Here is a 66,120-nt window from a genome sequence, read left to right on the forward strand (position 1 = left end):
TTTACCTTTAGCTTTTTCTGCAACTGGAAATTTATTTAAATTTTCCTGACATTTGTGGCAACTTGAGCTCACTAGTTGATGTCACCAATGCTCATATGTGATGGCTCTGGATGAAGAGGAGAGAATTTTGTTTAAAGAATTCATAAGAAATATAATTGTTGACACTAGGGCAAAAAATGTTACAAAACTTGAACAAAAAAATGACAATGAAAGAGCAACCGAGAGATCTGTTAGGTTGTGAAGGAAGAAAAGAAGTTCATTTTATGACATTTAAAATCTCCGAAAAAAAAGTTTACCTGCAGGATTTTTCGCATTTATTATGTAAAACACGTCTGCAAAACCAAGAAGGCAACCACTCTGAAAACCTGTGTCATATAAGTGTAGAAATCTTTGTATGGTCTGAAGAGATAACGTAAATCAAGCCAAGGATCATCCATGCAAGGCACAAAGTGATAACTGACAGAGTGAGCAGAAGTGGGCAGTTTTCCTATCAGAGATGTCAATAAACTATGAGGTATGTAAGGCTCTTTGGCATCGGCAGGCAAGATGCTGGTAGACCTGTTTGACATTCGTGAAAACACAAGCTTCTAGTTTATTGTTCAGCCCAACCAGACCTGGAAACCTGAAGGATAGCTGCAATCTTGCATCTACGGGGCAGCTTGGATGTGTGTGTCTATGCCTTTCTCTCTTTCCACATCATATGACAGGTTCTATGGAGGCGGCAAACTTTGCTGAACCCAAAAATGACTCTGATTGGTAGGACCTTTTTTTTCTTGTAATGGATAGTTCTGCAGTCAATGGGCCTGGGGAAAAAAATCCTAGAACAGCTCCAGTTTTGCAGATGTCTTGATAATCTATATCTTCATACCTGGAGGTTACACAAAACAGACTGCAAAAGAGATCTTGCAGAACTTCAACAGCCAATCACTATCATGCTAAGTGGAAATGATGCTCCTGTTGGTGTGATTACAAGGATATTAACTTGGTTAATGTCACATTTCCGTCAACTACACACTTCGTCTTCCTTCATGAGCACAAGAAGCTATTGGTTTCTGCTGTCCAAAAATATAAGGCTGCATTCTGACTAGTCTCATTTGACACTTCATGTACGAAGTTTTTCGTAGTTCTACAAGATCTAGGCTCTTGCTCTAATCCTTAGAAACTCCTATAGCTGCCTGATAAACATCTTCCAGAAGCCTCTCTTTAGGATTTGACTATCCAGAAGATCTTCGTTTTGGCACAAGTTTCCTCAAAACAAGCAAATAAACTTCATGGTTTATCCTGGAATATCCCCCATATGAAAGGCAGCTTGTCTGTAGGCCATTCTTTCTACTCTGAATTCACAGCCAAGATGTAGACAGCTGGTTGTCACGACTTGAATACTGCATCCTTCACCAACCCTTTTTGTTCTCAATCACAAATAAAGAAGATAAGCTCTTACTTAATCCAGTTCAGGCAATCAAGATCTACTTGAAGACTAAAAACTACAATGCTAATCATTCTAGATAAAAAAAAATCTCAAAGAACACAGCCTCTTACAAGCAGAGACAAGTATAAACACTGCCATTTGCCTCTAAATTTAATCTCTCAAACTAGTACCTGGAGATACCAATCTACTTTTACTTCTTTTATCTTTGTGATGCGATATTGGGACCAATCATCAAGGCAGGCCCATTCTTGCGTATACAGTTCTGGGAACTTTAAATCTTCCTGAGAAGTAAAACTAGAAGTGGAAGTGCTTCTGTCACTCTTAGGGTACATTACTTCCAAGGAAAATACCAGAATTGTTTAATGACCACCCATATAATGCCCCAAGTTTTCTAGTCCATAACATAATTGTTAATGGAGAGACTTTTTCCCACAGTATCCTAGCATCAACAACTGGAACAGTTAGCCACAAGAAAGAGCAGTCTGAAAAAGGTCTCACTGCGTAAGATTCACTGTATACAAATGCAATTTTCGTTAAGAAAATCCAAACCCAATACCAATTTACCCCAAATGTTTATACAGCAACAACAGATCCTCATCTTCTCAATATAAAGTTAGTAATAAAATTTCATCTTATCTGCAACATTTCTAAAACATAGGCTTTTGAGGACCACTTCTGCCCTGCAATGCCAAGTTTTATGAAAATGGCAGTCGTGAATGGCAAATTACAGCCAGCATATGCAGAACAGTAATTCTTTAAATTCTGGAATGTCAAAATGTAAGTGGATATGAGTGAAATGTACACAAATGAAGCACAAATATGATACTCAGGCAAGGATGATAAATACAATGAATACATACAGCAATGCACTTTCCCCTTTTATGTAAATCCAGCATTAAGATAAACAAAACCTTTTAATGCTGGATGAACAATGACATCAAAATTTTTTGTCATTGTATTACTTCATATAAAAACCTGACCAAAACCAATTTAGCAACCTATAATCTATAATTTTAAGGAAGCAACAATACAGAATTTTCCATTCATTCACTTCCAGATCTAACAGAAGCAGAATGCATATTCTTTCAAGAATATAATTTTTATACATTAGTTGTTGTAATCGTTGGACATAAGAGGTAAAGTTATAATTTAATTTTACAATTATATAGACTGCATCAACAAAACAGTGTAAACTACTAATATTTTGATTATGGCTCAAAAATAAAAGACATACTTTCTACAATTCACTTTGTAAAAATCTTTAAAATAATATAACTCTAGATTTTATTGACAATGAAATTCAACAGATCATACATCATCTCATGCATATGGTACACTGAGAAGACCAAATATTATTTTGAAGAATTGTAACTGTGTCATACATGTACTCTAAAATCCTGACTAGAAAATTTCACTTCTTAACAAATATGAAAAAGCTGACTTCATAAAAGCCATTTAAAATCTTTTTCTGTGTAAAGGGTACAAAAATAAAGTAAGTCTTCCAAAAGGTATGAAAAATGTCTGGGATATATCGGTGACACTTAGTGACTTTAAACTATACTTTATATTCATAGGATCTCTTTGTCTGTGAACCTCCTCGTGTTTTTATCTGAATGTCACTGCTGCAGTAACTATGGAAATTATCTGCTTTAAGAGAGATTTTCAAAAAAATTAATTTGTATGCTACAGCAACTAAGCCATTTTTTCATGCTTTACAATTTCATGACAATCTGCATGCGTTAGCAAACAAACGAGAATGGAACACTCATGTATGCACTGAAATCCTATTTTGAAGCTGTAAATATATTTTTGAAAATACACTGAGAAGATTCTCCACACATGTATCACAACCTAAAACCCTTGGACACAAAGAGGAACAAGAGTTGGTCATTTTCATAACAATTCAGTATGACATTCATGTCTGGCTTTATGGAAAAATGCTCAAAATATTAAGCATCTGCTGTAAAACATAACAATCTTATTGCTACTGAAATCACATGACTCCTTACAAAACGATGCAGTGTAAGGTGCTTGGCTACACTGTATTAATGGACTAAACCTCAAGCAGTGTGTTAGTTGTTCTTTTCAAACAGTCTTTACAGGTTATATCTGAAAAAGCGTAAGCCACAGGAACTACAATATACGTTCATCACATATGGACACGATGGACTTTGTGCATATAGTCTGTGATTGCCAGCAGGCTGAAAGTGCAGATTTCCACTTCCAGATACTGACACGATAGCATCTAATTAGTTTTAACATGAAAAATCAAAGCCTTCAACCTAATTTAAACAATCAGCAACTTCCTAAAGATGCATAATAGCAGTATCTTATACAGTATTTTATGGTTGTAATGACTTTGCCGTTCCTTTGGGATAAATCTGTCTTTGCCTGTCCTCCTCCTCCAGCCTTTAACTTTTCTCCCACTAGCTTCATCACCAGAGAATTACAAAAAGAAAAACAGAAGCTGAGGTCAAGGTCCTAATAAACTTTCATTATTTAAAAAAAGGGTTGAAATGTTTCATCTTCATATTACAATGCCTCAACTGATACATCCACACTAAAGTAATATTTTCTTTTGCATTGCTATTCATGTAAGCAAACTAAAATCTACATTCTGCAATGCATCTTTGAAATTTGAAAACAGATTCCTTTTTCCTAACTTGCTGATACTAAAGACGTTCAAAATCAAAGGTCGTTTACTTACATGTTTACTACTGAGCATTACTTCAAGCAAGCTGCACCTGTCATCAGGATTCTCAAACCTTCCTTTTATAAAGGAAAATATAAAATTCAACGATGACTTACCTACACATTTTCATAGAAAGATCGCTATACTTTATATATTAAATCAATTGTCATTACTTTTCTGACAAGCCCCTTAGATTTTACTTGTCATCAATTTCTGTTTCAGAGTTGTAAAGGGAATTAACTTCATAAATTTGACATTACTCTCCTTTGTGAACATTGTTTCGTAAGTGTTGATTATTATGAAAACTTGCAGGCTACTATAAAAAAACATTTAAGCATTAACTGATAAGCTACAACAGTAAATGAAAATCTACTGACAAAACGTTTCAGATGATATACCTGTGTTCATGTTTACATGAATAAGTACTGCAACTTCGATGTAAAATACAGAACACTTATATCTTCCAAGCCGGTGATTTCTAGTGTTGACTATGGTATCTTTCTTTCAAAACTATAAGATCATGTTGGTGTGTTTTAATTTCAAGTTAGCCTGTTTTAATTTCAAGTTAGCCTACAAGATAATTTGGAAATTTCCAACAGTAATGTTTTTGTTGCCATAATTCAATTTCAGTTTTCTTAATTTAATAAAAAATGGTAGTTTCCTGAGTTACACACATTTACTAATTTAATTAAGGTGTTGTTCCATAGAAAAATTAGTCACCAATGGCAGTTAAAAATCTTTACTAAAATCCGCTGAGCCTGTCATGGTAAGATGTAGAGAATTAGTTACCTTAACTTTTGTCTAAAAATCATGCTAATTTATGATATCACTGTCGTAGTTTCTACTGTAGTACACAATGATGAGAAATTACTGGTAACTAAAATGGCTTTAGAACAACAGTCTTAAATATCACAATTGTTTCTTTGAATCTTTATGTTTAAACAATATCACAATTAATGCATTCTCATTCCTGCCTAGGTATGTATTTTCTTCCATCCCCCACATAATAAATTACCAAAAAAAAGGAATCATATGCTCTCCTCTTTGTACCTTTGAATTAGTGTTCGAAGAGTGCGGTTTGGAGTAAGCGTTAGGTGAGTTAACTTCTCATTAGTCATTGGACTAGTTCGTTTCCCATCAGCAAGCCAAGCCTCTAAAGCTACCCGCTCGTACGTAAAACCATCTGTAAATGAAAGTGGTCTTCAGTTCAACTAAAAATGCATGTGTATCATTGAATCCTTAATGAATACAGATAAATCTTATAAGCATTTTTATGTATCTTGCATCTAATTCCATATATAAACATAATATTTTTTTGCAAAAATAAATTTAGTTTTGAAAAGTCTAAGAAACAGGACTTTGTTATAAAATTAATAACCTTATTAGAGCAGATTACAGGTATTTGCTTAAAAGAAGTACAAATCTCTTGACTGGGAAAATGTTAAAAGTAGATCCAAGTAAAGAACAATTAACCAAGAGGGGTGCATTCAAATGGTGTACCACACCTAAATCAACCCTATTTTCACCCTAATTAGGAATGCAAGATTAATCAGATTTGAGCTCTGGCTGAAATTAGACACTCAAAGCTTATTATCTGACTGAAAAATATGTAGTTTTATCAAATTCTATTTTTAAGCTAGAGGGCTAATGTACCCTTAACAAAATTTAATGAGCAATAAGGAACTGAACAGGTGATATAAAATCATTTTCAGTTTGATTTTGTGGACTAATAACAAGAATGTACTTTCCAATACTACAGCAATGCAGGATCACATACGAATTTTCCAGATAACTACACAACTGGGTCTCTGTCAAGTAGTCAAGGAAAAGGAACCTACAGGTATTATTCTGGAAAGCAACTTCCCAGTTCCCAGAAGCTTACTCTCCAAGTGCAAATGCCGATGGGAAGGGCAACCTAACCAAATCAAGAAGAAAACAGGAATACTAAAGAGAAGGAAGAGTGGGGCTCAGCTGCGAAGGAAGGGACTGACATGTATTTTAAAAGAAAAACTTATAATACTTAGGCAAAACAAAAAGAAGAGGAGAATTTCAAAGCTTGGTAGAATACAAAACCCAATTATTACTGATTTCCAAAGTAAATGTAGGTAGAGGTGGCCTGACAGGTATTATTAGGATATCGGACGGAAGGAAGAATTTCCCCTTGAGCTCACCAAAATAGTACAAACATGCTGCCTTGGGAATGAGAGCAATACTCTTAATGAAGGAAAATAATTCCTACATACAACTGAAATCTCTTACAACACTTAAGGACCAGCTTATGAAGCACAATATCTTGGGCAGTGCTATAAACAACAATGATGAACTCTGCTGGAGTGAATGCTGACCAGGCCAAGCGAGGGGTGCAAAGCTAAAGAAGATAAGGTTAAAGGGAGGGATTCTTCTTCAGTGTACCATAAGGCAGCTGTCTTGATCCATGGGAATAAGGACAACCCAAAAAACATTTAAGAAAAAGGGAAGAGACTAAAATAATTTCACTCTGAAAACAGACATAAAACACTTACAGACGCTATAATAAATTTAGAGTTACAGAACACAAAGAAACCTCAGAAAAAATAATTCTCCGTTTCAGGATTACCTGAATCTACAACTTACCAGCACAAAGGACGGGATCCGTAAACAATTCTTTGGTAATTGGACAAAGGTACTCTTTTGGTGGAGCATTTACAGATGTCTTGGAAGCTGGTGATCCCGGTCCAGATTTCTGAATTAACCGAAGTATTTTGTTGCGATGACCAAGAGCATCTAAAAAAAAAAAAAAGTCCAATGCATGTAAGATCATTCTCTAAAAACACTTATACACTTGGCTAACCTTTATGGGACAGGCTAAATATATATTAAACACACCCCCAGGCTGGGAAAACTTTAAGGTTGACCAATTAAGAAAAAAACTCATCAATTGAAAGAAGATATGCCAATGTAAATGCTTATTCATTCCTGAGCCAACAGCTGTTTCAGCTTAATACTAACCCACGGCCTTCTCCAGAGCTAAACTAGATTTAAAATAGAACTACGCACCGTACATGAGTACAGCAAAATTTTTATTGGAAAAAAGAATCTGAAATTAAAATGTAACACAAATTTCCCAGTTTAGATAGTTAGTTATAAATGATTTGTTTAACCAGACCTCTGACCCCTTTTAGGACAAAGTTGAGATAAAGATATAACAAATTTTATTCGCAGAAGGTTTCTCTATTGATCCCCTGGCTACAGAGAAAGTCCCAGTAGTCTGCAGCCACTATGAATCCACAGTTTACAGTATATCCAGAAGCTTTTATGACACCAAATTTAAACCTGTTTGTACTCCACCATTTCTCTGTAAAAGTAGCTAAATTTTTATACATTATTTTACCTGCTAATATGACTTACCAACTCCAAGTTTATTCTCTAAAATGTCATCTGTCATTGTTAAAAGTTCCCGTCCATCAATAGCTTGAGAACGGAAATTATGTGAATATTCTGCCAATCCCTGCTCTGTTAACCAGCCACATACATCATCACAATTCCAATCAATAACCTGAAAAAGAATAACTCTTGGCTAATTTTCAACTGAAAAATTTTAAATGTCACAGGCAAAGTATCACAATTCTGGCACTAAATCTAAATAGAATGAGATTTTTGTGACCATTAAAGAAAAATCACCATATACATGCCATCTTTCATTCTACAGTCGACCCTCGTTAAGCCTGACCCCGTTAATCCGGATATCGGATAAGACAGACACTGAGGAGGGTCAGCCGATTTAAAATACATAATGTCTGACCACAATTTAAGATAGTTACTGTTCTTCCGCTCGTTGCGTACATTTTCTTTTTTATTTACCAAAGGTAAATAAAAAACTTTTCATTTACATTTTTATTTTATATATACTGTTCTGTATTTATACTGTACTAAACTGAAATGTTTTTACCTTGTAACCAATTTCGCTTGCGCACCATATATACCGTCATTAAGAAACACTACTGTCTGGAAGGGTAAGAAGTATCACAGCCAATCGTTGCGCATTAACAGTTTTACCTATCTGCTACCTGATTGGTAGCTACAGTACGATACTTTTTATGTGTTTTTAGGAACGAAAAGACATGTCAAAGGTAAACTTTACAGAGACAAAAGCCGAGTTACTGAACAATACTTGTGTTTACATGGCAAATGACATGAGAGAGAGAGTTGCTAGTTCTCTCTATGCAGCATAATTCTGTGTTTATGTGGCAAATGATAGAGAGAGAGAGACAGTTTATGTGGCAAATGAGAGAGAGAGAGAGAGAGAGAGAGAGAGAGAGAGAGAGAGAGAGAGAGAGAGAGAGAGAGAGAGAGAGAGAGAGAGAGAGAGAGAGAGAGAGAGTTGCCAGTTGCTTCTATGCAGCGTAATTCTATCCTCAAGAGATTAAAGAGAAGAATTTTGTTTTAAAGATATGTCAACGCAACATTAGTAAATATATTCTGAAGTAAAAAAAAAAATATAAATATATATATATATATATACTGTATATATTTTGTTGCTGAAGAATTTTGCACTCAAAGTAATAAGGAGGAATTCATTCTATTCTTCATGAAACCAGTAAAATACATACTCTATTAAAAATTACGTAGAACGTGGCCATGATCGTGATTATTTGACTGCTGATGGCAAAAATTACTCAATAATTTGCATTATATAATTATTTCTTCATGAAAATGTGAATTCAACAATAATTTTAACTTTAATATAGTGGTATGAAATATCCCACATCAGTCTGTCGTGGTGATGCGTCATCACTTGCGAATCCTATTCCCAGACCGTCCTCAGATTTACGACTGCAAACTGATGACAACGTCAGTAACAATAAAAAACAACCCCCTCCAAGATCGATACTCTGTCAACTTTTTGTTGGGGGTCCTTTTTTTTTGGAATTGGTACCACCAATTACAAAATTATCTGTAGCACAAAAACTAATAAATTGGCCCCAATTTTCATTTGCAGCCTCTCACAGGCATTACTTGCCAATTACCAACTTTTGCATTTATGTCACCAACAAGAATTCCCATACTTCTTTCTGGTATTTCATTTATAACGTTCTGCAGTTCTACATAACATTCATCTTTTATAAGGTATTTTCAGAGTTTATTCACTAGCGCATAGTATACTGTGATACTGAGCTCGTACTGTATTATTTTGAGCTAAATCTAGCGAACAGTAATTTACTGCTCTCTGCTCTCCAGTCAATTAGTTTTCTGCAACTGACGTTGAGATCATGCCCACTCCTCCTCTACCAATCCCATCTACTCTCCTGAATAAATATACACATTGCCCTCATCCATTCTTTCTTTTCCCATTTCCTTTGCATCATCATTCTACATAAAGTGTTATACTTTCCAACTAACACAAATGGGTACTGAGAACAACTGGCACTACCCTTGCTAAGAAATAAAGCAATCTTGAAGCCTCTGCAGGATCTGAGGGGATTGTTTCAGCCCTGGGCGAGTCCTCTACTGGAATATTGGGGATGTCCTCCAGGGTCACCAAGATAGACTTGGCAGCAATAAGCGGCTGAAACATGTTATCCCAAGAAGGTACTCTGGGCAGAGAGCCTCACCAAACACCTCAATCATTTCTTGAGGGGAGATGACAGCTGAGATCCTGAAGAGCCCCTGATAAACCTAACATCCCTGTGAGACCCCAAACCAGGAGTCAGCAGTTTTCCTCTCAAAGAGGAAGACACAACGTACATAATAGTAAACCTTTCAGAGGGAAACGTGATGGGGCCTTCTCCCTAAGACCTCACACTTTTTTTTTATTCAATTACTGACTGAAAGTTTCTGATGTACCTGTTAAATTTCTCGTAATACCGAAAGAGTTTTCATGATGTAATTTTCTCATGATTGCAAATAATTTTTTATCATGTAAATCAGCTGGATGTTTTTTATTGCCTACACTGAATACATGCTGTCTCTCAATGCATAGAATTTCTAAAGGAGAAATCTTTAACCTCATGAACTGAAGAACTTTTCAAGGTTAATTTGTTCACGCAATAAAGACACAAGTAATTCAAAGACGAATTTATGGTAAGCCAACATTCTTTAGTTTTCTTAAAACCTGATTATCTCCAACTTTTCACTTCTGACTTTCCTTTTAAAATCTGTAGCTGTCACAGTTGCTAGGTGGAATTTTATGAAGTTGAATATTTTAATGTTCCTTCCTATATAATACATGTAATAACAACAATGAAAAACATTACACCCCTAAAACTTACAAGTCTCAATGCAAAGTTTTCCATAAAAACTACAAATAACACCAAAATATCAAAGGAAAATAACACCAAAAAATAAAAGGAGGCAGCACTTTACCTTTATATTTTCACGATATCTCTGAGATGGAAACTTGGCTGATAGTCTCTTTCCTGCGTGAGATGACACCGATACTTTATTAATGTTATTAGTGACACCTTCTACTTTCCATATATGAATAACACGGTCACCGCTTCCCGCTGCAAGCAAAGCTCCATCATCACTGAAGGCACATGAGGTAACATAACGCTTGTGACCCTCTAGTACACCTAGAGGAATTAGTTTTATCTGGAAAGTAATGATTCAACAGATAAACCGTGAAACTGAAATATCTTTGAATGCAATTCATAACATATATCGTACAATATATTACACCAGTGTACCTACTACACTAAGTTATTCGTCTAATTAATTTTCTGATCCATGCTGAATCAGAATAATGCCCTAGTAAAAGAAAAATGTGAAATTCTACTAAAGTACTGTGATACATTTCAAATTACGGTACATGGATTCCAAGTCGAACTACAACTTTCACGGCCATTCAATATCATTCATAGCTACCTCAAATTTCACTCTTAAGGGTACCTTGGTAAATAACAAATCCAAATCTGAACTTAGCAATTTTTCATTGTGAAAGGGAGTAATGTATCTGCATTACTGAATTTTATATAATCACCGTTTCAAGATTCTATACGTAATAGAACCTGAATTTGAAATGATAGGTCTTCAGTAAATGGAGGATTTTATAGACAGAAGTGTCTGGTTGCAGGAAGGGCATTCTACTTACCTCAGTTCTAGCAAATCTGTACATGGAACATTTTGAAATTGTAATAAGAAACCCATTAAACCTACAGATATGGCCTAAACGATGTATGCGTATGACATTAACATTTTTACATCACAGAGATTTTGATACATATATAACTATTGCAACCTAAGAGCTGAAATTCACATGGTAGACAGGTATTATAGATTAGAATAAAGTAATAGAGCGTTTTTTCAATTTTTTTTTCAAATATTTTTCGACTTTTGAAAAATCTTGGATCGATTTCATGGAAAAATAAATCCCAAAAATATTTTTGGGACAAAATAAAAAAAAACTCTCTATAGTTTTGTAGACAATTTATTTAGCTTTCATTTGCTTTTTGTTTCACTGAGATAGACGTCTGAGTTTCCATTTGAAGGTCGATAACTTTAGTTTTGAGGTATCGGCCTCCAAAGTTTTATGATGATATTTTTTGCTTGTCTGTCCATTTATTTGCTTGTTGTCTCACACTTTGAGGTTTTTATGACAAACTTGATATGTTATATCATATTGGTGTTATCTGTGATTATTAATTTATGTGTATTGAATTATATTTTATGTATTTAGGCTCCTGGTCCCCCCCTCTTTCCTCTCTCTTGGATTCATTTCTTCCTTTCTCTTATGGAACATAGATGTTTAAATTTTCTTGGTCTCGGCATGGTTTCTTCTGAACAAAGAAGTATTGCAAAGCCGAGAGAAATACAAAAAATTGATTTGCAAAGTAATATAAGTGCGCTGAATGAAAAGTGTGTCAAAACACGGGCGAGGTTGGGCAGCGTGACGTCTTGCTTCGTCGAGAGCTGAGCTGCCACTGATTGCCCAAGTGGGCACACTCCTTCACCCAACAGAGCCTCTACGCACTTGCGTAGGATATAGTTGCCATATACCGCATTTAGATATTCTTCTTTGATAGCTAAACTGAAATTACTACCGATATACTGAAGTTATCGTGACATTATACGAAAAACTTAATTTTCTCAGTGATAGTAGGGTTACGGTTTTGGCTTATAACTCCATAACTATTGCAAATTTTTAATAAAATTTTCTGAAAATATAGTCAAGAGATGTAAGAGTCCGTATGTGAAATATCAGGAAAAATTTGGATTCTTCGATTTTTTCGTCAAACACTCCCCTTAAAGTTGAAACTTGAAAGAAATTTATATCATCTATCTTTGGATCAGGCAGCTCATCTTCTATTCCACCACTACTAACAGATGATGGTAGACTGGTTACTGGCCCTAAGGAAAAGGCTGAACTGCTTCATTGATCTTTTGAATCTAATGCAATCAGCAGAGGATATCCCTCTCCCTGATAATTATTATCCTGAACCTATTCTTACAAAATTTGTATTTTGCTCTATGGATGTTAAGAAAATTCGTGATAATCTCGATAGCTGGGATGGAGAAGATCCTGGTTGCTTCTTTCCCCTGTTTTTTAAAAGGTTTCTATTGTGTTGTCTCCTGAGATTAAAAGATTCCATAGATTTTTATGTTGACATATTTTTGTGGATGAGCACAAGCTTAGTAACACAGTGCTTGTTCCATAGAATGGCATTACCTGCAGACTGCAGTAACTACAGGCCAATATCTATTCTCCCTGTGCTCTCCAAAGTTGCTGAAAAACTTATTTTCAAGCCACTGTTCAAGTATATGGAATCCAGAGAATGGTTAGCTGACAGTCAACATGCATATACGAAGCAGTTTGGTGTCTGTGATGCTCTTTTAGATTTGGCATGCCATTTACAAGAAAAACTTGATAAGAGTTTTCAGCGTGGAGTAATTCAAATAGATTTTAGTGCTGCTTTCAATTTAGTACTGTAAATCACAAGGCACTTATTTATAAATTTCAAAATACTGGAGTGGGTGGATGTTTTAGGATTACTGAAAGATTTCCTTACAGGTAGGCAGCAGTGAGTTGCTGTTGATGGGATCTTTAGTGCACTAAGGCCTATTGCATCTGGAGTTCCACAGGGTAGTGTTCTTGGTCCACTGTTATTTTTTTGTGTATACAAATGATATGGTTGTTGGTCCAGAAAAAAAAGATTGTTAAGTATGCTGATGATGCAACACTTGTGGGTGTAGTCAAGTCTCCACTTATGAGAAAAAAGCCTCCCTTAGTCTCAATCATGACATGGACCAGATTAGCGAATGATGTAGTCAGTGGGCTATGAGGCTGGTTACCAGAACTCGTGCTGATTTTCCATCACACGTTCCCCTTCTGGTGGATGGGACTCTGCTGAATGAATCTGAACTTTTAACTATACTTGGTGTTAATTTTGACTCACATTTTACTTTTGAAAAACACCTAACGAAAATGTCAGCAAATGCTGCACATGAGTTAGGTATTGTTCATAAGGCCTCATATATTTATAACAATGATAAAATCATTGCAACCTATTTTAGGTCATTTGTCCTTCCTTTGCTAGAATACTGCTCTCTGGTGCCGTCGCCTTCATCAAGAAGGAATATGAAGAGGGTAGAATGCTTGGGAAGGCTCTTGCTGGAACTAGCTACCCTCGTCCATGTACTCTCTATCCAACCAACGGACCAGGATTTTGAAGAATTTCTTGGTCTGTACAAAATGTACTAAGAAAGTCAGGCAGCTGCATACAATGATAGAGGCATGGGATAATTTTGAGGAAAGAGACAGAAATTTTCCAATGGCCTTAATGAACTGATGCAGCCCTATCGTAACACCTTTGTGGACATGTTCAATTACCTCAAGAAGGTGGTGCCTCCTGAAACCCCTGACGAAGCGCCTCCTGAAGAAGGGGAAGGAGAAGCGCCCTCAAAGGAGATGTAACTCCTCTACTTTGCTGTGCAGTCTATCTTCGTCATTCATCAGACTGCACAGCTAATTCATCATCATCACCAGTCAGTACCCGTATGATTGAATATTACAGTATTATTATTATGTATTACTGTATTATTACAGGTACCCAGTGTATGTTATGTATTATTATTATTTAATCTTATTACTATTATGTACAGTAGTGTCATTATTACTGCACATTATTATTTAATGTTATTATAATAAATATGAAAATACAGAATACTGCTCCACAAAAAGCGAAAAAATCCCTGAATGGGCCAGTTTCCCGCGAATAATTTATACATATGTTCCACAGAAAAATCCACGAATGGGCCTGTTTACCGCGAATAATTTATAGACGTTCCACCGTAAAATTCCACGAATCACTGAGTCTGCGAATCCCAGGGGTCGACTGTAGTAGGAAATATAGATATAATTGGAAAGGCCCTGATCCAAGATGCCTACGGCTGCTGGAAGCATTCTTGATACAGCAGGAGAAGGCCTTATTGAACACCACTCAAGAAGTTCTCCTCCTGCCCACCAACATTAGGTGGCCTATTGCACAAAGACCTGCACCAGACACCACGAGAAGTGACATTCCTGACCGGGAAACAGGATTCTGCGAGCCGCTCCATGACTAATCAGAATATTTGTCGGGTAATACAAAATAGTGACATCACGCACCAGCCTGCGGCTCAGCAAGGCTGCAGCAGCAAGACCGTCAACCTCAAGTTTTTGGCCAGAGAGGAAATCTCGCCAGACAATCAACAGTGCCCATTACTCCTCAGTCAATCACCACTCAGCACACAGTTGACCCCCTGCTGACGATCTCGTATACAAAGAGCAGGACTTACCGAGAATGACAGCCTACTCCCGTCTTTCGGCATGATCATACTCGGCAGAGCCTGAGTGAAACGTGGCCTAGAACCAAAGCTAGCAAAGATTTTCTACAGAAGGAGGACAACTCTATGGAGGATGAAAACCATATTTCAGTTACCATCATCGGTACTCCGTAAATGATACTATGCCGTACTGTATGATGTATTTGTCAGAAATAAAACTACACCCTGATTTGAAACTGCTATCCTCTCCGAGAAAGACATACATTGGTGAGTTACTGGCAGAATGCAGTAACCCTGAAAAATCAGTTACTAAAAAGATAGAGAAAACTCTATATTAACTGAATGCAGTTAATACAGCTATTACTTTCAATAATAATAATAATAATAATAATAATTACAGCATGTAAAAATAAATTGCTTGTCAGTCCAACTTTTTATGTATCTAATATCCATTTCTTCAATTATAATGAGATATCATTATCCATTTCTTCAATTATAATGATATATCATTATAATTGAAGAAATGGATATTAGATATGCAAAAAGTTGGTTTCCTGTGATATAACACAATTTCTAGTATATCCAGGATATCCATAATTATATATTAGCATACCCAAGTAAGAAATTCTATTCTTTTTCCATTCTACTTCATAGTTACTGTTTGGCAGAAGGTTGTTTATTTTGTTGAAGAGCATAACAAAACCCCCCTAGATTAGATTCCAAAAAAGTCAAAATATCATCTACATACCTCATCAAGACCCTATCTTTAGGCTTAACAGGGTTTACCATTACAGTTTCAAAATCCTCCATGTACAGATTTGCTAGAACTGGGTTAAGTGAATTGCCCATGTTACAACTAAATACAGTACCTGTCTGTAAATACCCATATTAAATAAAAATAATTTTAATGAATGCACATAAACACTAAATTTAAGTTTTTGCTGACCAAGCATGAAATAGTCAGCATATGAAGCAAATTTGTTAGACAAGAATGCTAGCACACTATATCAATTATGAGTACACTGGTAAATAATGAATCCACATCTACTTCCTACATTTTACATCGCAAAGAGAAATACAGTATTTGCATCACAAAATTTTGTGCAAAAGTCTTCACACTGTTTTGAGGGGAAAATGCCCAGAAGAAGGTGTTTTTTCTCCCTTTCATCTGAGGTCAGTAATCAAAACAGAAAGCATAATTTTTAAAAAATTATACTCACAGGATCCCAAAGCCTGACAGTCTTGTCCCCTGAGGCAGAAGCAAGGATATGTCCACTTGTACTGAATCGAACACACATAATTGACGCTGCATGACCATATAAAGTGTGATGAGGAGCAATTATCGGCGAGTTGCTCCCACCCACTATTTGGCCTCCAACTTCCACAACCCACAGGCGTAATTCATTGTCCTGTCCACCTGTTGCCATAAGATACTGTTTGCCCAAAACACTATCTGAAATTGACATTAAGATTGAGAATTAAAACCTTGAATTACAAGAAAAGCAAAAAAAAGTGCCGGTTCCTCACTAAAATAAAAAAAAGTGCCTGTTCCTCACTAAAAAAAAAAGTGCCTGTTCCTCACTAAATTAAGCAAACTTATTTGCACAGTAAAAAAATTTGATATGATATACTTGACTTCTCATTTGCAATCTTTCCATTATCTTTTCTTATAACAAATGAAAAATCATGTAAAGAACTACACTGAACATACATCACATCAATCATTCAATACAAAATCACAATACAGTCTAAACCCGGCAACTCCCATTAACCAGGACTTTTGTTAATCAGCCGCCATTAGTTCTCGAGCGGCAACACATGTCGTTTCCATTCTGGATATTTTCAGAACTCGAAACTGAAACTTGCTTCATAAATACACAAGCAGAGTTTATTTCCAACAAACACATTCTGTGAAACTCAGAAATATAAAGCATACAAGAGAACTGTATTTTGAGTACTTACTTGTGTATCATCCAATATCGTGTATCGTGCAATCATTAAAATTTTGTCCAAAAACATGATTTTATCATATACATCATGTATACTGGAAGATGTATTTATAGTAGATTACACCAGGCCAGGCTTTCTATGCCTGTCTCAGTTTTGGTAGATACCACTGATACTGGATCATCCTCTGTTCGGAGAATTCTGAAAGAACAGTAAGCGGAATTTCCCTATCACAGACGCCTGCTTGAACTGATTGAGCAAGGCAGCCATATCACCACTGCCTGGCAGGATAGAAGTCCCAGATAAATCACCATACTTCCATACAGATGGAGTTGGGTGGGCCCCATCAGGGTCCCCTCAATATCTGATTGTTACATGGGATAGCCTAGATTCTCATCTGAGGTATCTCCTGCACACCAAAAGATGGTGTTCCTGGATCTTCCAGATTCAAAAGGGAAATTTGTGGATATTTCCAATTCATGCTGGGTATAAATGATATCTCTCCTAAGAAAATCTCTCTTCGTCTCCATCAGAGGAGTCAAAGTGGAAGGTCCTAGAACCAGCTGTTTTGGAATATTAGCCCAAGCTTGGATTCTGCTCAGAAGGAATGGAAATGCACTGCCGGAGCTCTGCCAGAAAGATGTGCTAGTCTCCTCCTTCCATACTCCTGCTGAAATCTAAGACCCATAAGACAGCTTAAATTGAGCTCTTTCATTATTTACACTTGCTGCAAAGAGCATATTACATATTTTATACATGTCTAGCAACCAGCCAGATTCTCTTTGATTCCTACAAGGACTGTGATCAAGGTAGGTGGTTTGACACACACACACACACACACACACACACACACACACACACACACACACACACACACACACACACACACAAAAAGCTGACTGAGCAATTTGCTGCGGAGCAGGTGATGTGTGGGTTCTGCATAATAGTAGCCCTGTAGTGTAGTGATAAAAGGAACAAGTGTATATTTATATTTGAAACTACCTAGTGTTAGCTACCTATAATCACTGTATGGGCAGCTAACACTTATAATTAAACAGGCTGACTTGGTCACAAGTATGTTTCCACAAAATGCTGTTAGGTATCATGATCAATGGGTAATATTCATTGCACAGTAGCGTAATGTATTAAAATATTAATTCATAACTACTAAAATAATACTGCCTCAAAGTGTTTTCTCACAATTGCTTCCAAACTCAATTAGGAAAGAAAATAAATGGGTACCCACACAGTGTATTGCTATACATTTTTAAAACTTTGTTTACCAGGTGCATTTCCAAGCACCAGGTAAAGGTTATAGACTACGTTAGTTGATACATCATTAAAATCATTGCTTACCAAATTTATATAAAATTATTATCTAAATGATTTTAATTTGTTTGGCAAAGCTCACCATTATAAATATGTACCTTTATATTTCCATACAAAAAAAGACATCACAAGAAATTTTCTTCTTAATACCTGTGATGTCACTACCGGCAGAGTAATACCCCTTAGAAGTAGTCACATGAATACATTTCCATTAATAATTGAAAAGGCCCCTGATATTAACTGGGGAACTTTCTGTATCATAAAATCCATTTAGTTTGATTATAAAATAAAATAGGAAAAAACTGGTCTTTAGTAAACACCAAGGCTTGTAAGCCAAGCACAACTGGGAACTGCCATCACGCCTACATTTTGTAACCAAGAAGTTAAACTAACAAGATTTCCCCTTTTTGATAAAACTAGTATTATATGATGTTAAAAAAGTCATTGACTAATGAGTTCCAATAACAAAACTCCGTAATATTATTGCATTATTGTTAATTATCACTTGTGTAGACAGGAAAACACAGAATGGCTATTATAGTATAGCCTAGCAATCTAACCCTACCCTCTTACCTTGTGGGAGACCCACCAGCTCCTGATTTTAACAAATACTGTATTAGGCTACCTGTTGAAATTTTCAGGAACTAAAATTTTTTACTTGGTCTTAAAATATCTAAATAACTTTCATCTTCAGAGAAATTCTCCATGACGATCAAGACAAGAGACAAAGCCCTCTTGTCTTGAGTCCTACATATTCTATCACTGTACCAGCAAGCACTGTTGTGGCCGAGACCCACTATAAGAGAATTCTTTGACATTGGTTGGTCTCTCTTATGGATCCCGGGGGGGAACCATGAGAGTAACTCCTTTCAAGATGAACAGCAGCTATGCTATAAAAAAAATATGATTATCAAAACAACAATTACCTTCTTTACCAATAGCTGGACTAAAATGAAGTGTACTGACTCCTAAGTCATGGGCCTTTGATTTGATGGCTATGGGGACTGAGTGACCAAATCGGGCATCCCAAATTCTCAGTTCTCCTCCACTACTGCCCGTCGCTAAATAACTGCTGTCTGGAGTGAAACCAACTGTTGTTACTGTTGATTCATCACCACTCATTCTCCTGCAAAGATAAAAACTTTTCTCAAGAAAAAATAAAATTGTTTTCTGTGATTTAAACAAGGCCTTTGTTTGATCAAAAAGACTAGATTAAGCAATAATTCCTTGGTTGCCTAAAATATTTAAACATTGCTGAATATCATTCTTTTTTATGGTAAGTTACAGTAATAAGCAACTTCTTTTGCCAGATTTTCGTTATACAGTATAACAAAAAGTCTGCAAATTTTTTATGGAAAGAGAATGTTGAATTGACTTGGATAATATGGCCAGGAGTGGTTGTTCATCTGTACAAAAGTTGGGCAAGCTGAGATAGATGTTGCTTAACAGTGTAGAGTAGTGTCTATTCTTTACATTTAGCCTTTGTGATAGCTCTCTTTCTCAAGTATCCTCTGCGGCTGTCATTGCTGGGGCAGTGGATGCTGGTGATGTCAAAAGACTTTAGCTGATTTTCAATTAAGAGATGCGATTTGTAAGAGGCTGGAGATGTACACCTCAGGCATGCTGAGGAAGATTCTCGGCAAACTAATCAATCACCACCAACCTCTCCCTCCCTTTCCCCAAGCTCTCCTATAACATCCTTATGATATAACTTCCAGTTTATTTGATCCTACATATGAATAAGGGGCGAGTTAATTAACCATTGTGAGTTAAACCTCTAAAAAACTGGGACATACACCCAGACACCTATACTGTACATTAAACTGAGTTACCTTCACTGCAAAAACTTTGAACGCTATACAGCACCAACAATACTCCTAGAAATAAATATGGCTTACAACTCTTATCCTTGCCCCAATAAGGTTCAAGTTAGGGATTTGACAGCTTGAATCCTCCCAATTTAAACTGAGATTCCGACACATAAAGCTATGGGTTTGTTATTAAACAAAGAGTTTCATCTTATAAAAACTAGTTTTTTAATATAAACCTATAAATTAATGGGCCTCAACCATACCCCATATTACAAATGCCAAAAGTTTTTCATACAAAAAATGAGGTGGGTTGTTTTGAGGCATGTGTACTGCTCAACCAACTCCTGAGGTTCGCCAAGGAAAATTTCAGGGCAAGTGTAATGGACACATTATTTGGTTGTGATAAAATTTATTAGCTTTACTTAAAAAACTAAATCCTATCTGCTCTAATTTATCGTGCATCCATGTACATATCCTATATCCCAATTCTAGCAAACCTATTTATTTGATTTCCTACTGGGACCTCCTCTTGATGAATAATTTGTATGTATGTCTGTTGGAAAGGAGGAGAGGTAATCTCATTCAGCATGTGGATCCTTGGTGCACAAAGGTTTTTAGCATGCAGAATGTAGAGCTGCAGTGTCATTCACTAGATTCTGGTACAATATTATTCGTTGAAGTGCCACTTTCGGTGCCAGGAAGACGGTATTCAATCTTAAATCTCCACCATCTATTCCTTATACAGTGCTACCCCGCTTTTTCGCTCTTCACTTTTTTGCGCTTCATTTAGTCGCTGATTTTTGTGGAACACATTACTGTATTCACTTTTCAGCAGGGGAACTTTCACTAGTTCGTGGATTTTGTAGATAAAAATCTGTATTTAGTCATGAACACTGTATGAAAAAATACAGTAATTAGTGAATAAACAGTGTTGCTCTACGAAAAAACCAAATTAGTGATAATTTTAATTGTTTTTACCAATATATAAAGAAAACGGGACGACTTCAATACTATGAGAGAAAACGACTATGCTTACGTATATACAGGGAACTTGATTAGTTGTCAAACATTCTGTAAGACAGATTTATTTACTATGTATTAAAGATTTATTTAATTTGTATTACAGATTTATTTAATTTGTATTACAGATTTATTTAATTTGTATTAAACATTTTATAGATATTTTGCTGTTTACATTAATGTAATATTTTAAAATCAGAAAATCACTGTTATAAGCATTTTAGGGGCGTATATACATAAGAGTAACAGTTATAAAAAGGTACTAATCTAAGATGACTTTGGGTGTTTTGGGATGATGGTTTGGGGTATATTTTTGTTTGAATTGATATTAAATTGTTTTAGTATGATAATTTAAGGTATATTTTTGTTTGAACTACTAAATTAGGCAGTGAACTTTTAAAACACAGTTATAAGCATTTTAGTTTAAGGGGTACAGGGTATTTGGCAGTTACTAGCATTTTTAGAGGGGATTTTGCATTTCCACAGTGGGTTCTGGAACCAATCCCAGTGAAAAAGTGGGGGAGCACTGTACTGTATATCAACAAAATTTTTTTCCAAACCTATATCACATAATTCCTAATACTTTACATATTAAAACATTGAAGAACTCGACTCATGACACTAAATAATTTATGCAAGAGAAACTTTAATGGAATACAAAATTAACACTACAAGCATGTGGAACCTTTAGTAATACTGTACAGTATAGGAAACCAATAACATTAACAATAATAAATTTTACAAGCATAACTGCTTCAAAAGAGAAACATTATAATGTGAATCAACATAAACTTAAAATAACATGTAATAGTCATTTTATTTCTACTATTTTGGCAGTTAGGAATAAGGATATAATTTCTACTATAGTACAGTATATACACAAATCCAATAAATGTACAACGGTACCAAAAGAACTTTAAATAAAAGAACTTGCTGACAGAGCAAGTGAATAAAAAGCCAACTAACTTGTGGCTATATATGAAGAATATGTTTAGAACCAGAGGGGCCACACATTTTAGTTTTAAATTTGTATCATGCTGTGATAAGAAAACATGAAAAGGCATAGTCCAACAGGAACATAGTACAGTAATCTACTTCCAACAATACCACTTAATTTGCATTTGATTAACCCTTAACGGATGGATCCCAAAACAGGTTCTGGGTGGTGGACGCATCCCCTCTGAGGAGTATTAATATTACGCGCCTTATGATTTGGCTTTATCGAGCGGGAAAGAGTTTCCATCAATTCAAAGACCCATAAATGAATAGTGGCAATTAAAGAAACCAGCTCAGCTCAATCGTAGGTGTCTCGGGCAGATTAGTATTGTTCCTGACTTGAAGGGGGAATGTCCTCTCTCTCCCATGACATCTTTTTATTTCTTTGCTCATAAATATACCCACGGATTGCCGTTGGTTTTAGTCCTTATCTTTTATGATATGATGTCAGTTATAATTGCAATTTTGCAAAGAAATATTAGAAAAAAACATGTATACCTCCAAAAGAGTTACTGTATCTCGCGATCTCTGTAAATTTATGTGAATATTTTACAACCTATTCAGAATTTGTTACTGATTTTAGTTCTTATCTGTTATGATACTGTGTGGGCGGTAATTATAATTTTACAAAAAAAAAAAATAAATTGTTAGAAAAAACATGTATAACTTGGTAAAATTTATGAGTGTTTTGTAAGAGGCCACACACAGAGTTGAAAATAGTCACTTTCGACTTCCTGTAGAAGGTAGGGAAAATTTTGTATAATTTTTTTTCTTCCACCGTGTGCATTTGCATATCTTCCGCTTTCCTTTGATGTGTTTTTTTCTTAAACTGGCCAACTTTAAAGTCTGCCTGGTCTGGGGAGTTGCATGATATATAATTAGCCCATCCCTTAAGGGTTAATTACCTCTATTACAACGTCTAAATTAAAAAATCAGGGTGTATAAAATTTATACACTAGAATATAAAAAAATCTACACAGTAAAAATACTAGCACAGTAACAACAAACCTAAAAGTGTAACCAATAAGAATTGGAGATAATTATAGTTAAGAAGACAGCAAAAAAGATGCGGAAATTATCCAAACAATCTGACTCATTGTACAGCAGTAGAATCATCCAAAACCACAGAAAGAAAATTTCTTGACCAAATGCAAATTCACTTGTTAAATACAGGAAACTCAAAGAACATACTTTTACACCTTCAGTCAAGATAGTTGATCAGGTGACAAACGATTTCTTATCCTTTTTGCGTGACAAATTAATGGGAAAAATCAACTTAGAAGTGTTTGTGATTTGCACACTATGCAATTATTTGCTAACATCATTTTAAAAATTCAAGCAATTGTTAAAATAACTCCATGTTTTTATGGAACTTACTGAAAATTATTCAGGGGATTAATTTCTTTTTAAGAATGTCAATAATTTCCACTGAATATATGAAGCAGAAAGGGAAATAACCTCTTTTTTATTGTTACTTTCATAAACTGCTGAGCTGTAGGTATTGAATTTTCTATTTCAAGTCTCGGGGATTTTCTTCATCTTCTTTGCTCACTCAAGATCAGTATACATTTTAGAGAGTTAGCACAAGGAAATAGTTATTAAACTATTAATTGTTATATACCACATTATGTCAGATTATTACTTTCACGAAGCATTTGTAACACAACTCACAAATCATAATGATACAGTTATGCAAACACTGAAATAGTGATCAATCACTGAAAAATATTTCAAGTGATGTAACGACCGAGAACCTGGATACTTCACCATCTGGAATTGTTATTCTGCATATATTTATAAGGCTGAGGAGCATAACCATCATGGAAATGTTCTAAAATATACAGACCAAACATGAGCCTAACAACCTGAGTGCAAAACTCACTGGGAATAATTGCTAGGGTAAAGAAGTAAAAAGTTTGACTGTCTTTGACTCTCATTTTATAGTGTATTGTTCCATCACCTATCAAGGAGATATTCAATATAATGGATAAGCTTGTACTTGCTCTTATGTTTGCCTATATTGTAATCTTTATTTTTACATTATTTCAATTATTGACTCTGTTTTCCAATTCATTTTAAATTACCTCTCTCTCTCAACATTACTTCATGCCTTTAGATATCACAGTTTCAAAACATAAAGTGGATACACAACCCAGGAAACACAAACACTAATTTTCAAAGTACAGTTCTCACGAGCAGCATTTACTGTATCTTCAAGGATGGAAGACACAGCTTGAAATCTTTGGAAGAGATTTCTGTAAATCCTAAGGCAATACAGTATTATCTATAGAATCTTCTCATCACTGCAGTAATGTCTCAACGGAAATGAATATAGTATGCAGCTCATTGCTGGGCTATTTAATCTGATGATGAACTTGGTTCTCTTGAGATATTAGCCTGATTTTGTATGTAATCAAAACCTACTTACAACAAATACTGATGCAACTGTAACTCAGTAAGCATACATACAAGCTCTAAAAATATATAATCCAATCATAAATGAGAGCTAAGTTTAAGAATCTGACAAGAGGTGATGATGAACAAGAGTTAATTACAGTATTACTAAAACGACATTTTTATGATAAAATCAAACTTTATATATGCTTACCAAGTAATCACATTGCTTACAGTTTCACTTGCCGGCAGCTCAAAAAATTTGAAATTCCTAATAGCACTAGTGTCGGTGTACATGACTAGACCCAGCCCACTTTCGAGGTCAGCAAGGGATGACTTCAGCAGAGAGCTCAATTGTTTTTGCCTCTGATGACATTCATCTCAACCTGTAGCGATGTGGCGGCATGGCCATAAGTGCTTCTACTTAAGTGGGACACTTTGCGGCGTATGGAGTACTTACCAGAAGCTGCAGGGCGCTTGGAGTCTTGAGGAGGCTCAAGTGCTAGGGGAAGATCGAAAGCTTCTGGGCGCTTCAACGAAAAAGAGCGTCTGGCCACCTCAGGGTAACTGACTGCGTCAGGGCGCCTGGCTGCTACAGGGCACTTGTCTGCTTCATGGCACTCATCAAAGCACTCCACCGATACGGGACGTTCAGAGGGAACAGGGCACTTACGAGAAATCTGGAGCTGTTCGCCCAAAAGGTGCAGTGAGCTAGAACCTCGCTCCTGGTGCTGAGGAGAGGAAAAATGCTCCAGACTATCCCACTTGCTACATGAAGGTTGAGGACTAAAGGAAGGCTCCCTCATTCTCTTGTAAGGGAGATGCGAGGACTGATCTCTACCCGAGAAACGTTTCTTAAACGGGCAAGATTCATCGGGGAGGCGACAAAGACAGCTCTTACGAGGCAAGGACTCCTCTGAACTTGATGAAAGCCGATGCACTTCTGAGACACCTTTCCAGCAGCTGTCTCTAGTTGCAACCTGGGATGCAACAGGATGGACTGAGGGGACCCGCCTGCCCATGGGCAGACCCCACTGACCTCCCTTGGGCTGTCGGTATGCCTCCTCCCAGGTATCGGGAAGTATGGCAGGGACCGACCCCTAAGAGAATCAGCGGGACGAGCAGCCGCCTCCTCCACTGACACTTCACCTTTAGCACTGTTTTCAAACTTGTCCATCAGGACACGCACTACAACCCTAACCGGGCCACTGCACTCACTACCAGATTTAAACATTGCTCAAACTTATTCTCAATGATGGCGAAGCGATCGGGTTCGGAAGTGACGGAGCCAGGAGAAGGAGTAGGTGATTTCTGAAAATTAATTGATGCAGGTGGGGAAGGGTTAACAGTTGGAGAATTAACAGACAGGTCAGCCTTATCCGATCTAGGAGTCAAAGCCTGACTAGCTAATTTCCTGCTGGCTTAAGCGGCTGCAATCCTCTTCCTATCTCTCTCTACCTTAGCTAAATGAGAATTTAAAGTTCTACATTTCTGTTTTCCCCCAAATCCCTGCACTCGTCACACGTCAAATTAATAGAGCAAACTTGTCCTCTACAACCGGATCACAAGGTGTGAGAATCATAAGTCAATTTTGTCATCCGGGTATTGCAGTCTTTACTGCAATACCGGAAACTAGAACTACTAGTGTCAGACATCGTAACTACCTGAAAAGTCAAAATCATGAAAGTCAAATCCAAAAGTGTCACTATGTCAAAAAATGCTAAAAAGGCTACAAAAATACTTCACCAAGGAAGAAAATTAATAATCCAAAAAACTGTAAACTGCTGTAACAACACCAGGTGTTGAAGCTACAAGCGGCAGAAACAAATTGTCATGTTGGCGATGTTGTTCCTCTTTCATACGCCAAAAGTGAGTGGGGCATAGTCACCTACACAAAACACTAGAATTGCTATCGATGAATTCAGAATTCTAACTGCCATTCGAGTAGAAACTCTTAGCTAAGCAATTACTGGGTAAGTTACTTATATAAAAAAGAATTAATATGAATCATGATTCCACTTTTACTTCATCGCTCAATTACACTGCTTTCTTTTAACTGGGATGTGACATTAAATTTTAACAATTGACATACTGTCATATGTATATTGAGCCCTTCTATAGGAAGGTGAAGAAGTAAGTTTTAGAAATGATCGACTTATTGTTGTTGTTCATACATGTTGCACACAGGAATAAAATGCCTGGTTGACAGCTGCCTTATGCATACTGAAATAAAGGTCAAACTTAACATTTCAAGGGTTAAATAGTAGAATTTTAACTTGGCTATAAATTTTGCACAGAACAATTTAACTTCTGAACTGTATAAGATGGGCACTTCTTATTTGGCAAGCATAATTAACTAACAAAGCCGATGAGTAGAACGAGGTCAAGTTTAAGGTTAAAATTACAGAGCAATAGTAAAAAGAAAATTTTGTTTTGGCCATAACCTTTGAATTATACAAGGAAGACTTCATGTTTTGAATGCACAATTAATTACTGATGTCCTGTGGAGAATTAGATCAAGGGCATACTTAAAGATAAGAGGTGAAATAGAAATATAACTTTGGCTTTAAATTATGAGCTATACAAGACAAAGATTTTATATTTGGCATGCATAAACTACTGATACAGGCAATGTGCAGAGAGAGGTCCAGGTCACACTCGAGTTTAGGGGTCGAACTGAAAATTAACCTCGTCCATAACTTATGAACTTCAGGAGGCACAGACTTCATATGTGGCTTGCATAATCAACTAATGAAAGCTGATTTACACATGAGGTCAAGGTCATACTTAGAGATCAAATGTCAAATAAGAATTTAACTTTGGCCATAATTTTTTAAGTATACAAGATATATTTTTTCATAACTGGCATGCATAATCCATCAATGATGTTGACATGCCAAGTGGTTCTTAAGTCTGGCCAATATAAGGGAATAAAACGGCAGAAAAATATAATAGAAATGCACAGCAGAACAGTGCAATTTTAATCATGTTAGTGAAAGCAATCATCATATCAATCACACAGGTGCTAAAAGCCTGGTTTATTCTAACATACTGGAGAGAAATATAATTGCATCATCTACTTTGAAAAATGACATCTTTTGTAAGAAGATGAATATCAGCCTAGGACTGTACAAAAGTTAATATATTTATTTCAGTATACGCATGTATAATCTATACATTTTAACTTAGGTATTCTGTCAGAACTTGATGGTAAAGTGTAAGCCCACCTGCATGGAAAAACAAGATTTGTTAAAGGACTACTGACACTGGTCACCAGATTACAGCATGTATTTTCATATTCCTGATTTTCTGATGGATCATTGAAACCTGTGACTCATGAACATGATCTTCCTATCTTGTATCTTTAGCTCAGTGCATTGCAAATAAATCACACATTCTTTGGATTTAGAATAACAGCCTCGACCACAGTTCACACTTTTTATGTTGCATGATTACTAGATCTGCAGTATTCAGATCTGGGTTATCGCCAGATTATTTTTGTTAGCGTATGTGATCTTAGCTCTCAGATATAACTTTTAAAAGAAGTCTGTCCATTACTTAACCTTGGACACTTGAATGGGAGAGATTAAATTTTCTTACTGGAGAAGATATATATTTCCCAACTGACTTCTAATCCAGATTAGAGTTTTTATCTAATTCTCAATCTTGTATAAAACAATCAATCCTTGGATCCTAAGTGACGGTTGTGTCTGTATTTTGCACTTGTGTGCCATGATTCCGCTGTTCTGCAATACTACTTGATCCACAGTACAGTTTACTTTTAGGGTTATTGTTACATTTTTCTGAACCCATATTTACAGTGAGGTTTAAGTATATAAGGTCTTAGATTTCTGTTCAGGCCTAAATTCTTTACTTCTCAAGAAAGATTCTGTTAAATTTAATTTTTGCCACTTTTAGTCAGATTTACTTCACATATTGGGATACAGATTTCACAATCTTGTTGTTATGATTTACTGGAAGATGTAGTAGATTTTCTATTTACTCACCATCAATGCAGGACAATTTAACTGTACTTTACATATTATTCAAGGTATGTACTGTACTGTGTTTGGTTACTGCAACAGTGATGTTATCTTTTGTTTTAATCACCATACAGTTTCATAATGCTTTCTAGTGGTGATTTATACCAACTATTTGTAACCTTTAATATGTCTAGATGACATTTCTTTACCTGGGTCCCAAGCCAGAAGATACAGCTCTAGTTTTAATGGCTATATTTTCATAGTCTTTTCTAAACACTAAAAAAATGATCAATTTTCATTTTTAAAAAAAGGTAAACAAAATGAATCAACATTGGATTTTGTCTGCAACTTTCCCTTGCTCTGCAATCTTACACAATACGGCTTCTTGGAGAAAGGCTAAAGAAGCATCCATATTAACCTACAAGTAATTAATAATTATGGCAAATGTTTTACTTGTAATGGCATGAAGAATATTAACTTTCATTGATGCAGTTTTCCTTGCCTACCACGAGGCTGCTCTTAGAAAATAGCTGAACTTCTTTGTTATGAGTTGCCCTCAGATTTATACCCAAATGTATGCAGCGCTCATAATGTTATCATTATATAAAGATAAAACCTAAAACTAGAAGCTGAGCAGGATATGAGACTTTTACTCACTTGAATTCCACAGGTGGAGATATGCCACCCAACCTCCCCTCCCTGAACATTCTAAGAGCAAATAAAATTATATACAAAGTCACATACAATCTATTAACAAACATTCTGTTCAGAATGTCCACGGAGAGTGCAATGGGATGGGGAATGGTGAGAAGCCATATCTGAATTAGTTCAGATCACCCACTTAGGATCAGTTATGGGACTCAAACCTTACATGTCAATCTCTGATGCAAAATACCTATGACAGGGGCTCATAATCTGGAGAGTTATTACCACTGGCCACTGTTAACTGTAACTAGATATTGGTAAAAATATCACCTCTTTTGGGGTTCTATACAGTTACCTAATTCTGCATTGTTCTTTCAGTCCGTAAATGATGATAACACAGTTTTAAAAAATGGTGGCTTGCCCTCCTCACATGATGGATATCACACCAATAGATACTGTTTCCTTAATCAAAACACCATTTGTATATAAAAATCTTAACAGTATATACAATGTATGTATATACATGTACAATGTTAACATATAACAAGTGTCAGGCAATCTATTGACAAACATCAACTGTAATCACATCAACTATTCTTATCCAGCTAAATAACTAACTAACTAAACTTTACACAAAAGTTATATTACAAATCATCTGGTTTCTGAATTCAATGACCCAACTCATCATGCTATTTAAAATTACTTGTTACAGTATATATTTTGTCAAGCACTGCTTCCTAAAGAAAATATCAAAGTGAGTTTTAAATGGATTCATCTTTAATTTCTGAAATCTTACATACAGGAGTTACTTCATATTTTTAAATTACTAAGACTGATTAACACATCTATTATTACCACAGAAAATAGGCTTGTCATGCGTAGAAAATTATTAAAGAAATACAAGTGCCCACAGAGTGCATTTATTGCTAAAACTCACCTTAATAAGCACTGTTCGGGGGCATGCTTGTTTCTGAAAAGGTATTTTGGAAAATGAAGTGTCAACAGTTTTGACCGACTATCTTCAAAACTTATCAGCCTACTAAGGGTTTCAATTTTAGATTCAACATAGTATAACAAGTAAAATGATTGACATAAAACAGAACTGAGCAACACATCAAAATGTATAATACAGTACTGCCTGACTTCAAGAACTGAGCTTTAGTCAAGTTTTTCTCAATGATTACAAACAGTATTCTAAAAGGGAGACCACTAAAACACAATAGTACCGTACATAAAAAAAGTAGCTAGCAATTCCTACCGTACAAAAATTTTTAATAACTACAAAGCCCTAGGCACATTATGAGAGCCACTTACAAAAGCAATACTTCCAACTGACAACCATTTCTTTAAGTTAAAATATGCAATAGGCCTTGATGACCATTAAGTATTTTTACTATTACAGTACTTTTATTATCACTGAATACCTTACCCAGACCACTGACTCAACATTCTAGGTGACTGCATGTCTGAAACAACTACTTTTCATTATCTGGGGATCATAATCTTTTTAAAATGAAGCTGATGTTTTTATACAAGCCCATTATTACAGCCATTATAGCCCTTTTTGTGGGAACTCAGAAGTTCCTTGAGACTAAACTCTTCTACAAGAAGATAATCCTAAAAGTCAGAGAAGTCGATAAGCTCTGACCTCCTGGATAAGCAAAAACATTTATATTGCTTTGCCACTGTTCATACTCCGATAAGCCATCAAAATATCTGTCTGAGCCAGAATGGTACAGAATTCTTCATAATTTGTTCCTTGATACATCCCATGGGGAGGAAAATCTAGAACCTTCACTCTAAGCTGTGGTTTTCCTTGGAAAAATAGTCAGCTACTTTGGGAATATCTCCTCAACAAATCTTACTTGAGTAAAGCATAGTTCCCCAACTTGACTCATAAGGACAGAATAATATAGTCTTCAATATTAGTACAGCATTAGATGTCTGAATAAAGTTCAAACTAGGACTAGTCAACTAATTAGAACTGGAAGATTATACCACAAGTTTAAAGCTGCCTCAGTAATCTCCTTCATGCAGTGCTGACATAACTGCTTCTCTCCCAACAAAGAACTTGAGTCAGGTTCACTCAGTTCAAAACCTGAGAGGTGCAGACCTACAGCCTTGTGGCTAAAGATGATAGCAGACCCACAGCCTTATGGCTAATGCCAATAACTTCCTTTGCCACCTCAGAAACTTAGGAATATCATCTGATTGTAACAGAGATACCAACTGAATTAACACCCCACAACTACACCACCCATTGAACAAGTTCCACTTGCCTGGTAAAGATTAGTGTACCTTTGCACGGCTAAGAAACAGCCTCAACACATTCATCAGAAAAGCTTCTGTCTCTAAGGTTTTCTGAATAACCTCCAAGTATGCAGGTCTAGCATTTTTCAATTCCCGAGTAATCCAAGGAAAGGTAGTTGGCAGAAGGCCCTTCTCCGTTTAGGGTTGTTTCTGAGATATGACAAAGGAAACAAAGGTTAGCAAAAAATTGCCATGCCCAAAGGTGAGTCATCACGTATAGACAAATTCTTGCCACTCAAGACCTTAACTAACAAAAGCCTGAACATACCAAAGGGCAGGAAAGCACAGACTTAATGTCAAAATTCTAAGTTGCTGGGTCTGGAATTGGGGACCAACAGATGGAAGCTTGTGAGTGATGTTGGTTGTGACTAATTCCATTGAGATACTTGCTACTGACACAGGGCTTTGTATTTGAGTGTGCATAGTAAGCAACCAGAAAGTGAGTTTGATCCTCCTCCTACATTACTGCCAAAATGAATCTCAGAACAAAAATGCCCTCACGTTTCTAGACCCAGAAGAAAATCATTCCTGCCATGAAGCAAGGGCTGCCTAAGCTATTGCTACCATTTTCCTAACTTACACAGGCCTGATATCATGTTAGTCATAAACTCAGCATACTGCCTGGATGAAGCTGAACACTTTAAGCCAAGCTGCTATTGAAAGCTTTCTTGAGAGATTTGTATGGTCAGTAGCTCCATAGTTCATGCTCTCAAAGCTGTTCAGCTCACAGAGGGGTGAGGGCAGATCATGTTACTAACTCCCAGGTCAAGTCATCAGTACCCCAAAAAGGTGAGGCACCAGAGTGAACCATTTGGCCAACTCACTGGAGTATCTTAGGCCCTGGTCTTGAAGCAAAAACAGCTGTAAAAACTCTTACGATTACTGAAGAATGAGCTAGCCCTCCTGTATCTACGAAACCACAATCAATTCTGTAGTGCCACTGCCAAAGAGAAGCATAAGCCAGAATGAACGGGATGAACTTACTTCTTGTTAGAATTTCAAACACTAAGTCACCAAGATTCTTCTTTCCCTTCTCCCCTCTCTCAATTAAAGAAATGACAAGGTTCTGTCTGCAACAGAACCAGTCATAGGTCTGTTTGGGACTCTGATCCTTGAAATGGCGTAATTCATGAAGGTGAAAAGATGTTTTGGCTACAAAAGCTGTTCTTTTCATGGCTTCAGTGAAGCAGCTTGACCATGAACACTAAAGTAGCTCTGTTTATAGCTCCAGCAATTGGAATTCCACTAGCAAAGGGAATTAGAGTGGCTTGGGTCACATCAATGGCAAGTAGGGGTGCTCTAACAGGTTGTCAGGGCATCTTTTTACTAAAAGCTGGTACAACTCTGCCTCTTGCAGCAGTGCTAATCATCACAATTTAGCCACGAAAGCCCAAGTAGCTTGATACAGCTTGGCTGATAAGGCAGTATGCCATACTAGAGCAGTTCTTATTGATTGGAGCTGTCTGAACAAAAAAAAATGGATCTGTATAGGCACTGCTTTGGCTAATACAGTAGCTCAGTCAGCTTTGAAAGAAAGATGAAGGAACTCTGGCTATTGTTATGGCCATTACAGCAGCTATAATCCTGACTTCATGACCAGAGTAGGCCACTGTAAAGTGCTGTTAGAGATTCACTAACATGGCTGGGCCATCATGTTCTCTGTAAACTCACTTTCCTCTGGCCATTTATGGAAGAAAATTTTCATTTATCTGGGTATGGCTTTGATACAAAGTACATCATGTAAATCAATTTTGACAATGAAGAATTCCATAACCACCTCATTTACCCCCATCTTTCAATTTTTCATCCAAAATAATTTCAAAATATCAAATGCCAACTTCTCTACTACTTTTTGTGCATGATGGAAATTAATATGGTACAAGTACATTGTTAGACCTTCAAACACACCCAGAAATCTTTTAAAAAAGTCACTGGTTTGCTAAAGTTAAACCTTCTAATTTTCAGTCCTACCATTATCCCTAAAAAACATGAAAAATCTGACAAAATTCAACCCTTGTCGATTATTTAAAAAAAAAATCTGATTTCATCAATTAGACCAGCCTAGGCATTTTGTGTTGAGTGTTTTAGTAAAACGGTTAAGACATAATTGAAGAGCAAAACTTTTCAACTATATAAACTTTTCAGAAAGGATACAAAATGAGTGTGCCAGCAGTTCCCTCTTTCAAATGAAAGAAAAAGGAATGAGAAGTTCACCCTACATCCTCAAACTTCTGATAGGAGCTCATCTGAAATACTGGAGGTTGGGGGAGAAACTGAGAACAGAAATTCACTCGCATGAAGTGACCTTAATGTGGTTCAGGCTACACAGGGTTAGATCAGCGATGGAAAAGGGATCCTTGCCCAGTGATGGTAAAGAGATTATGCTTACCTTTGTTATATCCATGGTCTTGCTACTCAGAAACCAATAGGAGGTTGGCATCCCATTCCGAGAAATTCCTTTAAATGTCAATATCAATAAAGTTCATCCTGATTTCTACAGCAGTTCCAAATGATTTCAAAGCTGTCGAGATCATTTCATAATCACAGCTGACTGGGTAAGTAAGCATTCTCAAATTTTTCACACAACCTGGCTGCGTTGAGGATTTAATTTTCGATGAAGATTTTTTAGGGAAGTCCGAGTCCTTGCTTGAAGTCGTCATCAATGAAGCATGGCTGGAAGGAAGTAAGGAGGGGGATCAGGAGATTTATTATTACCTAAGCTGCTATTTGTAGATTTATTTTTGGAGAAGTTATCAATATTTGGAGAACTTTCAATCTCCAAGGAGGGTGAAGAGGTCGTCATCTGTGCCAGAACAGCACCATCATAGGGCCCAGGGGTACTCAAATCTTTATGACAACTAGACATAAAGATTAGAGAGGGAAAAAAAAATAAACCTGAAAACCTTAAAAAGATATCATCAGCCTTTCATGGGGTTTATTTTTCCACCAATGGCACAAGTGAGAACCAACTCCCAAATGTCCGCCCCCTACCCTACCCCACAGGGGATGGCACATGATTATAGTGGCCCTAGTGCAAGCCAAACCTGCTTGCTAGGACTGAGAGTACAGTATTACAAGAACACAATCATCCCCACACTAATCATGTCATGGGCAAACCGGATAGAATGCCGAGAGTCCGATCCCCAGAACCAGACCCTCCTGGAATCCATGGTCCAGCCCTAAAGAATAGTTCCGCCTTTGAGATGTCAATCCGATATCTCTCAGTCCGAACATTATTGGGTGGTTGATGGCCCTACTAAGTTCCCACTATTTAGCCTCAGATATAAACCCAATCCCAGCTAGGCTATATCTTTTCCTATTTATCAGGTCCAATAAATTTTACAAAAAGTGGAAAATTCCACAAAAATTAATCCAAATAAAATAATGGTAAATGGAACTCTTGGACTCAAACCCAGGAACAAATTCCTGGGGCTCAAGAGCCCCTTACCACGTCAAGGTGGTCCCACATTGAGGGGGCAATACTTCTAGAGAGCAAAACAAAATTCCTTAAGTGAATTATGTTCAAAAGAATCTTTCACACCAATTTGATATTCACACCATCTATCAAATGAGTATCCAAATTAACATCATCCACTTTAAAAAATCATACATACTGGCCCTTGGATACCCAGGTAACATCGTTATTAGTATCAATGAACTGTATATGCAACCAAAAGCTGAAACTTGCAAACTATACAACAAACGTGAACAACAACAAAATCTACTATATGTGCGACACCAATTTTCTTTTTCATGATTAGAAGGAATACATAAAATCTGAGCTGCAGTTAACACATAAAAAAGCATCAGTTGTAATTAGCGATCAATCTATTACTATTAACATACGGATTAGTTAAAAGTTTATATTTGGTTGTGAAGACATTAAAAGAAAAAAAATCTAAATTGTGACCAACCTATTTACAAATTCCATACGCAAAGATTGGGAAAAAAAAAGAGAACACATTATTCTATTACTGAACATGCAAAAATCTACAATAGATACTATGATGAATTATATTCTGCATGGGACAACAATTATATTTCACTTGTGCAACTTATGTAACTTAGTAAAATATAACCAAGAGAAAAATTACCAGAATAAATAAAAACTGTTTATCAACTAGGTTTCAAGTGCCGCATTTTGTTTCCTTAAATCAGGTGGTGACAATGTAACTACAGTTTTCAAACCTTGAAGTGTGTCAAAGCCTCTGTAAAATGGTCTTCCAGTCATGAGTTTTGAGTTTCAATGCTTGCAGGTATAAACCTACACATACTCTGCCTAATTATTATTCTAGGTTTCTCTACTTATTGTTATTATTAAAGATGATCTTTGCAGTATCCCCTCAGCCCTACCCCACCAATTCCTGCTGTTTACTTTTCATCTGTTCCCTCTGGCCTCTAGCCGCCAAGCCACTGAACTTCTTCAACTCTATCTTGCTGCAATTTCTACCTCATTTAAGAACAAATCCTTTGGGTGAACCAGATAATTCTATAAATCTGACTATGTGGACGTGTTGTACTAATTAATGATAATTATAATGTTAGGTGTTACCAGTTACAAGCAGAGATACCTGGCACTACCTAAGAATATTCTTGGGTGAAGTGTTGAGAAAAAAATTTTTTTTTTTTACACACAAAAAACCAAGAAATGTTTTCATTTTATTGTCATATTTTGTTGCTGCGAGAATTCATATCATACCGAGCTTCAAAGCTTCAGTTGAGAATTTTATGTGGAACAATTTGTTTTTGCACCAAAAAATTATCAATTTGTACAATAAATGCCTTTAGGTATGCCATGCTCCTTTCCAGATACACTCAACAGAAAAAGAATCCTGCTTTGTAACCTGAACATCTGAGCTCCCAAATCCCTCTGCCAGCAGGAAATAGACATTCAAGTGTGATGACAATTCTGAACAAACATTTTTGCTTTGCTTCCAAAGAATTTTCTCAGATCACACTCTTTTTCATCTTCTTAACCCTTTTTTTCTTGTCGCTTCTGCTTACATTTACCCTTTTCCAACTGCAGTACTACTGGCAATATTCTATAAATCTGAATTCCTTAAATTGTACCAAGAATGACTGCTGATTATCCAAGTGCTTTACTGATTCTGGTGGTTACTGTAAGTGTCACTTTTGCTTGTACAGCCATTCAGTTCACCTATTTTCTTAATTTTTATGAATCAAGCTCAGTATATGTACCAATATCAGATTGTCATACTGAATCCACTTTAGTACCATTAGGTAGCTATTTGAACAGTTTTCCCTTAGGTATAGTTTCACTGAGCTTCATCTTCACTTGTCAGTTAGCCAGGTCACTCACATTTTGTTTTTCTTAAGTGTGTTAATTGAAGTCTATTAACCTGTCTTTGTCTTAGAAATAGGGAAAGACAAATATTTTGAAGTAACATGTGACATTACTTGAGTATATTTTCTAGTGAATAACTTTGTAAAAATATTGTAACATTATCTTGTACAGTAGTAAGGAAGATGGAACAGAATTACAGATCGCAGAAAGTTAAGGTTGAGAGGGCACTCTGGCACTGTTTTGGAAATTTGTGATGACAACATAAGAAAGAAGTCAGAGAAAAAGTGATGACTGAAGACAGTGGGATCTCGGTGTTGTCAGTTCACAAGTTTCTGATGCCTGTACTGTGATTTTTGTAGGAAGATAGATCGTTTTGTGTTACAGTAATGATACAACATCTTCTAGAAGTAAAAGGTTGAAGTGCTGTGTGTTTGTGTGATCTCTTGTGAGAGATGTGAAATGTGTTGAGCAACTCGTGTTTGGTGTGAGTTTGTGTGAGTAACCACGAAGGTGCAGCTTGCCTAGACATAGTAAGACATGAATTATAGAGAGAGAGATAGATTGCTGCATTGCAATGCAGTATGTATTTATTTGTGCAAATAAACCATCACATGTGCAAATTATTATCATTTCTGTCCCACTATGTTCCTCGTAGTGCATAACAGTTGCGCTTTCCAGTATTAGTATTTTTTCTTTATTATTTAATAACAGTTGCAGTCTGTATTCTTTGACTACTGTACTGACATTAATCCCTGTACTTCATAACTTGCTTGTAGTTATTTTTTCATGCTTCATTTTGTGGCAATAAAACTTTTATATCTTACCTTATTCAGTTTACTCAGGTCCCCTTTAGTTTGTTTCTATTTGATTATGAGTGGTTAGATTAGACAAGGCTCTTACTAATTATTATTGCACCATTCATAGACAATGTTGGAATTATATCTCTAGCTAGAGAGACAAAACCTCATTTATTTTGTAGTATCTGTAGGGGTCAAGTTCACAGTCTAGATCTGACTTGTGAGAGATACAAAGACTGGCTCACAGTCTCAATAGCAACAATGTAATAGTAAAAAGCACTAGTCCCCCCATACAAGCTCAGGTAAGGGACTTACTCTTCAACCTTGCATGCATCTTTGATATCTGCTTTGTCTACCTCTTTGAGATTACTGATTTGAACCTGTACCTTTAAGACCTCCAGGAAGGTGAGATTGCAGGACTGCTGTTTGCCTCTTTGCATGACATGGAAAATCTGCCCAATAAATTCTTTATCTCTCCCAAGCAGATGGATCACTCACTTTCCCCTCACCTTTGTTTTAGATCTTTCCTGGAGGAGGAGGTGCCTGTCATTCCTCATGACAAGAAGTGAAGTGCAAGCTCAGTCATATTGTCTTGCCAAATTTGTCGTTAGAAAGTGTATTGCCTGACTACTCCATACAAAAGTCCAGTTCTGGCTGCTGTTCCCTTATAACAATGTTTGCCTTGAAAGCAGTGCTACTAGCATTCTTGGGACCTCAGTTTCTTCATATTAGGCTTTGTCTGAGATCATGCTGACTGCTCCATCGCCCAGCATTGGTGCCACTAAGTCCCCGTTCACAAAGGTCCAAGATCATAAGAAACTCCCTGTTTCTGACCATTCTCATCAAGACGTTCATAAAATGCCTCAGTAGCACTTCACGAACCTCAAGAATCAACTGTTATCTCCCTTGGAATATTTCATCTAAGAGTAATTCGCAATGCTCATCATAGGGCACCTATTGGCAGAGTACCGAGGCACTCTGCATCAAACAGCAGGGGAGAACGATCAACTGATTTTTCCCTCTAACGTGCAAAAGAAACACAAGTAAGAACCTTGGTTCTGCATTTTATATTTAAGATATTACTCTACAGTACCCAATCCCCTGTTAGCTGTTCTCACATTAACCCATAGTAACCATGATACTACACAGGATATTCACAACCCCAGAAAACTGCTGTTCTTGACCGACATATTATGAGTTCCGTCTATGGCTCGCATTTCCCAAAGCATGTGCTACACCTGTAAGAACAGAATATAGAATTTAGGCCAAAGACCAAGCACCGGGACCTATGAGGTCATTTAGCACTGAAACGGACACTGACAGTTTAAAGGTTTGAAAGGTGTAACAGAGGAAAACCTCGCAGTTGCACTGAAAAATTGTTAGAAGAGGGTGGAAAGTAAGATGGAAGAAAGCAAATATGAACCAAGGTACAGTAAAAGGAATGAAAGGGGTTGCAGCTAAGGGCCGAAGGGACACTGCAAAGAACCTTAAGTAATGCCTACAGTGCACCGCATGAGGTGTACTGATGGCACTACCCCACCATGGGGGCTGCACTTGCAAGCCCTTCAATACATACTGACTGCCTGTTTCTGATTATGTATCTTCTGCGTACAAGACACGTACAGCACTTGACTCAACCATAGTGCTATGCTCTCCATTTTACCATCACATGTTACTGTTTCTGAGTCTAGCAAGATCCAGGCTTCTCACATGCCCAATACAAAGGGAATCATTCCTTATTTAGCAAAAGCTGCAGTACAGCAGTTCATGAAGATTAAACGAGAGATCCTTTACCATTATATTTATCCTCATCTAGCACTTGGATGAAGCCTGGCTCTGTACTTGGTTAAGCCTGTCAATTTTTAGTTCAGTCATATTGGGAATCAGTTTATCTAACAAACAGGTACCATCTCCATGGTTCAAGAGCAGGCTCACACTGTCTCGTTAAGGGTGGAGGCAAAGGAAGAGCAGATACTCTTCCATAGCAAGTGCTACAGAAAAGCTCTCTAAATACTGACTAAATTCATTTTAAGCAACTCTGCTTTGCATGAGCAGCATCAGAAATAAGAAAGAGCTAAAGAACCTGATGCAGGCCAAGGTGACAACCTGGCCACAGCAGATGATCAGAGAGGCTCTGGAGCCAGTAGGATAATCAATTTTTTATATAAAATCCATATTAATAATGCAAGATGAAGAACTATCATTTCTCAAAACAAGATGATCAGTCACAGTAACCTGACCTGTTATTCCTGCATAATTTCAGTAGTGTGTTAACTCAACAGATGAACTATAAGCATTGCAATACTTGTTGGTAGAAGCATTACTCTTGGCTTAACAGATGAACTATATGCACTGTAATACTTGTTTGCAAAAGCAATACCATATTTCCTGAACAAAATTATATAACTCAATAACGTCTGCAGAGTTGAAGTGTATACCAATCAAATTATGACCATCATTAAAACTGCTTATCACTAATTGGTTGCCTAACCATACCAATGATTAAAACCGGTGCTACATCATCTCTATGCTGAACAGAAAAAATGACAAAAGCAAAAACATAAATGCAACACACTATAATATATAAAGTATATATCAAAAAGCCTATCACAAAAAGTGCACACAAAAGTGAAAAAAAGTACAAAGTACAATAACTAAACTACATACTCCAATACAGGCAGTCCCCGGTTATCGGCAGGCTCGGTTATTGGCGATCCGGTTTTTCTGCACTTGTCTAGCAACGAAAATGAGCAATTTTTGGCGCCGATTTCTGCTTATCAGCGCCGATAATCCCATATTGGGACCGACACATATCTAACAGAGGTGGCGATGTTTGGTTATCGGCGCCAATAATAGCCAATTTTCGGTTATCAACAATTTTCGCTTACCATCACGCCGTCGGAACGGAACCCCTGTCGACAACTGGGGACTGCCTGTATTGGTTTATTAATCTTGGGAAAAATTGCATCTGAATAAATACCTAATAACAGAGAAGATTAAGAAAAACTGTAAAATTTCATGCAAGATTGCACCTACAAGGCAAGGTAATTATAAACATAAAAAGCAAACAGTATAATTATTAACATAAAAAGCAAACAGAAATGTTAGCAGTGAGCCAAAAAAACCGATAACTTTTAAGAAAAAACTAACTAGCTTCTACATTTGCTAATTAGTTAGCATTTCTTAACACCCAAAGAGCAAAAACTTAGTAAAAATACACTATGAATTAATCAATGTAAAAATAGCATTACACTTGCAACATAATAGCACAATTTTCTTTCTTCTCCCAAAAAATAGGAAAGAACACTGCAGTACTTATTATTAGCTGGCAAACTACCAGCCATGAGGAGTGAAAGAATTGTCTTTCAAAAGCGAGGAAAAATATGGTAAGCATCACAGTACTGCACAGAAGCAAAGCAAAATACATACTGCAAATTAATTATGTAAAATATCAAAAGAAAAAACAATCACAAAAGTGAATAGTCTAAAGGATTTCACAATAGCTGTAAAAATTCACAAATACACAAATAACGATACTTTTATATGCTGGGACACTGGTATTCACCAACAAAGCTGACTGGTATTTTCTTTCTTTTTATCAAAGACGACATGAAGTGTTGGAAATTATTGCGTGTGCGCAAAAAGGGTACTTAAAGAGTAATGGTCATGTGATAAACAAAAACCAAAACTGTTCAGGATGCAATGTGAAGGGCACAGAGGTTATGCATTGTAAAAATAATGATTTTTATGATAAAATCAATTTTTTAGGTACTTACCTCTATCATTTAGCTTTCTCTGTGACTACCTGGCGAGGCTTCGACAAGTGTTAAAATTGAAACAATCGTTAACGAACACTCCCAGACAGCAGATGTTTTGGATCCTCATTCTACTATTAATCTCTTAAGAGGGGAGGAGGGAGGGTTTCAGTGATAGAGGGTAAATAACTAAACCACAGTCTAGACGATCCAATTCGATTACAATGAAAAACAAATCACACTTCAGAGCACTCATCTACATGAGTAGAATGAGCAACCGAAACATTCGTTGTCTTTCCCCCACCCTTTGTAGGATGGGGGAGTAACTATTCGGAGTCTTCGTTAACGACTCTTTCAATTCTAACACTTATTGAACCCACACTAAGTGGTCGCAGAAAGCTAAATGACAGAAGGTAAGTTTCACCTCAAAATTGCAATTTGATGAGTGGCTGATAAGAGGATAAGAGAGGGAGAGGTTTTATGCAAAACCAGGTTTGAAACAAGTTTGTGCTCTGCCTTTTTGGCTATTTAATATTCTATAGGATGGAGTAATGTCAGGAGTCAGAAAAAGAACACATATAGGTGTAAAGGCATGGAAGATGGAGCTTGAAGTGGCTGATGCTTGTCGATGATATAGCATTGATGGGTGATGGTCAAAAGAAATTGCAAAGGCCAGGTGAAAGTCTGGAGGTGTTTGTATGAGGAAAATGCTGAATGTGAGCAAGTGTAAGTTTATGATGACATATGGGCACCAAGGATATGGAATAATGGAAGTGGTTGGTTCATATCAGTATGTTGGTTCATGCCAGATGATATTAGAAAAAGAAAACCCTGTACTGCAATTAATTAATAGGATATCTGAAGCAAGGAAAGCAGCACGATTTATGTAAAAGACTTGAGAGTGAAGAGATGGACTTTGAGAGTAAAAGTTAAAATGATTAAGGGGACTGTTGAGCTGACTCTGATGGAAGTGAAGTGTGGATGTAGAATGTGAATAAAAGACAAAATGTGGAGTCTGCTAAAATTGCTTTCACAGTATAGGCAGTCCCCGGTTCTTTTTGGGGCTTATCAGTGCCAAAAAGCATAGATTTTTGGTTATCAGCGCCTGTCAGTAATGTATCAGCGCCAATACCCAATTATCTGTCTAATATGCCTCTACCTAGAACATTAGCTATACTTTGACCCGTGAATTGACTACAGTAATAAAGCAAGCAAAATCATTAGCAAAATTATACAGCTGTTAAAAATTTAGTTCTTTTAGTCTGCTACTTGACTATATGCAGCAAACCAAACCCATTTCTCAATTTTGATAATCTATGAACACTTTTTATGGCAACATACACAACAATCCAAAGCAAATGAATAAAACTATCACTAGTTGTTCCACTAAACATTAAATTGTAACCTCTGATAAAAGCATACCTTAGCAGGGACAAAGTCGAGACATCCCATAAAGATGCCATATCATCGTCACCTCCTGTGGCTAACAGTGCAGAATTTGTAGAAAAGGCACACACTCTTAAAGCTGCATCACTATCTTGCTGCAAGGAGCACAGCCTATCCCCAGTCTATAAACAAAAAAAAGATGGCATACAATAGGCATGCAGAGACAGTTTAACTTTTGAGGAAAAAGTCATCAAAATATCTACTTATCTATTTTCTAATTTCAAGAAAAAATATTAAATCTTATTACATATAATGAGCCAATATTCATGTCCTTGAATGCCCTAGACACTTTAACTTTTGCTATCATACAAAAGGAGAGTAATAGTAGCTCTATGCATCCCACTATAGGTCCCTAGGTCCAAAAGCATTAAGAGATTAGGAAGGTTTTTTGGTACCTCACTCACAGTGGTTTTTGGTTACATGAAGTCTGCATCCTTAATACAAAGTCAGCTGCAACAGACACTCTTCTGGAACTTATATCCTTGTTAAGAGTAACATTACTGGAGATTTCATGAAGTATGTTGACCTGTCTCAAATATTCAAAAGCAAAAGGAGTAACATTTCTGGAAAATGCATGAAGTCCACTGACCTTTCTTAAAGATAAAAAAAACAATATGAAAAGCTATCTTCTGAATGAAATTCAAAACAGATGCCAGATCAAAAGGTTTGTAACATTAATAAAATTTTTCAAAACCAAATAAAGGTCTCAAGTTTGGTGTCAGTTTTGGTAAACCTTCCAAACTAGTTGCAAACAGAGAGAGAGAGAGAGAGAGAGAGAGAGAGAGAGAGAGAGAGAGAGAGAGAGGAGAGAGAGAGAGAGAGGGAGAGAGAGAGAGAGAGAGAGAGAGAGAGAGAGAGCTTACATTTCTTTCAGGTTGCCAATCAAATAAACCATTGCTATCATTGAGCACTTGAATGGACTAATCAGGTCAATCAAAAGGAGGATAAGAAAAAGTAGTTTGGAGGCAAAAAAATAAAAAGAGACAACAACAGCTGAGGGGAATCCCGAAAGAAATCACAACTTTCCTTCAGTACCTCATCCACCCAAGGTTCTGCTCCTGAGTCTCTCCAAACATGCCAGAAGGCCTGCAATTGGCCTCCTACTGGAACCTGAGGATGAGCAGATCCCTAAAAGGTATACAAGATTGTGGGAAAGAGGTACAACTATTAAAAGGAGAACCTGAAGGAAGAGGAAAGGCAGGCCTTTTCACCCCTAACTGAGAGATTAGCTAAGAAATCTCTATTATTCTGTACCAGTATATCGTCCCTTACTACCTTAAACAGGGTCAGGCTTAGGAGGCAACCCAAACGAGAGCCCAAACAGTTGCCATCTCCTATGCAGGAGAAATCTTTGAGGACACATGGGAGCATAACTGTTCTCACTTCTTCACAAACAAGTTAGTATAAGCATAAAAACATTTGCCTGCAGCTTCAAAAATGATCTTGAGCATGCAAGTCAAAAACTCGAAGACTTTTTCCCCCTCTAGTCCCGCTGGTGCCACAAACACTTTAAGCTGGCACCGCAAACTCTTTAAGCTGGCGCCACAAACTCTAAGCTGGCGCCAAAAACTCTCTAAGCTGGCACCGACATGAGGTGATCATACTGAGCAAAAGTTACGTAAAAGATAAAGCTTCAACAACCCAAACAGATACCTGGACAAAAACTGTCTTAGCATGTCCAAACTACTGGTTAGACGTACAATAGGAGACGATGATTCATCTTCGTTGTGAAGAGATCAATGGGAGGTTGGCCAAACTCCCTCCAAATTGTCTCACACACTGTCAGGACTAACATCCATTCATGGGTGAGTACCTGTCCCAGATGACCTAGCATGTCCGCTAGAACCTACAATTTACTGGGTACAAACTGGGGCATTAGGACAATGTTCTTCTCCTCCTTCCAGAGGAGTAAATCCATGGTGATGGCTGGCTACTAAGGTTCTGACTTCGTGCCCCTTTGCTACTTAGATACACCAGAGGCAATGCATTGTCAGATAAAATAAACTACTTTGTTGGTCACTGCACATTCCAGCTCTGCAGTCCCTTCTGGATAGCCCACGAATCCTTGCAGTCAACCTGCAGATTTCTTTTGACTGACGATCATACTCCGGAAGCTAAATGATTCCCCATAACTATTCCCCAACCCTCATCCAAGGCGTCTGATTACAGAGAGAGGACTGGGCTCGGGGACTCACGACACTTCCCTGTAAGCAGAAGTTCTGCAGTCATCCACCAATAAAGGTGAGGAAACAGAATTCAGTTCCAAGGCACTAACTTGTGGACTGGCTGTGACTTTCTGTGCCACTGCATTGTCAAGTGCAATTGCAATGGTCTCAACCTCAGTCAAGCACCTAGGACTAATTTGCCAGGGGAAACATGTGACCTAACAGAGACAGCCAGCATTTAGCTGGCATGCTTCTGAGGAGGCAAAGTTGCTTGCGATTGATAAGAGATTGACTAGTCGAGCACATGTCAGAAAGATACTTAGAAAGAACAATCGCTGCCTGACCCCCAACCTACAAAGGATGGGGAAGAAACTATTGGGAGCATTCATTAACTATTTCAATTTTAACATTTGTCAAACCTGCGCCAAGTAGCCGCAGATAAAGCTAATGATGGAGGGTAAGTTTCACCTCAAAAATGATTGTACAGTGCCATGAAAGCAACAAACAGCAAAAATAATGAAATACCAATGATAGTCTATACACATTGGCAGCAAGGAGAATTCTGCAAAGAGCTAAAACATTCAAAACATACTTGGTGGAGAACAAATATATCAAGACAGTCATCCAGGTCAGCCATGTGATCTTCTTTCGTAAGAATGCCAACTCACCTACTGGGGCAGAGATATAAGCTATCTTTAACAGCGGGTGTGATTCTTCCCAAATACTGTAATTACTTTTATTTCTAAAACTTGACTGAAAGCCTCTTAAGTTACAAACACACCAACAAAATTATGTACCCTTAACTTTTATTGGCCATAAAATCAACAAAGGGGAAACCATATTCAAACATCTTTTACTAATATTACCTTTACATCCCAAATGATAGTAGATCCATCAGTTGATGCTGATGCAAGCTTTGTTCCAAAAGGAGAAAAATTTATGGAATTGACAGCATACGTGTGCCCAATCAAAGGAGAATATTTAACTTCAAGAAATTTATCTCCAACTTGCCATTTGTAAATGCGAACACTTTTGTCTCTGTAAAAAAAAAAAAGTATCATACACTTGTTACACAGAAAGGAGGAGACAAAGTATACAAAATATGTTTACAAAGAATGCAAAAATATCCCATGAAAAACAAATGGCAAATCTTTTTGTCTGAATAGTGAGCAATCAAGAAAATCCTTCTATAAAAGGTTGATCTTACACTTGCAATTATACTGTCTGACACCTGACAAACTGAAATACTGGTAGTCTAACATAAAAGCTGACTTGAAACAAACTCTAATCATACACAATATTCCCTACAATAACAGTAATTTACATTCCATGAAATAAACTTTACTGGCACAATCATTTCAAAAAGTACCCTAAAAAACTGAAATACAGAAAAAAACTGATATTAACATCAATCCATGCCCTTCTGGCCAGAATTTGATCACATTTAAATTTCTGACCAAAATTTAAATTAAAAAATAAGTACAGTTACTAGTATAAATCTAACCGAAAGTGAGTTCATCCAAAATCCTAGCATACCAACTGTGTTGTGTTAGAGGATGCCTCAACTGACGACTGAATCCTTGTCACACCTAATTCTTTTTTCCTATTACATTTACAACTATACCCTCAAGAGAGAAAATAGAAATGCGCTCAGCAAGAGCATCTAATAAGGTGTACTGTATTGAGCTCATACACCACTTATTTTTTGCTTTCTTTAATAATCCTCTTTCCATCACATGTAAGGTAAAGTGGTCCTTATCTTCCAGAAAGTTCTCTTCTTAGAAAGAGCCTTCTAAGCGACTACCATTAAATTATATAATGCATTATAACCATTAATGACACTTGCCTTCAGGCAGAACCTTTCAACACAGCTTGTCAAGACTTCAAATCCAATCTATGCTACAAAAATTCTATGAAAAACAGCCCTGATGTCTGAATATAACCCTTAAAACATGCACAGCAGAACCTTTTTCTTCCTCATCAAGGAAAGCTGGATCATCAAGGACCCTTAGCAAACAGTCGGTCTTGCCTTGAACAAACAGACCCTTGTTTTTTAAAAGATATAATGATTTCTCCTGAAGTTCTAGGGTCTCTCAGGAAGCAGAATATGTGGCATATTAAGCCATAGTCACAGTTTCCTACCAAATGCTTGGTTAAGGTTATCCTTCAAGTCACAAATGCAAACAAGTACAGGCAGTCCCCGGTTATCGGCGGGGTTCCGTTTCTGAGGGTGTGATGATAACCGAAAATCTCTGCTAACCGAAAATCAGGGATTTCGGGGCTTTTTCGGCGATTTTCGGGGATTATCAGCGCCGAAAAGCACAGATTTTCGGTTATCGGCGCCTCTGTTAGGCATGTATTGGCGCCAATACCCAATTATCGGCACCGATAAGCAGAAATCGGCGATTTTCGGCGCCGAAAACTGCCGATTTTCGTCGCTAGACAAGCGCCATAAAACCGGATCGCTGTTAACCGAGCCTGCCGTTAACCAGGGACTGCCTGTACCATATCTGACATAAGGCCAATTGTTTTCTCATTAAAAGAAATTTTGCCACCAAGTCTTAAGTTCATATGTTGTAAGGCAGCTAACCTCTTTGCTTCTTTTATCTTTCAGCAGTCTTTACCTATGATGTGAATTACTATACAGTAGCAAAATCCACCCTGCTTTGCAACTAAACGCCGCACACTGATTACATCACGACCATTCCTTGAAGCTTATTGGTTGGCAATGGTTTCGAAAAGGTGGTTAATCTGTGGTTCTTTTCATCTTCATTTATTTTACAATGGTCATTTTATCAAACCAAAATACGTTCTGCTGATGATCAAAAGGAAATGTGATATTATCCCCTGAAATATAATCGTAATACACATCTCCCTCAAAATGGTAAAAAAAAAAAAAAAAAAAAAAGGAAAATATGAATGAAATCAGGGGTGTTACACAATGCTGCAATGTTGTGTTTCGTAAATGAGGTTCACCTGAATACAGAGGTGAGTCAGTGGCACGGGGAATGTCTGCGCTTGAATCAGTGCACTTGAATCACTGGACAATGATAGTTACCCTCTGATATTGTCAAGCATGTTCACCACTCTAAATTTAAACACCAAGGCTTTCTCAGAGCTATGCAGCTGGTATTCCATATTGACTTCAGGATATCTGACTACATTTTAATAGTCAGAAAATCTATTTCATAGCAATCATTTACACATTTGGAGGCTATACGAGTCATATTGGATATAATTTGCACTCTGTTAATCTACTGTATATGAAAGAGGGAACGATTTGGCAGTCCCCGGTTAACGGCGGGGGTTCCGTTCCCGGCTGAGCGCCACTAACTGAAAATCGTCGATAATTATGGTAATAAATGGTGCTTACGACATAATAAGCGTCACTAAACCGCTTATTGGTGCCATTACCCACTTATCGGCACTGTTAACCGTTTATTGGCACCGATAAACTGCTTACCAACACTGATAAACCACTTACCAATGCCAATAAACTGCTTACCGACGCCGAAAATCGCTTACCGTTGCCGAAAATCTGGTTAACAATGTCGTTAGCCAAGCGCTGTAAAACTGGAATGCCATTAACTGACACCATCGATAAGCAAAAACTGCCTTGTACATGATTATTTTCTTTTCACTGATTATCTTGATATACAAAATGTAGATCTTAAATTGGCTAGTTTTTATTCATAGCTATACAAAATGCATGTAGAGTACACTAAACCTCTACCCTCTAAAACCATTTAAATTTTCAAAGGGCAAATGAAAATGAAAACACTTACGATGACCCAGTAGCCAGAAGTGATCTTCCAGCAAAATCAACGCAAGTGACATCGTTGGTGTGGTCCTTCAGAGTGCAGACAGGAGCAGGCTTCTTTGTTGCTTCTTCCAAGTTGTTTCCCTTTCCAATACTTTTACTCCTGTTCAGGGCACTACATCTGGAATTTTCAAGAACCTTTGAGAATCTTTTTTTTTTAAATATATTTGACCCAAAATAATGTAAACGCATTTTACTAGGATCTCAAATGACACTAACAATTTGTTGAACATGGCGAAGTTTAGTAAAAACCATAAGAAACAGATATATGTATATCTTCACAAGTACAACATTTCTCCAGGTCACAAGGAACTACTTCTTACCTTTCTCTAATAAGTTCCAAATCTCGAAAGTGGTCTTCTTCATCAAGACCTTCCATAGCAACATCTGTGGATAGAAAACAAAGTTAAATACATCAGCCAATGTTTATAAGCACTCAGATTCCAGTACAGTACAATTGTAGAGAGAGGAGAGAAGAGAGAGAGAGAGAGAGAGAGAGAGAGAGAGAGAGAGAGAGAGAGAGAGAGAGAGAGAGAGAGAGAGAGAGAGAGAGAGAGAGAGAGAGAGAGAGATATTTGCTGCCGATTTTCAGGCAATTTAAGTTACCCACCAAAATAACAAGTCTGCCTTATCCCCGGTTTTTTAAGGTAGAGGATTTTACTTTCCTTCTTCACCCCAACTCATGAGCATGAATTGCTTGAAAAGGAGCTTCAAAAGGGAGGTTCCTCCTAGACATCTAAAGCCTCAGCGTTGGGAATTATCATCAGTACTGTAGTATTTGTGTACTCCACCATTTGAACATTAGTAAAGCATCCCTAAGGAGCCTACCTCTTAAGATGGTGTTCCTACTGGCACTGAGCTTGGTGAAATGAGCTAGGAGGCTGCATGTTATCACTAGTGTTACTCCACTCTCAGGGAACTGGGAAATTACAGGCTTGTCTCACCCCCTGAGTTCATTGGTAAGACACATATCTTCCTCCAAGGCTCAAAATGCTTCCCAATTTGATTCTTGTTCTGCTAATGACCTTGCCTATGCCTAGTCAAGGCACTGAAATTGTACCATAAGAGGCCAAGTGTTACCAAACAAAATATTTACAAAGGTGTCTCGTGAAGTTCAGGCTGTAGCTGTGTCAGTATCTTTTAAGAGGAACATGAACGGCTATCTTAAATTATGCTTTGTGGAAACCAACCAAAACATCTGTGAGCTTTTACTTGAGGGACCTGACAAATAAATCCATTTCTTTATTCAACTGGACCTACTGTGGCAGCAGACCACATCATAACTACCGCTAACGAGGATAACACCTATCATTTCTCCAACTTCATCCTCATGTCATAATCCTTTCTTTCTTAAGCCATAGTATTCTGGGGTAATAGTATGTCTTATGTCTTATGAAAGTGGTTAATGCAACTTAACACAATTTGTTTTGACAGACTGGTATTACAAAGGAATCAAGATACCTGTATACAGTAGTTCTAAAATTTACAAAACTATAACATTTCTGACAAAAATTTCATCCAACTTAATAACCCTTTGTTAGCCTCAAGGACCCCTGGTTCTTGATCACAGTCTCTCAGAAACCCGCTTGCCTCAGTGCCAGCTAAAAATTAGCAACATAAAAAGAAGCTTGGCCTCCATAGCAGCTACTTACAAATACTTAAAAATCTGAGACAAGATGAGTACAGAGCTCCCTCTAATTACGGATACTTATGTAAAACAAAGACTAAACTTTTCTCACCAAAAGATAACTTCAATTTTAACAACCATGTGGTACTGAACAGCACAGCACAAGTAAATATAGGAATGTATATCACATGGATACATCTCTCACAGGCAATTACGAATGGAAAAATAAATATTCCTACCCTTAATTGCCTATGCACAAACACTGTACCCAGCTAGTGACTGAACTGTGGTGGTAGCATAGTTATTAAATAACAAAACCAACAAAGAATAAAGTACAGTATGAACAAGATAAGCAGGCAGGACCAAAAGTCTTCTTGGCAAAGTAGGACCCTCACACCTCTAATTCAACAAGCATATCAAAAGACTCAAAAATTCAGTAACGCTGCTCTACTAAACTAGAGATGAATAATTCCCACAATGATCAGTGCATACAACTAACCTGATGGTTACTCAAGGTTAAAAAAAAAAATAAATAAAAGTAGTTCGACAAGCACTCTTAAACTTGGCTGCCTACAGAGAAAGAGTTCACAAAAAAAGATGTTCGAGAAGTGAGACAAGATACTTCCCCTGTGAGTAAAAGTCACACCTATTGTTTCTCATTGTTTCACTAGTTTAAGTACTGTATATATTTTGTGAGCCCATAAAAGATAAGGCACCTCTCAAAAATTTCAATAACAAATATAAAATTTATAAGCTCGCTATAAAACTACTCTCTGTTACTACTATACTGTGTAGCACCTAACATCTACTAATGTTCATATGACTACTGTTAACGCAACTACTGGGCATCAGCTCCTTTTCAAATCCCTTCAATGACATTACCAAAAGGCACTAACAATTCCACAGTTATTACTCTTGTGAAACACATAAATAAGCATATTAACAGCGTATCTTACCCACTTGGAACACTTATGAGAAAGCACACAGTATCAGCCTAAACCCTGTTAGTACTTTACACCAGGAAAGGTAGACCACAAATGCACCAAAACCTTGTTACTTATTCTACTTCACCAGTAATCAATGCCTACCATTCAGCTAGTGACGTCACTACGACACCCCTTACACAAATTATTCAATAGCCTACCTCCAACATATCCTTGAAAATCACTAGGTGGGATAATAACTCATTTTAGTGGTGCCAATTTCATTTTTCTGGGGTATTACTCCTGATTTATCGAATATTTTCATTGGATTTTCTTATCACACTTCCTATCACCTGAAGAAGTTCTAATATTTCTGCACCTGCCATATGTGGCACAAAAACAAAACAGTAAAACACAACAAACACTCAATAATAAACTCTAATCCAAATATGAACACACACAAGTCTAATGGTCAACATTTATTCTAGATAATCAAAGTAGTAAATATGACATGACAAAGTAAGTTACATGAAAACTGAAACTACTGATTATTTTGCAGGAGTCTGCTTTCTTATGAGGAAAGTTTCAAGAAAGTAAGTAGAGTCAGTTCCTGTTTGATATCAGTAGAGACTGCTCTAACAATATAAACCCTGTTACACGTAATCTGACTCAAGTTCCTGCACCCATACCTGAAAACATGTAAAAAATCAATTGTGACCTACTAGCTTTTTAAACAATGCATGACTGCAACTTGTCTGGTGAAGGACAAGGCTAGAAGCTATCTTGGCTCTTCTATAACACCTAAATAATTCATGCTTATTGATAATCAAACTCAACTATTTTCATTACATAATCCACCAAGTCAATATTCTTAATTCTTTTGGATTGACATAAAGGGTTAGTTTTTATTTATTCATATAAGAACATACTATATTATCCATATCTATACAGTACACAAGAACATGAATTACGTATACAGGGCTAGTCTCAAAAATACAGGGTCCAAATCTGTAACATATTGTTCTAAACGCACTAATTGACAAGCAAGGCATATTCTTTATTCTTCTTTTACAACAGGAAATAAGGCATTTTCCATCAACATGTTATCATTATTGTTAAATATGTAATTTATGCCAATACCGTCAAAAGATCTGTCTCCTGCCACATAATTAGGCTTCTCTGATAAAACATTTCTTAAAGTTCCAGAGAGTTTTGTCTTTCTGAATTTCCTCCAAGGGGGCAATGACCATCCTTAACCCTCCTTACAAAGGCATATCCTTGGTGCAATTGCAGTCAAGGGACAGAGCAAAAAATTGGTGAGGATCAACTTCATGAGGAAGGAGGGTACATGAACTTGCCAAACATACATGCAACTCAGAACAACTACACACTGTATAACCAGAGTAATAAAAATCAACATGTAACAACCAAAAGTTAACGAAATGACTGCAGAGCAGAGATATGTTCTCTTGACAGCCTTCAAGGAAAAATTTAGGGTGTACTGCAGCAAAGTGATTGGTGGCACTCCCCATTCACCCTGGCCCCCAGCTTCCACCTCCAACTGCTTTTTTAACAAGCTTCAATGACCAAACAACACTCATATATAAAAGACACAACTTTATATTCTTTGTAGCAACAAAAATACATTAAAGCAATCCAGATACCATCCTTCATAAATTCAATGACCAAACAACACTCATATATAAAAGACACAACTTTATATTCTTTATTGCAACAAAAATACATTAAAGCAATCCAAAACTATTTATCAATCTAATAATAAGCTTCAAAGATGATGAGAGGAAATGACAAGCTCTTCATTCCAACAATACTTTTTTCAAGGAAGTTGGCAACAAGAGCACTACATACTATTTCACTTACGCTCCCATCGCAAAAGCCTTTAATCTTTAATTTCTCCGTTCAGCTCTTCATCATATTTCAAGTGTTGAAGGAATATCATACTGGATTGGGTAAAAATCATAAGAACCATTGTGTCAGTCAACCATGGCAACATTAGAATCAATTTTCTCATTTGTATCTCTCACATATTTCATTCTCAAAGACTACCTTTACTTATTAACTTCTGATTTAAACTGCTAAATGACTTTTCCTTCACTTTTTCTGATTATAAGGAAACTGAAGCCTACAACCTCCATTTACAGGATTTAATTAATTTGTACATGACTTTTCCAATATATTCAGTTCTGTTTCGTCACCAGAGACAAAACATTGTATTTAACTGCAGCAATCCAAAACACCTACAGTATGTCATAATTCAGATAAGCTTATGAGGCAAACAAGAAACTAAATCAAGTAGTTATTGAGTACCCAAGAAAAAACAGGAGAAATTCAACGCAAGATATATACCGTACTAGACTCCTGCCAGTGGCTATTGATTTTCCTAAATCTCATCTCCACTACCAATGACATTCAATAACATCAATATCTAATAATGCACACAATGCCACGCTCCAACTACGCAACCACCTTTGCACACTTCTCCCTCATGACTAAAATGCTTCCATAGCTTTGCAGATTCTCACCATCATCACTATATTACTGTACATATTCAGGTACTGCATATTATAATCATAATGAATAGACTATTACTATTAGTAGTAATAAAAACAGTATTGGAAAAACAATTTACAATAACATGAACAGTCTTCCTACCATGTATCATAATTATCAAAATTAAAATCAAATCTATGAGCTTGAGTCCATCCAATATTTATTTTTATTAAAAAAATGTATTTTATCCATTACAGTACAGTATTATTATTGTCATCCTTATTATATTAAAGGACGAGCCATTTTGAAGGTAAACTTTGTTAATATTGACACAAATTTCAATGGTATTTGTAATTTTTTATGTTTTTTCATACCAATACGTTCAGACCAATATTTATGTTAAATGCAATACCTGCAAAGCGAGATAGAGCACAACTGCTCTTTGTTCTTAGCATAGCACTGGAAAATGCAAGAGATTTCTCCCCAGAAGTATCCAAGATGGTGTTAACAAGTCAAAAACCCCAAGGACTCCTCCAAAATTCTAACCCCTTCCAACACCACAAGCTCTTTAACCTGGCACAAGGGGTTGGCAATCATTCTAAGCTAAAGTTCAACTAAAGACAAAACCTCAATCAAGTGGGACCAAAAAACCTTGCCAGTATCAAGAGCTCATTCTTCAGTGTCGGTAAGGCACCAGAATCATGCAAGGGAGCCTTGCACAGCCTCATAAAGGACAGGAAACAAGTACTGCTAGTGTTCTTGAACAATGCTCCGTTTGCCACGGCATATCTCCTCGAGACATGTCATAACTGAAGGGGAGAGCTTAGGTCTCTTCACAAACTTAGCAATTGCTGATGTACTCGAGGACAACAACAACTCAACTAAATGAGGGTAAAGAGAAGCAGAACAGTAAACGAGTCACTGTAACGAAAAAGACAACTCCTCTGCATCAACCTCTCTTCCACCAAGCCCTAAGGAGCCTGAGCTGCAGAAACCAACTCCTCAAGCAAAACCACAGACATGGGAGGGAAGTCAACATGTAGCATACCCTCTTGTTGCACCTCACCAATCAGGAGACTTCAGAGAAAGCGATAACGTAACACCACTCAGCGTAGCGAACAGCTGGGAGGATGGTTGGGAGCAGGGAGGAAGTGGTTGGTCATGGGTACCTGACACGACAGCCTCGCGAGACCAAATACCAGCAAGAAAAGGTAAGGTAACAGTCAATAAAGCTGCCAGTATGGCATCTAGCTTAGACTCAATTGAGGTACCTTCTAATGAATCAGGAACCAAAAACGAATATTAGAAGCACCAGAAGAAAATGGGCCACCAACCGCTATAGATACAGACCATACATGTCTAAGGAGTACATTACAATGGGGAAAAGGACTGGAAGGCATAGAATGAGACAGATACATTAACAGAAGAGAGACCCAAGAGCAGATTAAACAAAGTTATCACTGGGAATGGAACCAATAACAGAAGAAGTCTTAACACTACTAGTATTCTCATCCTCTCTTAAAATTTGGTGCTAAAATTAAGCTAATTCCAGTATTATTAAAGAATGAAAAAAGGTGATACTGATAAATGGTGCAACAACATACGCTTCTCAAATGGTGCAACAATACATGCTTCTCAAAACAAACATTAACTAGAGAGGCTAATACCGAACAGAACAAAATTATAGAGAGGAAGGTGTTGGAGGGAACAGAACAACTTCATCCCTGACCTGGTTCCCTAGCAACAGACTCTTCCAACTGTTACAGGACAGTACGTACTAAGCTCAGGCTATAGACGAGCAAGGCCGCTGACACCTTCCCCCTCAAGGGAAATTGTGAAAAGGAGGGCACACTATGGGGGGACATGGATTGCTTTCCCAAAATTTGGTCAAACCTTAACAGAATCTAGAATTAACTAATACACTTTTCCTGAACCAAAGAGGAAGCACAAGATGGAGCTGAGTTTGTAGGCTCAGGTTTAGGCAAAGGGAGAGGCAATCAGAGTGTAGCAGACAGAGGAAGGTAATTAGGAGGAGGAGGAACTGGTGATGAAGAAGGAAGAGCAATATAGGGCCTAAGCCCTGTTCAGCTTAATTGTTCCTCAATTACCCGACTCTTCCCTCTTCCTGTTTTTAAGGAATTCATTCATGAATTCATCTGACCACTCCCTACACTCTTCACATATACAGCTGACATAACACTCCTGACCCCTAAAACGAACACAAACTCTGTGCATATTCGAATCTATTAAATATAATTTGTTGACACAGAAATCGTTCATGAAAATTCTGATGTTTTTGTTCCCACTATCAGTTGAAGACATCCTTAGCAAACAAAGCAAAAATACCACATAGAATGGCAGCATGAAAAATTCTGATGAGCAACTAAACCATTCAGGGGTACACCTGATGTAGAATAGGTTACCTAGACAGTCATCCAGGTCAGCCATGTAACCTTCAACTTCATTTTGAAAGCCGACTGCACCAGCACAAAGATATGGCTATCTTTGTTTTAACAGTAGTTGCTATTCATCCCAATAATCTCAAGTAATTCTGATGAATTTGACATTCAGCTTTATACAACATGCTGAGTCAACCTGCAACCTCTACAGTATGTGTAACAATAATTAGGGACCCTGGTGGGAACCTGACTTTTTTTATTTTGTGGAGGTTAAACAAATATGAAAAAAGAAGAGGGGTGCAACCTTCCCTAGTTTAAACTAACTCATGGTGCCAAGTTCTATTTGACAGAGAGGGGGCTTCTCTTTCCTGGGCTCTGCCAGTAAACCCAATCTAGGTTACCATACATTATAACAGTGAAACAAAGGGATGTATCCTAACCTAACCTTCCCCAACCTTATCAAATACTGAATGATGCACCATACCCCTGGACCACCACCTAACTTGACCTAGGGTGCCAGGTCTTATGTGACTGCCTCCCCTTTTAATATATCCTATAACCTTCCCCTACTTGGAGGTGGTACAGACAGCAGCCCCATCAGCTTCAATATCAGGCTCAGTTAACAGTAAAGAATGAAATCTTACCACCCTTGAAGGACTAACACTATGGAGGATACAGATGTGTTGCCGTTACGAAAAATAATTATGAAGGCTATTCTCCCAGGCACATTCAAAAAATAAATAAGAGATTTAGGTACTGTTTTAAATATCTGGCATGAATCCATAGCTGCTTCACCCATTCCTTTACATTATGCCACAGAATTTTTTAAGTGATTAGGCCAATGGCATGATGTGAACCCAATCAAGAAATAAAGAAATTTCTGGTGGTATATTCAATACCAACAAATAACAAGATTTAGGCAAGTATCCTGCCACATTTTGTTTATTTCTACAATAACACCATCACCACTGAGTCCTGATTTCCAAACCAATCCAGGGTCACTTCACCACAAAAACGTTTCCATTCAACACTCAGGGAACTCAACATACCTGGCGTTTCAATTACAATACGGTGTGTCCTATCCATCACCCAAGAATTAATATATCACAAAATGTGCTAGAGTTACAGATTATCCACAGTATAGAAAAAATCACTTGAAATCACTTGTGCAAAATCCACAAGAGTAATGTTTTATTTTCTTTGGGATAACACTACAATTTCTATATCACCACAGTTGTCTAACATCTGTACATACATTGTTCTTTACACTGAGGGCACTTAACGTCAAGACAAGCCACCATGAAAACTCAAAAAATATTCATATCTTGGTAATCCTACAATTTATGGGCCCAAATTCACTGCCCACTTGTGTGTGTTTGTTTAAGGTTTCTTACCCATTTTCAATTCCTTCTTTAGAGAGATCTGCAAACAGAAGTATATTCGCTAAAAAAATTAGTAGTTTATCTGCGTACAGAAGCAGAGATTGTATAAAATACAACGGGAATAAAGCTCTGCACCGCACGCACATAGTGTAGTGTGCCCGCAACCGTGCTTGTGGAGCGAGCGCTTAGGAACCAGGAACCAGGTAGGAGCCTGGCATGGGATCTTGCTCCTCAGCAGCCACTTTTTGATAAATCTGGAAAAATTAGCAGCCTATCTGCTTACTGACGCAGAGATTTATGATTTTCTCAAAATTCTATGGATCCGTATCCTCGAGACATGTTTTTGTTTATTTACGTTCCCCTTTATTCCCTAACTTTTTTTTTGGAATCTCTGCTTCTGTAAGCCGATAAACTGCTCATTTTTTCAGTTTTCCACGATTCAATAAGTACTTGATAAATCTGAGCACTGAGCTTGACTTTACGTAACGCAGCGAACTTGGACCCCCAAACTGCAGGATTACCCATATTTTTCCTTAAAAATTATTTCATAATCATGTAATAAATGAGGGAGCACCCATCGCATAGATTTCATGGCCAGACTGGAACTGCCAACCATCCGTCCCAATACCGTACTGACAAGAGGTGCATAGGCTACATTCAACGACCGCTTAACCGAAGGGGTATATGTCATTTTGCAACATGTAGGTACCACCACATACCTGTGGATAAGCCATAACTGATAAATAAAAACGCACCGTGCGAATGAACAAAGGTTTGAATTTCTGTATTTAACCGACAGTCTAAGCTAGGCTACGTTGGGAACTATAGGCTGCGCTACATGAGCGATGGGATCGACATAGGTCAGGCTGGAAGAAAAAATGTTATTATTGACAAGACAAAAATATAAAATACCGAAACTGAAATTAATTCACTAAGGGTAGTCCAGCCTGAGCATCTAGCCTTACTCGTGGCCTATTTAGCAAGGACAGGCTAGCTCAGACCTGCATGATCAGTCTACTCTAAACCTTTCGGTTTATTTCCCCCCAAAACAGGTCAAGATATTTGCTAAATGTAATAAAATGTTAAGAATTACGTCCTGCCTTTGGGGGTGGCAATCGTACGATCCACAGAGCAGCCGAGACTCCGACAGCCGATGGTGAATAACTTTAACCGGCCTAAAAGCTGTTCTTCCTTCATGTTTTAAACAAGGTGGGATTTTGTTAGGATTTACATGTAAAATGACAGTTATCTTACATATCCTGAGGTACAGATGGTCGCAGGGAGGTGTTGATCTCGTCGGCGCTCTATGGGGTATGCTCACGACTCCACTTGCGACCCGTCTTATCTTATCGGGCTTCGTTATGTCAACTATTTGTGATTTACGTACGTCGATATCTCATTGGCAAGGCAAAATTAGCAATGTATTTCTGTTGCCAAATTTACCTCGATCAATTTACAAACGTTGGTTTGTACTGCAAAATTACAAAAGTGGATGTACATCCTAAAAACAGTTGTCAACAAAAAGCGTAAAATTTTGTGACTGTTACTTCCGTCAACAGTTTGTTTACCCGGCTTGCCTTTGCAAGAAAGAAGGCAAGAATGTTTGCATTAGATATTAAAACCATGTCAGACAATATATGTTCTAGTTTTAAGTAAACTGTATCTTTATAACACCAAGGAAATCAAGATTTTACAATCAAAGCATTTACAGTATATTGATTGCACTAAAACTTATGAGCCGTTATAAAGGCATAGCCTCATCCGATCCATTTTTATTCGCCAATTGAAGGTTATGGACAAGTTCTTTTGATTTCAGAGTTATACTGATTTTCGAACCGATTTATTCTTAGTTTGTTCTTAAAGCCTACAGATTCGTTACATCATAGCTTCTATGGGACATTTTACTATTAAACACTAAATGCTTACTCTTTTTTTCCATTATCTCCGCTATAACTTGGCTTCAGCAACGTATATCCATCGATGCTCTCACGTGCAGTTATTCACGAGTTCTGCCAAGTATTCATACTCCCTGTTGTACCAAAGGCCAATGCACATTATATATTCTGCTCTTGCTTTAACTGGTAGACAGCGAAACTCACTTAGGATAGGAGTGACCTTTGTCGAGCGTGATTTATTCATTATATCAGTTTGGTTGCCTTTTAAATACCTTGTACCTTCAACGGTCAGTATTTACACAGTTTTAAAGGTAATTATAACAATCTAACCTTGTTATGGTAACTTCTACCAAGGCGTTATTTATTCATACACTAGGCTACTTCTAAGAGGAGGGGAGCCTTTATTTTTATTATCGTTAAGCATTGGGTTGTGTACTAATTTATTTTCAGTCTTTTTCTGTCCATTTAACTTTCTTTCCTCCCGCGTGGGCATGATAGTTTTACCAGATACTACCATTGCAAAAGCTCTAATGCGAGGTGGAGGTAGCAAATAAATCGGCTGACTGTCTGTCAGGAGGAGCCAGTTATAGCAAGAACAGAGATAAAAAAATTTTTACCTAACTAGCAAATCAGTCCTCATGACACCTTGCTTACACCTTGGATATGGATAGATTCTGGAAATGAGAAAAGTTTATAGCAATTAAGTTATCCGATTCATAAAAAAAAAAATTGCAAATGCTTGAAGTGCTTGAAAATCATTGTAACTTTTATACTATTCTTGTTAATGGAAACAGCGCAAATTCAGTATGCTTGACTGTTTTTTAATTTTTCTGCCTAATGGTTTTCAGGATATATAATTTTATATATCTAGGCAGTTGTTCACCTCAAACTGACTTACTTTGTACTCACTTTACCTAATATATTTACTTAGGCATGCAGATATTAAATTGTTCATCTACTCAGCTACCAAAAAGCAATCATTCTGAACTAAGTATTAGGCTTGAATCAAAAATTGTTCACACCAGTATGTTAAGTAGATAGTAAGACTGTGAATGTGTGAGACCCTTATGTAGAGGTCTTGATCAAAACTGCTCTCCTAAGATGAGCAAGTGTAACTAATCCCAAAAGATTAAAACATTCGTTGAAGTTGTTTCTTTGTTTCCTTTCCACATTTGGTAAAGGTCATGTTATTTTCTTGCTTAAAGTCAGTAAATTGCAAGCAAGATTTTTGGGGCATGAGTTTTTTGTGATGATATTCGTTCTACTTATGTGCAATAGCTATTTGTTACAGTGTAGTTCACAGACTTTCATCTTACAATAAGAACATCTTCGGGTTTTAATTATGTGTAATTGTTATTTGTTCCAGTGCAGTGTACAAACTTTTATCCAGTAACAGGAATATCTTCGAAGACAGTTGGTTCTAGCCGTTGAAACTTGTTAACAAGGTAGTTAAGGCGTGAATGGGGGTCAGGAGAACCCGGTCACTCAGCTACCTGAACTCTTATTTATTCTATGGCCGCTTCTTAGTTAAGGCGCGTGCGTTTTGGCGCTGTGATCATAGAAATTTAATTTTATTGTGAAAGGAAACTGATAATAGCGTGAACGTTTGGGCTGACATAAGAGAGAGAGACATATGTTAAGGTCGTGTATGGTTGCACTTTGCTTGTTAAGATTCAAAAAGACACACATTTAGGATCGTTTCAGGGTTCCCCTGAACTTGTTGAAATGAAAGGTCAGCAGTATATTCTAAGGAATCAAATTTATCGCAGACGAAACTAGTGAATCTGATCTTACAGGGGCTTTATTACCAAACATTGTTCACTGGCAGGTAGAAGGGTTCTTGAAAAGATACAAATTTGTTCCATACTGATTTGATACTCCACAAAACAGACTATAGGTTTATGGTTAATTAAGCAACCACTGAGATCATTCCATTAGCCCTCAGAAGGAAAAATCAGAACAACCCAACAGCATGCTCGAGTAAAGTGTAACTGAACCATGTGACAGTCCTGGGAGTTCACTGATTGCGTCAGTAAAAATTAAAAATGTACGAATCACTTAATTTTTTTGTAGACTACAGGGATCTTAATGCCATTACGTACAAAGTTGTACTTCTAAGATGATGCAGTCGACATCTTGCCTTGCTCTAAATACTTCAGTGTTATAGAATAAACTAGCAGTTACTGGTAGGTTAGCATGGATCCTACAGAAAAGGAGATGGCGTTCTTTATGGAAAAAGGCCATTTTTAATTTTGAGCCAGATCGTTTAGTTTGACAAATTCTGGTACAAATATCAGGAACTTATGGAGCGTTTAGTGATTGATGTTGACTGAAAGGCTTGTCTCATCTATTTTGACAGTATCATCGTGTTCTTGAATTCATTCAAAGACCATTCAATGATTCCAAAAGAGATGTTCTAGTGTATACTACAAATTAACTTTATTCCGAAACCAAAGGCAACATAATGTCAGGATAATACGCTGAACCTGATCTGGATATGCTGCCAATCGTATACTGTACTAGCCAAAGCATCTTACCATAAGATGTGAGAAGCTTTCTTCTTCTCTTAAGAAAAGTTATGCCAGTGTTCATAAGCACAGATGCTTTGCACAGGCTCAGCTTGAAAGATTCTGTGTTATAGTTTGATGCTGCATTGGAGTTTATCAAGAAAAGTTTGTACTAATTAACTAGTCCTCAGTTGTCCATCATGAAGATATGGTAAATTTAGCCTGTAAGCAATGCTTTCTAAGGAGCATCGTGGCGGGGAAAAAATGCACTCATTATGCTAGTAAAACCCTGACAAAATTAAGACGGAATTTTCGGCCTTATTTTGTTATTGACATATTTCAGTGTTTACTGATAATGAGCCACCTGACAATGCTGATGAATGCCCGCTCTGCCAGATTCTATTTTTCTGACCACACCCCCTGCGGAAGGTTCCTGGTGGACACAATACTGCCGAGATCAAAAGAAGATCGGTGCCACCTGCAAGACACTGAAATGCATCTAGTAGCAACCAGTAGAAGCCTCATAAGCACTGTACAGACACCAATGGCTCACCCTTCACTTAACAGGAAAAATTCAGGCGGGATTTCATCACCACTGACACCCAAACACCCTTGCTTGGTGCTGACTTCCTTGGACTTTATGTACTTCTCATAGATGTTGCACATTGTCATCTCCTGGACCTGTCTTCTTCCTAGACGGCTCCACTGACTATGGGTGCCTGCACCCCCTCCTGCGGGAGTACCCTGATATCTTGTGCCCCAAACTTGTGACAGACTGCTGGGATCCCTGCAAAACACATCACCAAATCAAGACGACAGTCACCCCTGTCAACTCCATGTTCCACTGGCTGCCAACAGGGAAACGGCTCACTGTGAAGAAGCTCTTCAAGGAAATGGAACTGATGGGCTATATTGCCAAAAAGCCTGCAGCCCTTAAGCCTCTCCACTCCACTCATTGGAGAACCCAGATGCATCTGGGTCCCTGTCATCATGCAGGGACTGCAGGCACCTCAACCCCTAAACAAAGCCTGACCACTACCCACTTCTAAACATGGCAGACATTGCCTCCATCCTCCACGGAGCAAAAATCTTCTCCAAGTCGACCCAATGAAGGGGGTACTTGCAGGTTCCAGTATGCCGAGAAGACATCCAAAAACAGCATTTTTTACACCATGCAGGACATACAACTTCAACTTTTTAACCTTTGGCCTTCTGGACTCAGAGATCACATTCCAAAGGCTGATGGACAGCATCCTCAGGGACCTTCCCTTCTGTGTCTGCTGTGTCAATGACATCCTCACTTTCTCCAAGAACAGGGAAGACCAAAAACACATCAGAGCCGTGCTATCCTTCCTACAGGATAATGGCACAGTGGTCTGCTCCAACAAGTGTGTAAGAAGGGGCCCCTCCTGGTTCATCAAGCCTCATTAAGTGAGTCCGACCTCTACCCTTCAAGGCATCAGCTGTCAAGAAATACCTAACTCCAGCTAACATAGGAGGCCTACAAGAATTCACAGGAATGTTAAATCATTATCGACAGTGCCTGCCAAGCATCACAAAACCATGGGCCACCATCTACAATGCCCTTAGGAGAAGCACGAAGACTCTTAATTGGGGCCTCCGACCAACTTGGTGCCTTCGAAGCCACCAAACTTGCTTCAACAGATGCCACCACTCTGGCCTTCCCCAACCCTTGGGCCAAACTCACCTTTACAATGAATTCCGACAGGAGCAGTCATTGAACAATCAGTTGGTTTTTCAGCTGAAATTAACACTAGCCAATAAAACACTTAATGCCTTTAACAGAAAACACTTCATTGTGCACCTGAGTACCAGACAATTCAGACTCCTGCTCAAAAGTCCCCATCCTAACAGATCACCAACACTCATCCATGCCCTAACCAAAAAACCAGGGCAGATGCACCATCCAACACATGCCGAGCAAGAGAAATCCAGTAATGGATGTGCTATCTTGGACTAAAGTCAATAGGAATACACTACGATGAACTCAGTGATGCTCAGCTTAAAAGTACAAAAACAAGAGATTATTGTGCCTCGATTATAAGTCTACGGTGGGAAGGTGTCAGTTCAGCATCGCAAAATTGAACCATCCCCTGTGGCACCAGCAAGGAACATCTTTGCAACCCCCCCATTCCATTGCAAAGGTCCCTCCAGAAACAAGCCTTCAATCTATTCCCTAAACTCTTCCACCGATTAGAGAGAACCTCAGCCAAATTAGTGAAATAGAAATTTATCTGTCACAGGAAGAAAAGAGATTGTTAAAAAACGGACCAAATAGGGTCTGGCATCAGCAAATTCCTACAACCCAATGATGATTTGGACACCTACACGTCAACATAGTGGGACCCTTGCACCATCCCATAGGTTCAGATACATCTTCACAAAATCAGAGAGATCCGAGTGATGGCTGGAAGCAATACCCATGACAGAAGTAACAGTAAGTGTCTGTGCAAAGTCACCCCTTGATGGTTGGGTCAGCCATTTTGTCATCACTGACAACATATACCTCACCAACAATGAGTGCCTGCACAGTCACTCCTCAATGGATGGGTCAGTTGTTTTGGCATCCACAATGACATAACATGTGACATAATGCTGGCATACATCTCAGGAATCTGGACCACCTGGCCAATGAATGGGTTCAAATATACGCCATACCACCTACCTACAACCTAGCTGGCAATGGCATGGTGGAAAGAACCCACCCTTCTATCAAGGCTGTACTCATTACCAGGTGTGACATACCAGGATGGAAATCACACCTACCCTGGATATTCTTCAGCCTATATGCTACCCACAAACAAGAACTTGAATCTTCTCCCACCCAGCTAGCACCTGTATTTGGCCAAACCATCTACAGGATGAGCAGTTTTCCTAACTGACATTGCTGAACAACCTAACGAGGAACTGACAAGAATTAGAGAAATTGTCATAAATCATCAGCCATATATACAGACATACTGATTATACAGCATTTCCTGTGCTTATGACTTTCCTCTCATCCACATGCAGCTGGTATATAACACTTCCTAAGAGTTTGAAAAAATGTGTTCTTATTTCCTCTGACGTTTCGACTTAGCCCTGGACGATCCATCTGTCCTGCAATAAACACCTGTGTACCTTTGTACTGTACTCATTCCCTTCGTAGTTCTCAACAGAGGACCACCAGAGGGCGAGTCGAATAGTCAGAAGAAAGATATGAGACTAGTGCATCACAATATCTTTCCAAGACCATAGCAGGCTAGGTATGCCATTGACAAGCTTATGAAAAACCTTAAAAGATGCGCAGAGAAGACTACACAAAATCATTGATGCTGAAACAGCTTGTCAACATAATAAAGTAAGTTATTCTGCTATAGATCTGTCATTACTAGTCTGCTATAAAAGTTGTTTAGCTGGCACTATTTTTATTCCAGCACCCTTTTCCATTTATGGCCCAAATATATATAAATATATTTTTTTACTTTAAAATAATACCATTCATTTTTCTTGTCATGCTCTGTCAGACACTGATTTCTGTTGGTGAACAAATCTATTTACCCCATATTCACTTTACCCTCGGCTCTTTGAGCCTCTTTGGACCCATTGCCGTTCTCACAGGACTCCTGAAAATCATACAGAATTCAGTTGATGTTGCTGATGTCCTGAAAGCTTATGCGCTCTTCAGCATTCATTTCCATTTATGGTTTTAGGAGTGGTAGCAAAAATTAAGAGGTCAAAAGTAGCCAGATCTCTGCTCTTGTCCTGAGTACGTGGGGTGAGATATTAAGTGAATTAAACAGTGTTTTGGGCCAGACTGGAGGCTCATTAGATATGATGAAATGGTTCAAGTAAACTTTGTAGAGTTTTGAGATGTCTATGGAGGTAAGGTACTGCATCATGAAAGCAATGTTACAGTGAAATATCCACTTGGCTTGATTGATTTAAAGTATGTGACTGTCGGGAGTGCCTCTGCCAACAACACAATCATTTGACATGTTTGTGAACTGACTGCATTTGAAGATTATTTCATGCGAACTCCTGTAACTCTTGCAAACAGGATTAAGATAGGATATTTTGTAGACAAAATCATATTTTATACAAAATAATATTTTACACAAGCATATTATCATCTTCACGTGACTGGTCTTTAGGATGTTAAGAATAAAATTCTGATTTCAAACGTAATACATTATAATAAACTGGTCTTTATCTGTCCCTACTGTGACCCAGACCACTATCAGGTCCCCTGCAACATTTAGTAGCATGATGTTTTTTAAACGGTAGGGGTA

At 37.5% G+C, this 66,120-nt stretch overlaps 1 protein-coding gene across 4 annotated transcripts; it reads right to left on the minus strand.

Annotated features, from left to right (window-relative positions):
- Window positions 1–4,081: 4,081 nt before the first annotated feature.
- Window positions 4,082–59,523, minus strand: LOC136848825 (WD repeat, SAM and U-box domain-containing protein 1-like). Of its 4 annotated transcripts, XM_067121563.1 has the most exons (13): window positions 59,353–59,506; window positions 48,908–48,971; window positions 48,550–48,705; window positions 45,631–45,802; window positions 42,576–42,721; window positions 29,924–29,956; window positions 19,064–19,263; window positions 16,082–16,314; window positions 10,464–10,691; window positions 7,509–7,656; window positions 6,735–6,884; window positions 5,172–5,304; window positions 4,082–4,198 (listed from the first exon to the last, which is right to left on the minus strand). In XM_067121563.1, exons 1-13 carry the CDS (start codon window positions 59,363–59,365, stop codon window positions 4,189–4,191), a joined length of 1,686 nt encoding a protein of 561 aa, XP_066977664.1. In that variant the 5' UTR covers window positions 59,366–59,506; the 3' UTR covers window positions 4,082–4,188. The 4 variants fall into 4 exon arrangements, with proteins under 4 accessions (XP_066977664.1, XP_066977663.1, XP_066977665.1 ...); XM_067121562.1 differs by lacking the exon at window positions 4,082–4,198 and having other exon boundaries at window positions 4,620–5,304; window positions 59,353–59,505; XM_067121564.1 differs by lacking the exons at window positions 4,082–4,198; window positions 59,353–59,506 and adding an exon at window positions 58,681–58,813 and having other exon boundaries at window positions 4,620–5,304.
- Between the last annotated feature and the right edge of the window lie 6,597 nt (window positions 59,524–66,120).

Source organism: Macrobrachium rosenbergii, chromosome 19 (genome assembly GCF_040412425.1).
Source record: "Macrobrachium rosenbergii isolate ZJJX-2024 chromosome 19, ASM4041242v1, whole genome shotgun sequence".
NCBI lineage: Eukaryota > Metazoa > Arthropoda > Malacostraca > Decapoda > Palaemonidae > Macrobrachium > Macrobrachium rosenbergii.

Bases quoted from the DNA above. Each gene is read 5' to 3' on its own strand.
- LOC136848825 (XM_067121562.1), bottom strand. The intron at 6,885-7,508 runs GTAAGTCATATT...TTTTTTTTTTAG, and splicing joins AGAGAATAAACTTGGAGTTG to ATGCTCTTGGTCATCGCAAC. The intron at 5,305-6,734 runs GTAAGTTGTAGA...TTTCATTTACAG, and splicing joins GGATCCCGTCCTTTGTGCTG to ATGGTTTTACGTACGAGCGG.